The sequence below is a fragment of the Vipera ursinii genome (assembly GCF_947247035.1).
Source record: "Vipera ursinii genome assembly, chromosome: 3".
NCBI classification, from domain to species: Eukaryota; Metazoa; Chordata; class Lepidosauria; order Squamata; family Viperidae; genus Vipera; species Vipera ursinii.
Window position 1 is genome coordinate 183,485,361 of NC_139516.1, and position 71,519 is coordinate 183,556,879.

The following is a 71,519-nucleotide window of genomic DNA, read 5'->3' on the forward strand; positions in this document are numbered from 1 at the left end:
CTCGTTTGGACTACTGCAACGCTCTCTACATGGGGCTTCCCTTGAGGACCACTCAGAGGCTCCAACTGGTACAGAATGCAGCTGTGAGAGTTGTGTTGGGAGTCTCCCGATACTCCCATGTTACACCTCTGCTCTGCGAGCTGCATTGGCTGCCAGTTGTCTTCCAAGTGAGATTCAAGGTTTTGGTAATGGTTTTCAAGGCCCTACATGGCATGGGTCCGGAGTACCTTGGGGATCACCTGCTGCCGGCGTCAACTTCCCTCCGCCCTGTGCGTTCCCACAGAAAGGGCCTCCTCGGTGCCACCGGTCAGAGAATGTCATTTGGTGGCCCCCAGGGGGAGGGCCTTCTCTGTGGGTGCCCCGGACTTATGGAATCAGTTGCCGGTTGAGCTCCGGACGGCGCCTGGCCTTCGCTCCTTCTGACGCGATCTGAAGACCTATTTATTTGAACAAGCCGGCCTGGCCTGATGGGGGATGTGTTGGGTTTTTTTATTGTGGTTTTACATTATTATTTATTGTTTTAGCTCGGGCTCTGTATTTAATTCTCTTTTTAATTTTTGTACTTTGTATTTTATATGTGCCCTGTTCACCGCCCTGAGTCCTTCGGGAGAAGGGCGGTATACAAATATAATAAACTTAAACTTAAACTTAAATGAAGGCTATTGAAATCTCTGTTTGATTTAAATTTCAGCCTCTTAGGTGACTCAGATTAAGAGGCCAATTTGACCCTTAACAGATAAGAGACCAATGCAATGCAATATCCTGTTTATATTGAACTTACTTCCTGAGTCTACCAAAGTAATGGAAAGTCCTACTGTTAAAAATAGCCATTAGCCTGCTTTGTGCGTAATGTTAAGCCATTATAACTTTTTTCAACAAACTGGAATAAAACCAAACTGTGGTGTGTACTTCTATTTCTTTTGTCACCAAAGTTTTAACAGTACTTCTATAAGTACTATTTTCATTTCATTTCATTCTTTAAGGTTCCTTTCAGCCAAAGGTTTCCAAGGCAGTAATAAATAATAAAATATTTAAATGTGGATGAAAGCAGAACTATAAATATTTACAGCTATAAAATAAAACACCACAATGGCAGGGAAATATCTGAAGCCAGCATTAAAATAATCATCAGTATTGCCATGAAAGGTTTTGGGGGAAAATGACTGGAATCTAAACACGTTTGGGTTTGGTACAGCTCCCCAGCCATCCTGGATTACTGAGCAAACTAGAATGAAAAATGATATATTTGCACTCTGCTTATAGCCAGTATCTTCAGTACCAAAAAGTCCACATAGGTAGTCAGATTCTTTCAGGAAATACAGACCAATAGAGTGTAAAGGCTCATAGGCTCATTGGAATATATTGGAAAAGAAATGGAAATGGAATATATAGTTATTTGTCCATTAAGAATGGCTAACTGCAAATTAAGAAGTACTACACATCTTAGTAATGGAGTGAGTTTTTCTATCCTGTGTTGGCCTTAGTTCCTGACTGATTTCTCCCTGCTTCTAGTCCATTATAATACAAAGCTGGGAAGTTCCTTGGAGGAATTCAAATAACATAACTTCACATAAGTCCATGATACAGCTGGCCGAAAGAAATGAAGAACTAGCATTGTGAAAATCCATCCAAAGTGTTCCTTTTTTCTTGAACATTCTGTCATGTTTACTCCACAGATCTATTCACAGTTTTTTCTATAACATATTTAAACGATGGTGCAGCAATTCTTGGGAACATGGAAACTAATCTTGAGTGAAAACTTTGATGACTATAAGAAAGAACTGGGTAAGCAAACACACTGCAGGAAAAACCTAAATTTTCAGAGTCAGCCAGTTAGTTAGATTTATAGCCTCCTTTTTATCCAGGAGCAAAAAGTAGGATATATAATGCACTATAGTCCCATTTTTTCCATAAAAACATTTGAAGTATGTTGGATTGACAAAGAGTGAGAATGAGTAAGTAAGTAAGTAAGTAAGTAAGTCAGTAAACCTGTGATTTTGGATCTTGCCTATACAAAGGAATATCTGATATTTGTCTCTGTTACCGAACACTGGAACAAATGCTATGAGATACAGTAAAAGAATGAAGTGTATTTCACCTGCAAAAAATAGGACTAAGAAGAAACACGACATCAGCCTTTGGCCATTTAAAAAAAGAGTGGATTTGTTCTCTCTTGCTATACCAATACACAATGTGTAATTCCATTTTAATTTCAGTACGTTTTAATTCATCTGTTTTTATATTTTCTATTGTATTTACTTTTACTTTATCTGTTGTTTTTTCTATAAGGTAGGTTGCCATTTTCTAACCTGAGTTGTTTCTAGAAAGGCCTTTAAAATACTGGATGGTGTTTCATCTTTTGTATTCTGTAGGAATAAACTTTGCCCAGAGACAACTGGGTGCTCTAGCCAAACCCAAAATAATTATCACTATGGACAAAGATGTCATCACCATCAGAACAGAAACTATGTTTACAGTTAATGAGATCTCCTTCCAATTGGACCAAGAGTTTGAGGAAAGAACTATAGATAACAGGCTGGCCAAGGTAAATATTCCTAGATTTTTATTTCCATGTTTAAGAAGAAGAGATAGAATAACTTGCCATATAACTGGATAATTACTAGAATGTTAGTCTACTCTAGTGGCTAAGTGGACTAGAAAGGCTAGAAAGCAGGAGATGGTGAGTTCAAATTATGCCTTAGTCACGAGAGCCCGCTGGGTGACTTTGGACCAGTCATTCTCTCAGCCCAACTCACCTGAGGGGTTCTTGTTATAGGGAAAATATGAGGAGGAAGGTGTGTTGGGTATGTTCACAACCTTGATTTATTTGTGAAAATAAATAAATAAATGTCAGCTAGTGAAAAATAGGATGTATGGATGGAAAAGAAGGAATTCATTTAACAAGGAGGGAGAAAGAAAATATCTTTTCCATAAATTCCTGTGTATTTTTTAGAGCTTTGTAACAAAGGATAATGACACCCTCATTCACATACAGAAGCGGGATGGCAATCACACTACTATCAAAAGAAAAATAGTGGATGGAAATATGGTGTTGGTAGGTTTCTTTCAGTTTACTCTGCATTTTAATTTATTTCGTTCTATATGAAGCTCACAAAGGCCTGAATTTAGATGAAACATCAATGTTCCTATGGCATTCTCAAACTATTAACATTTCAATTGTTCTCATTTTCTATTATTAGTATTATTTTGTTAATTATTAAAGCCACAGTAGTATGTTGGGAATTGAGGGATGTTCAGAATACCATGGCTCGAAATTAACAACATGGAGGTTTAACAGATGAAAGTACTTTCTATTTAATCAGTCCAACGCTGCCTCTGACTGGCAGCCAATTCTCCAGTGTGCCATGGAGAGCTAGACCCTTCTTAATGGCTATTGACTGATAAATCCTTTTTTGGAAGAAAGAAAAAATGAATGGGAGTGGTAAACTTTTTCCAACCAGTCTTTGTCCTTTGAGTCACTATCAGCCATCTGAATACTGGGCCACATTTGGAAACTGATAGGACAAAGATGGTTTCAGCTAGCTGCTAAGCATTTTATTCCATTTAGCAAAAAAATCTAAAAATAAATTCAGTGAATAACATTGCTGAGCTTAAAAATTAAGCAAAATGAATGAGATTTTGAATTTGGAGAAAATGGCCATTGCAAGCTGTACTTGCAAAGTAGGTCCATAATTCAGCAATATTTACTCTACAGCAGCGTTTCTCAGCCAGTTTGGTGCAATGGTTAAAGTATCAGGCTAGAAAGTGGGACACCATGAGCTCTAGCCCCATCTCAGAGCCCTGGAAAGGAGGCAAGGGCAAACTACCTATAAAAAACCTTGCCAAGAAAATTGCAGAAACCTGTGCAGCCAGTCCCCAAGAATCAAGCAGAATTGAACCAAAGGAAAACTAAATTCTGGGAGTTGAAGGCTATGCATCTTAAAGTTGCTGAGGTTGAGAGAAACCTCAGAGAGCAAGAAAGCAAGCCAAGATAGGCTCTAGGAGGAGGTCAAGATGTCTTTCTTGTCATGCAGTCTCAGGGAATTCCAACGTCACCCTCACTGACATCCTTGGCTGTATCTCTAGCACCTGCCAATCTGATGAAAGTGAAACTGAGTAGTTGATGTTAGGTGCCTTATTTTAATCCAGTTCCAAAGGCTTAGCATCTGTTTTGGCTACCAGGGAGATTTGAGGTTTCATAGGCTACACTTGCAGAAGTTGTTCAGTGCTGAACTCGGGCACCGCGAGCTGTAAATCATGGCTTGTGTGAACTCAATCCTTTAATGCTTTTTGCTTCTTTTTCATTTTATGAACTAGACTCAACTATTTTTAGAATTGAAAAAATGACAAGTCTGGGAAAGAGGGATAAGGAGCATTTTCTTCAAACTGTAACCTCAAAGTCACTCTTATATTTGAAGTCATCTATTCTACCTAAAAGTTCTCAAGAATAACTTGCTAGTTTAGAGGAGGAGAAATACAGGTAGTCCTGGACTTATGATCACAACTAGGATCAGAATTTACTCTGTTAAGCCAGGCTTTGTTAAGTGAGTTGCACCCGATTGTACAACTTTTTTTTGCTAAGGTTGTTAAGCAAATCACTGTAATTGTTGAATGAATCATGTAGTTATTAAATGAATTTGGCTTCCCTCTTTGATTTCACTTTTCGGAAACTGACTGGGCAAGTCACAAATGGCAATCAGGTGACCCTGGGATGCTGCAATCATTGTAAATACATGCTGGTTGCCAAGCAACTGAATTCTGATCATGAGGCCATGGGGAGACTGCCCTGGTTGTGAGGACTGGTCATGAGTCATTTTTCTCAGTGCCATTGTAACTTTGAACAGTTGCTAAACGAATGGTTGAAAGTCATGGACTACCCATATACCTTTTTGTATAAGCAGACAGCCACTAAAGCACATATAAATCAGCAGGCTATGCAACCATATATAATGCAATGTGGAAAAAAGCTTGTCCCCAACATTACATACAGCTCCAAACTCCTTTTGGAAGACCCTAGAGTTTTTCTGATCATTATTACTGATAATCAACACCTTGGTTTTCTGTTATTTCAAGATAGAAGCCCTTGAAAGCTATAGTGTAAACTGTAAAATAGGATTTGCAAAGTTTAAAAGAAAAAAGCTTTGTCCTTCCAAAAGTGCAGAGTCTTTTTGGATTACTGCAATGTGCTTTGCATGGGCCTGCCCTTGAAGACCATCCAGAAGCTGCAGCTTGTCCAGAATATAGCAACATGTGCAGTGATGGGCGTCCCTAAGTTTATCTATGAAACACCTCTATTGTGCAAGCTGCACTGGCTCCCAGTTTCATTCTAGGTGCAATTCAGGGTGCTGGTTATTACTTTTAAAGCCCTACCTGACACAGGGCCAGGTTATCTGCTGGACTGCCTTTTCTTAAGGACATCTACCTCTCCTACCAGATCAGATAGATTGGGCATGCTCCTACTCCCTTACCTTAAACATTGTCATTTTATGGGATCTAGTAAGTTTGACTTTTCCGTAGTAATCCACAGCCTATGGAATGCCTTTTCCCTTGAAATTCAACAGGCCTCTAACCTCCAAGCCTTACAAAAAGCTGGCTTTCCCCCAAATGCTTGAGTAGAGTAAGGTGCAAGAGAGGATTTAGCAAGGGACTATATGTGAAAGCTTAACTTTGGTGCCAGGTTTTTGATGTTGATGGTTTTAATTGATATGCATACTCTATTGTTTCCATCAATGTTGTTTTAATTGGTGATTGGGAGCCACCCAGAGTTTGATATAAGATGTAAAAGGTAAAGGTTCTCCCACACATGCGTGCTAGTTGTTTCCGACTCTAGGGGCCGGTGCTCATCTCCGTTTCAAAGCCGAAGAGCCAGCGAGCAGCTGTATAAACATTTTAAATAAATAACTAATTCCCAATTTCGTAGTTTTGTCCTCTTAGTATTATTTCTCCCAACGTGGTGTCCTGCAATGGAGACCTGGCTTAGTATATGCTTCTTATTTTGTAGTATCATCACAATCCCTGCCAATATGATACAGTTTTAGTTCCAGTTTTTTTTTATTTTTTTTGGTTTATCATTTTGCTTTATTGTAGTCTACTCTGGGATTACTTGTGATGGGAAGCAGATGAAAGATTGATCTAAATGGATGTTAATCATACTCCAAGTACATGAAATTCCTACTAGCATCTTCTTCTCTTCCAGGAATACATCTTGAATGATGTCATTTGTACCAGGGTTTACAAAAGAGTATAAGACATTTCATTCCCAGGTTACATTTTCTTGCTTCTTATTCTTCAAGTGATGTAAGTTTTAACTATGTTGCTTGTGTGCAGAAATAAATAAAGAATTCCATACTGAAATACATTTGAAGAGAAATAAGTCCAACATCTTAATCACAGTGTTACTTATCATAGGTTACTATTTTCTCAATGATCATAGTTGCTGAACTGATTCTGATATTCTTCTGAAATCAAACCAATACAGAATAAAGTAAAACTTGTGTTTTTGAGCTGAAAATTAAGGCACTGTTACCATAACTTAGAATCACGTTAGTCTTTGAAGTTTCATTGCACTGCTGATTCAGGTATGATACTAAAGTAGAAATAGAATGGAAAAATCAGCATGAGAAACCATGCTTCAGTGATTTTTTTAAAAAAATCCCATTTATATCCCGCCCTTCTCCGAAGACTCAGGGCGGCTTACAATCTAAAGCACAAATCAATGTGCTTAGCAATAGCCTTCATTCTATGTATATACCTGCTTATTAGGGCTCCCCCCCCAAGCGGCATTATTACAAAGTCAGCTTATTGCCCCCAACAATCTGGGTCCTCATTTTACCTACCTCGGAAGGATGGAAGGCTGAGTCAACCTTGAGCCTGGTGGGACTCAAACCTGCACTAATTGCAGGCAGCTGGTGTTCCTTAAGGAGGCATTAGCCCACTGTTCCACCAAGGCTCTTGCACAAAAACTTTACTCAATAGATCAGTGACACACACAATTTTTAGGTTTTTTTAATTCAAACTTGACAGTAAGTTCTCCATTTTGAAATTCAGGTAAGCAGTCTGATAAAACTACAGAACATGGTGTGTTGGATATGAGAATCTATATGGGGTTTAGGAAACTTTTGGGACCAAATCACTATTGTTTATACTACAAAGGCAGAAACCTTTTTGTGACCCCCAGAATCCTCTTCCAATTGCTTCATAATTGGTTGCATGATTTCCCATAATTTTGTGCCATAAAAAATATAGAGATTGTTGTGTAAATCCCCAAAGTGTGGGAAAAGTTTAGATCTCAGAAAACTAGGAAAGATGATCTTGCTCTATCTACTTAATAATTGTTCTATTATCGGTAGTTACAGCCCCCTCACATCCAGTCACAGCCTACCAAAAGTGGCAGATATTTCAGTTTAGTTTATCAGAAATCATAAAATATCAACTTTGTAGGCAAGACAGAAGAATAGCAAACTGTAAAACAGAAGACATACTTCAATGTATTATAAATAGGACAACTGTATTAGTTCATCAGGAAAGGAAAGACAAGTATTTGAACTGAGTGAAATGGGTCCCTCTATTGGCTGACCTAAGTAGGAGTAACTGGTCCAGTCTCATGCATTTTAGGGAACCAATTTAATAAATTAAAGAAAACATTTTTAAAATGAAAATAAGGAGGGCTATCCATCTCTTCCTTTTTTCTTCCTCATTCTTGTCTTGCCATTTTGTAAAAAAAAAAATGGTGTGTAAACTAATACTTGACTTTTTTTAAAAAAAAAAAAGGCAATGGTGTATATTGTATAATGGTAGTACTGTTTCCAGCAATTATATTTAGAAGATGGGACAGTTTCAGGAACAGTTGAAGAAAACTATTGTAATGAACTTTTAAAAAAATATTGATGGATTGCTAGAAAGAAGCTGGGGCTTGTAGATTTCTGAAAAGAATAGGAAGGAGAAAAAACATTCAAAGAGACAATTTATAATTGATAAAACTGATCTTTATTTTAAGCAAATCATGACCTCACATTTTAAAACATTTTACATTTAACAATATAAATAGAAATCCAGGGATTCCTATTTGGCTTGTTCCTTGCCAAACCTTGTTTCCACACAATTCACAAAAGTGGATTTATAAGATACCCAGAGTTAAGTCAGTTCCAGATATTGATACGCAAGTAAAATCAACAGGAAATGAGGATTAGGCAAAGAACAGTTTATTTCTACAATAAGGCTAAATGCAAACAATTAGAAAGGAAATGAGCTGGGAAAACAAAACTTATCAGTGAAAATTATTTGGATACTTATCACTGCTTTAGAACAAATAATTCTTCCAATATGCCAGAAGCTTGCATCGGTATAGCTAAACTGAGAGGACTAACATAAATAATTTTCTAACCTAAAACACAAGAAGATAAAAAATACGCATGGAAAAAGTCAGGAACATTTTCATGGTTAGATAACATTGTATGAACTTGTAAGAAAGGCACCCCCAACAATTCTAAACATGGGAGATTTGGGCCATTTGGAGTTTTAAAACATTTTCACTTAATTTTGGGGACATCAGGACATTCTGGATGGTTGTTCACATTCCATTGTTTGTTCACATTCCATTGCTAACTTCTGGCATAAAATAGGTTGAAATCTTACATTTATGATTTATCACCAGTTTGGAAATATGTCACCAGTATATCAGAATTCGTCTCTGTCACGTAAATTACCTATGTCAAAATTATGATTAGATTTGATAAGCACATGACAACTATCAATATATGATTCCAACCTTCTAGATGACATAAAGTTTTGTAAAGCTTCTTCACATCTTCAATTTTATTTTTTTCTCTACTAGTGGATATAGCACTTATAAGGTGATTTACAGTAAAACACTCAACTGTACTTCACTCTTACAGAGTAATCCCTGAATTAGCTATTAGCCTATTAGAAAATACAACAAATATCTTGTGGGACCTTAAAGATAAATAAATAGATCACAATTTTATGGGTCTATTTATTATGTGACTGATACTGTACATGGAGGGTTATACAATATATTGAATTATCCATTTTAAGTACATTGCAAGGCAATCTGCTGCACCTGATAGTTTATTTACCTAGTATTTCTAAGAATGAATCCAACACTGGATTAAATATCTACTTCAAATCATCCAGTTTATGAAAACTGGAAATTAAATTAAACCACACATATATTCACATATCCAAACAAAAAAAATGCCTAACTCAAAAAGAGTTCAATATTAAAAAAACACTTATTTGATTGTTGCCATTCTAAGAGACCAAAATATACTCACAGTAGCTTAATCTGATATAAGCTACCATTGTACTATTCTACTTAAATCTAAATAGGTTTTTTTAGTTTTAGTTCGGTCATACCTTCTGTTCTGGCATTGTGTTCAATATATACCACATTAATTACTCAATAATTAGTAATGCACAGTTTATGGAAACGATAAACTATGAATAAAATATGTAAAAGGAAAGTTAGCAGAAGGTATTCTTTCTCTTATAAATAGGAAACATCAGCAGGGAAGATTTTTTCAAGCAGTGAATTTTCCTAGCATGTTGTTCCACAGATATATAAAACAGTGCATCCATAACTAAGCAGGGAAATCAGGCTGTTTGGAGGGGGGGAAAAACAGCCTGATCAGGGCAATTGCAAGGGGAAAGAGGAAAGAGTATTGGCGCATCTTTCTACCTTTTGTCTGCCTTGCCATTAAAGGTCCCCAATCCTTGTATGACAGATGCAGATTATAAAACAAGTCCATGCTTCTACATTTTGTGGCAACAAATTCTTTTAAAAACTCATTTCTGTTTTAAATGAAATTATATCTCTTAAAACATTTGGCTAGAGATTTTATTCTTTTCCCTTATAAAGGTAAAGGTAAAGGTTCCCCCGCACATGTGTGCTAGTCGTTTCCGACTCTAGGGGCCGGTGCTCATCTCCGTTTCAAAGCCGAAGAGCCAGCGCTTGTCCAAGGACGTCTCCGTGGTCATGTGGCCAGCATGACTGGACGCCAAAGGCGCACGGAACGCTGTTACCTTCCCACCGGAGTGGTCCCTATTTTTCTACTTGCATTTTTACGTGCTTTCGAACTGCTAGGTTGGCAGAAGCTGGGACGAGTAACAGGCGCTCACTCTGCTACGCGGCACTCAGGATTCGACCCGCCAAACTGCCGACCTTCTGATCGACAAGCTCAGCGTCCTAACCCACTGAGCCACCGCGTCCCTTATAAGGAGAAAAAAAAATGTCACATGGAACTATACACACAGTCAAACTTGTTCTGAACTGTTAATTATATAGATGAATTACTTCATTCTTTTTTGCACTATATCCCATTTATTTTCTTGCCAGAGACTAGAAAGCATGACATTTAAATATGTGCCGCACACAAGATAAATAATAAAAGAAATGTTTAAAACATTGGAGAAGGGAAGGATTTCAGCAGCAGGTTTTGATATATCAAGATGGATAACTAAGCCTCTATTTACTGAAGTACAATGGATGAGCTTGAAAGAAAAGTTATTTTTAGAATACAAGCCATGTGATAGGATATTTAATTCACTGCATCATCCCTTTGCAGAGGAACGATCTGAATCTCTTTTGCTATCCGCTGTGCTATTGCTTGACAATTTGCAGCAATGATCCTTCTTGACATCAAATCAAATGGTCCTCCTAGAAAAACAAATACACACATGTATTGAACACACGTTTATATATCTGGCTTATTTCTACTAATTCACAGATACATCTATATCAGCAGAGATGCAAACTGAATATTATTTCAAGAATTAAATTTTACTATCCCAAACTATATTTGCCTGTGTTTTTTTTTGTTGTTGTTGCAATTCAAAGCAGCACTCATGTCTTTTTTCCCCCAACAAGTATCCTGGTCCAAAGTAACGCAGTGAACCTCCATGGCTGACAGTCAATTAATTTGGCTCTCCAAATGTTAAGTAGGGCTCCCTGATCCTTGTCCAGCACTTTCTACTATACCATAATAATTCTCTGGACTAGTCCAATTAATCAAGACAAGGAACAACTTCATGTACAAAATCCTGCAGTACAGAACAAATGATGATCAAATAAATTTTCAGTCTTGAATGAAATGTTAGCAACACCAAGCTTCTATGTAGACACTGAATCCTAGTGTGAGAACTAAGTTTACGAATTAAAAGCGGAAAAGTCAATCACACAGTATTCATGTGGCATAGCTTCCTTGCTGTGGAAGATGTATTACTATGCATACAATTTCTTAATTCCATTTTGTTTTGCCCCTTAGCAAAGCAGCGGTGGGTCATTTAGTATTTTGAACTCAGAGTTTCATGTTACAAAGGAAAAATATAAATCAGGATTGTTCTTATTTTATGAGTCCCAGCAGGGTACATATAACACAGTAGAAATTAGCAGCATTGCATCAAACCTTGGTGATGTCGTCATGCAAATGCTGTTCTTATGTACCTAGTTGCTGATATTTGACACAAATATGGAAGTTGCAACATTTGCATGATGATGTATATCCTGAATGTTTTGTTATTTCCACCCTTTCTATAAGGAAATTCTCAGGTTTGTATTCCTGAGTGAAAAATACTTAACTGCTCAAGTTTTTCAACAATTATGAACTGTTAATTGTACAAAACTGACTTTACTTTGTTTTCAACATATTTTACCTGAAATGTCGAGCAGCACTCCCCCTGCTTCAAGAATGATAATTCCAGCTCCTGCCATGTCCCAGCAGTGAATCCCCATCTCATAATAGGCATCCGCTCCTCCTGTGGCCACCAGGCACATATTAATAGCTGCTGTCCCTACTGCTCTAATCCTAAAACAGGTAACAGAATTACTGCAACCTATTATTTAGACATTTAAGTTAATGATTAATCATTTGGGATGCTGAAGCACAGAAGCAAACTCTGAATTGGGAAACTGAGTGAAACTCAGTAGAATAAAGTGCGTATGCCGAAATCTGGACATAGCCAATATCAGGATATTACTCTTCATAATAGCACACTACTACATCATCCTAAGGGATGCGGTGGCTCAGTGGGTTAGGACGCTGAGCTTGTCGATCGGATGGTCGGCAGTTTGGCGGGTCGAATCCCGAGTACCGCGTATAGTGAGTGCCTGTTACTTGTCCCAGCTTCTGCCAACCTAGCAGTTCGAAAGCACGTAAAAATGCAAGTAGAAAAATAGGGACCACTCCGGTGGGAAGGTAACAGTGTTCCGTGCGCCTTTGGCGTCTAGTCATGCCAGCCACGTGACCACAGAGATGTCCTCGGACAAACGCTGGCTCTTCGGCTTTGAAATGGAGATGAGCACCGGCCCCTAGAGTTGGAAACGACTAGCACGCATGTGGAACCTTTACCTTTACCTTACATTATCCTATCTTAATTATTCAATATTTGCCTTTTTCAATCAGCTAGAATTCTGACAATACATCATAGTGAGATAGGAAACAAACTCTTCTGGATGTTGAAAATTAAGTGCAAACATCCAAACATCTCTTTCCATTATTCAGTGGACTTGGGTCTTGTTTCTAGCTATTACCTCTGAACTGATGGCATTCAAAAATTTATTTATAAAATTTATAGGCCACCTATCTTACCTCAGGGTAACTATGGGCAGCTGGGGTTGAAAATTTAAACACACTACCAGGATAGATAGGTCAAGATTAAACTATTTTTAAACAGACTGCTCCTGTTGAATTGAAACTATCTTCCTTTCCAACACCTTAGCAATGTTAATATTAACATTTTCCTTTTCATACTATTTCCTTTGCCTTCAGCAATCACCTTCTGAGACTTTGCACATTATGTATTTTTATGACAGTGTACAGATTCTTTAATAAAGATAATGCATAAGCGATAATTTGTTAGTGCATTTGGAAATCAGTGACATTTGGCACACAAATCTCAAAACTGGCAAATAAACTCTTGCATTGCCACAAACAGGCACACCTCTACAAAAATGATTAACTTCCATTCTTCTTCACTCCTAGCCTAAATTCTTTTTTTTTCTTCCTCCAGCACTGACACTCATACTTAGTGTACAAAGTCACATGGTTCCTTGGTCATAAAGAGTAGGGTGAGGTTTTCAATCAACATTCTTTTTACTTTACTATACAGAGCCTGTTTTCTGCTTATACCATCTGGGACAATGTACTGAAACAGAGTTCTAATTTGAGTCCTTGCGTGGACTGAGAGAATAATGGGGACATTCTCATCTTCTTGGATATATCTGCATTGTACTGATATTTCAAATTGTATAAAAATGGAAATAAATTAAAATTAAGCAAGATACTGTACCCATGAATAGGAATGCTAAGAAGCCTTTGCATATTAGAAAGAACTGTTTTTATAACTTCTGGATCACGGTTGGACCCCAATTCTGATACTAAGAGTGCTTTTGTAATATCTGCAAAATAAAACAAAATTGCATCCGTTAATTTACATTTGATCAGTGCTGTTAAAAAAGGCAAAATCAACAACTTTAATATAAAGCATTGTTTGAAGTACATTGTTACTTATTTTGTATCTAATGCCTAGAAGGGTGAGGAAAAAGGCAGTGTCTGCCCCCAGGCTCACTTAATGCTTACTTAAGACATGTATGACCTGAATATGAAAAAGAAAACGAACTACAGACATACTGCATAAACCTTTGTTAAAGAATACAAGTAATTATGTCCCACAAAGTTCTGAGCAATCCTCTAGCCCTGACAATTGAGACTGGGTATTCTACAGATATTACATGAACAATAAAGGTTGCTTTTTATTCCAATATATGATACTCTCCAAGTCGATTCTCCTGTTGACTGCCAAAGTCAGATATGCTCTGTACTGTTTCCCATAAATCCACCTTTTTTTAAAATGAAAATTTCGTTTTTAAAAAAAATGGCAAACAATCACAGAACAACTCGCTCATGCATCAAAAAATTAAAAAAGCAGCCAAATTGTCTGAAATGGCATGGAGGTATCAAGCATATTGCTTGAACAGCACTCCTATTGCCAGTAAGTATATAGAAGCAATAGTAACAATGTGCTAAGTCTAAGACAACACATTCAGAGTAAGCTCCGTTCCCAAGGGCATTTGATTAACATTTTTGCACCAAGTGGAGCAGTTATAGAGCAAATAGAAACATTTCACTTTTCATATACTTTTCTGGCTGACTGCCATCAGATGAGCTCATCCCTGTTCTCAACTATTTGCAATGTAAATTATGGAAATACATTTAGGTATTTACATCCCTCAAGGCAATTTTGCAATGCAATATAAGAACAAAAAAAGCCTGTGTGATTTCTGGAAGACATCGTTCTATTTTTATCCTGACCTTTTGTAAACATATAACTAAAGGCAGTGAACATACCTAATTCTCCTTCCTCCTCCTATTCCCCCCCCCCCGCAAAAACCATCTTGTGAGGGCTGAGAGAGGGATTGACTAAAGTCATACAGCCAGCTTTTGCGCCTAGAGCTCAAGCCTTGCGGTTTCCACCTTTACGTTACACCAAACTAATTCTTGGAAGAAAAAGATTTAGGAAGAAAGCCAATAGCAGAAAGGGCTGTGGTGACCGTACAATTTTAGAATAAAAAGAAATTTGAAAAGTGAAAGGCAGTGGAAAAGGTCAAAGGTACAGCAAAGCCAGTTAAAAAAAGAAACCTCAAAGAACAGACCTTGTACTATAGAATGATGAGAAAAGGTGAAAGAACCTTTCTCAACTTCAGGCTGATATCAGCAACAAGGTGATGCAGAAGTGGAAACAAGCAAAGACTGTGTGTCTCATTTTATTATTTTATTCTATTTATTTATTTGTATCCCACCTTTATTACTTTACAAATAACTGAAGGCTGTGAAACATATCCAGCACACCTTTCCCCTATTTTCCTCACAACAATCGCCTTGTGAAGTGAGATGGGCTGAGAGAGACAATGCTTCCAAGGCTTAAATATGGGAAAAAAAAGTTCCTTGGTGCCAGAATCCATTTATATCATATTCATAAATGGAATGTTTCAAACATTATTCCATGGATTCTGCCATCTCCCGAAGAGAATAGATGTGTATTGAACCTGTATTAGGCATTTCAAAGGAAAGGAGAAGCCTTTTGAACTGGGGAAACAAAAGGGGGGGCTAGCATCTGGCTTTTGTCACGGAAGAGAGCAATAAACATGAAGGGTCCTAAGTTCCTTTTTCCCACGAGAGGGATGATACGAGATAAAGGATGGGGGACTGACCAAATGGGGTTAAGGGGGGGGGGGTTAAACCGGGAACTCTTTATAAGGGTTTACTTCGTGGAATAATATTAAGTCCTGTCTCGTTTCCTACAACCAAGCATGTCATAGTAAAGATTCTTTTTGGAATAGATTTGACTCCAAGAATTTGGTCTTCCTAAGATGTGGTTTGGGGTGGGTCCTGACACTTGGCAAAGGACACAAGGGAAAAAAAACCCTCAAAGAATAACAGGGCAAAGGAATTCCAAAGTATAAAGGTAGAGAGACCTGTTAAACAGGATATAGTAATCATTGCATAATTGGTGTGAAATAGGCTGATGCAGTCCTCTGCTTTCTCAAGCTTATGGAGCTCTGTGGAATGAATTCCCACTCTAATGCAAGGAAACCAGAGATGACAAAGCTTCACCTTGTTGTTTTGACACTTGGAGTTTTTGTCCATTGCAAAAGGCTCCTTTTCCTTTTCGGCCAGTATACATCTTGTCTTCTACACAGCTATACACAATTCCAAATTCCATCTGTAATAAGAGAAAGGTAACACCTATAAATCTTTAACGGTCCAACTTTACAATATAGGAAGAGGTTGCAATGAAAACATTTTTTCCTGCTAGAAGTTAAACTATAATGAGAAATTTGATTACCTGTTTCTTTACTACAAAGCCAATTGAAACGGCTACAAAGGGAAACCTTGAAGATCAAAAAGAGAAATATATTGCATTTGTAAGATGATGACAGAAGCAACAACTATAAATTACAAAAGTAAAATTTGGATAAAATTATTCTAGACACCCCTAAAGAAAATACTGAAAAAACATGTTCTAACATTTTCACATCACAATAGAACCAAAGATCGTCTTCTAATAGCCAAGAAACAAGGCGTTTAAATACTACTTATCCAGACCATGTAGTAATAGCTGGAAAAATTACCTATGCACAAAATTAGTTGTTCCATCTATGGGGTCAATAATCCATGTGGGATTATCAGTCAAAATACTTCCTGCACCAGCTGCAACGGATTCTTCTCCAATAAAGCTAGAATGATCAATAATATACAAAGACAGACAACAGATTACAAATTCATATTTAATATACATGTATAATAAAGTAACATTACATCTTCAAAGGCTGTAACTGCTCCAGTAAACTACTTTTAGATCATTTTAATTTTTTTAAAAAAAATCAGTTCATTTTTGAATCATTACAAAGTTATTTGCTGAACAACTGAGTAATTGGTCCATGTAGTTAAGACTTACAGTATGTACTTAGAAGTATATAGTCTGGCACAGCTTTTCTCAGTTTAATATCCTCCAGATGTGTTAAGATCACAATAGCCAATAATTCCTAGTCAATGTAATTTGAGAAACAATATAGGCAGTCCTTGAGTGATGATAGCAATTGGGACCAAACTTTCCATTGCTAAATCAATGAACATCCCTGAAGAGGATGCCATATTGGAGCAGTCACAACTCCTTGAGGCTGCTCAGAAAACGGCAGCCACTTCTGGCATGCAGTCGCATGAACCCAGGGATGCTGAGCCATGGAGTGACCTGCCCTCCTTCCCCAATGTGAGGTATGGAGTTCTGGAGATCTTCAAAAGGTAAGTTACTTGCTGGGTAATGTGGGGTGGGAAGCAGTCCAAGGCCCTATAGGAACTCACAGGGAGCAGAAGCAGTCCAAGGCCTATGGGGACTTGGTGGGATGGAAGATAGGTGGGGGCACTGCAGCATCCCTGAGATTGGTTATCATTACCATGGGGGCAGTGCAGTGGTCATGTCATGTTAAGTACCGGTAACTTTTTGGTAACTCTGCTAAGCATCTTGTTCTAAGCCAAAGACCACCTGATATTCAGTTTCCTTATTCTTCCCTTGTAACACTTGATTTATAGCCACTCAGTTATTATTACTGCCACGCTTTGCAAGATTTTCTCTGAATCTTTCTTAAATGGAATCTCCAGATTCAGCATGGACTCAGACCAATGCAGCACATAGTTGAATTATATCTTTCCCTGATTTGGAATCTATTTATTCAATTATTGCTTCTATTAACGTGGCCCAAATTGCATTTACCTTTTATGCAGCCATCTCACATTATTACCAAACTCAGTGAGTTAATTGATGGTAACTCCAAGATCCTACACATGGGTACCTTTGCTGAGATCAGACTTGTATTTTAGAGACATTCTCTTTTGCAATTAACATCATAAAACATGCTGTACCTGTGTGATGGATATTTTTCTTTTATAGAAGATATAATCATAGTTTCCACTTTTTGATCAGTGACTGTGACTAGATCTGCTGGAGAACTTTTAATCATGACAGTTATATCCTCTGTCAATGCCTCCCGGATTATCTGTACAGGAAATCTTTATATGATTATTTTGAAAACAGGACGATAAATAATATTCTTAATTATCAGTAAGACTTAAGTTAAAACTTGTCTGTTGGGGCAAGGCGTAGAAGCAGCAAGGAAAATTATACTGAAAGACTCAGATTCAATTCTTATTTTACAAGATACAAAATTTATAATGAATAAAAATGTAAAAATGAACCCTTTTCAGATTGTGTTCAAGTGCCATGCATAACTAACATATATGAGGGCACTATAGGAAGTACACAATTTTATAGATGAATTGGTTGTTTTCATAAATTGACCATGATTTAGGATTTCTAAATCTTATACTTATTTTTATATTTTAAAATATATGTGATTTCTTGTTTGCTCTGTAAAACCCTCATTTCTTTGTATAGCTTACTTAATAGACGGAAATTCAAGTCATGTTCTTGAGTACATACAACTTCTCAGAAAAGTTAATATTCTTAAGCAGAGATGGCAGCTTAGGGCCTAGCTGGCAGAAATGTCCCCATTTTTGTAGTTCTTACAGCAGTACTGAAATATGTTAGTACAATTATTGGTGACAAGCCACAATTTCCAATCTACAAAGACTAAATTTAAAATCAGTACTTGAACATTTAAACCATTTTTGAGGATGATATTTTAAAATGTTTCTCTGATCCCAATAGAAAGTAAATTATTCATACCTGTCCAGCTTTTCTTGCTAAAGCTATTGCATAGTTCATACATTCTTCCCAAGGATCAGCCATCTTTATCTACCTAGAATGTCATATTTCAGTTACTTTTAACTTGTAAAATACCATACAGTACTGATGCAGAGGAAAAAAATATTTCCAGAATCTTTGTCTGATTAACTTCATACTCTGGATTTCTCGTTCAGATTTTATACCCACATACTATACAAAAAAAGATTAACATTGGTTTCCTAGTATCTTCCTTAGAGTTTCTTTTATTGAAAAGCTTAGGGATTTTGTTTGCTTTTAAGCATTTTGTTCCAGAATTTTGGGATCAAACATATACATGTATTTGCTTGAAAGTAAATCCTACTGAATATGAAATGCTTTTCTATTTATGCTTAAAGATACAAGTCTGGAAGAATTACATAAATACTCTTTAACATATGCATAAAAATATCTTTGTCCAGTCTTCCATTTTTTTATTATGATCCAACACAGGATCATACTTACTCAGAACAGATAGTTTAGGGCAGTGATGGCGAACCTTTTAGAGACCGAGTACCCAAATTGCAACCCAAAACCCATTTATTTACCGCTGGGTGCCAGGTGGCCATGGCCCACTGGGTGGGCGTGGCTGTGGTGGTCATGGGAGATTGGTGGGTGTGGCCAAGGTGGGCGTGGTCACCTCAATGTTGCTCGTGGGGAGGGACGCCTGTGGGGAGTGGACAGGGTTGGGGGAGATCCAGGGGGTCTCTGGTAGGTGGGGCAGGAGGCTGATCCTGCAAGGTGAGGCAAGGCAGGGTGGGGGTGCCATTGCCATGGGGCAAGGCAAGGGGCGGGGCGGCTGCTGCCTGACACCATCCGCCCCTGCACACAGAGGCCAGCGAGCCCATGGGGGCCAACGGTGTCCATCTGCAGCCATAGTCTGCTGGCCCCTCAACTGGCACACTCTGGGGCTCCACAGCCCATCGCCAGAAGTTCAAAGAAGCCGCCTCTGATGGATGGCCGGCCGACAGCTGAGGAGGCGATGCAGTGGGTCGTGCCTGGGAAAAGGAGGGCATGCGAGGCTAGGAGGGATGTGATGGGGGGGAGGGAAACCAGCCATGCCAGGATGCATCCGGGCACGTGGGACCTTGGCAAGTTAGCAGGTGGCTGGTTGAAGAGAGACAGTTGCCATCTCCGGGGCATGGCACGTGTGCCCACAGAGAAGGCTCTGAGTGCCGCCTCTGGCATGCATGCCATAGCTTCACCACCATGGTTTAAGGAGATACAATTAATTGCATTTTTTACAAACAGGATTTGAATCTAATTTTGGGACAGAAATCTACCCAGAGCCGCTTGATAGTGAGATTGGCAGCATATAAATTTAATAAATAAATAATGGTGGATGATTTATGCCAAAAAGTGGGGGGAAAACCATCCTCAAATCTAGGGAGAACTCAATGACTAAAATCAGTAAGCAAATTAACAACAAAGAGAAAATGCAACTTATTGTATAGCTTAATTATTATAAAGCTATACAGAGCTATGCTTTTGACTGAAGAAAAGCAAATTTATCTATACACATGGAAGGCCAACTGGGAACATAGTGAAGGGATGAAGGAGTTGAGCCCATTGTTGAATTCTGTTACTTTCCAAAAATCAAACAAATCCCACTCAAATATTAGATTTTGATTGTGTTAGCTAATACAACTCAATTATATCCAGCTCTATTTTTTTCTGGCCAAGCTATGTGAATTCAGTATAGGATGGAAATAGCATGAACATTTTCTGAAATGGGGAATGTATAAATCATCTTTTCAGCATCCTTTGAGACAGCACCTACAGAGAACACAATTCTGCCTCTGTTAAATCCAGAACACAATTCTGCTGCTGTTAGATCCAATCTGCTTATCTGAAGGCACCTTATTACTTTATCTTTGCAGGTTCTTCCTTATCCTTTACCAGCAGGTGAACCTTGATAGCAGCCAAAGGGAAGCACTGGTCTAACCCTTTCCTAGCACTCAGTAGACTCCCTATGTGCATCAGAATATGTGAAGCAGAGTCTTTCTGCTTCAGGCTTCTATTGCGCTATGGATTACATACCTACATGTTCCTTAATTATAACTACAAAACACCAAATGGCAAAAGAGCATCTCTGAGAAAATGGAGCTTTTTCACCTTAGCTTCACGGGAGCACTCTTTTTCCTATCTTCAAGCAGAGATGGTTCCCACTATGTCAGGAGGCATATTCTTCCTCCAGCCATGTTCACAGAGAGATGTTTTCATGACCCCTTTCTGACTTTATCCTCCTTTTCTAACTTACCCACATCCTAGTGGCCCTGAGATATGCCATCCTGCTCTTCCATGCAGAGGAAAGTCACCAGGAAATGAGGGGATGGCATGGTGCGACAGGATGGGAGTGGCAAGGTGGTCAAGGGGCATAGGCAACAATATAAAACAGCTTGGCATTTCCTTTTTTCAGAATGACATTTTCTGCATTTCCCATTTTAGCATAAAGCCTTGGAATCTCCTGGTGGTCTCTCATCCAAATACTAACCATGTCTGACCATTTAGATCTTCCCCTTCCCCTGAGCTATCTTCCACATCTCACTGCCAACATTAAGGTCAGCAAGAGGGTGGAACTGATGTAATGGTTCTCTTCTTTCAATACTTCTTGATCTTCTCTTAAAGCAGAAGAAATGGTCTTGGAGAGATTATTCCTGGCTGAGGATAGTCGTTTGTGCCCTTGAATGTCATTTACTGTCTGACTGCCTGATCTAGCCTATCTGAACATTTTCTTCAAAGCAGAAGTGGCACATCAAACAGTCCTTTCGCAGTGCCTATTTCCAAATAAATGCAGCCAGGCCTTCAGGGGACATTTAGACAAGGAGTGGTGGGGCATCTATGCTAAATCGCAGTTTCCAGCATGTACAAGGACGTTTGTAGTTTTCGAGAATGAAAAAAGGGGGGTACGCAACCTGCATAGCATTGTCGCTTCCTGTTTTGTTTGGCTGCTGTTTAAACAAGAATACACAACAGCATACTGCTTCACAAAATAGGGCTGCAGTTATGCTTTTTTAAAAATTCTGGACTTGCTTATTTAATGGGTATGTCCGAAAAAACACGATGTTTTCCTGCTTCCATTAAATCCAGCGTCGGATTTTCTGTGATTCAAGGTTCGACCTTAACATACATGAAACCGTGACACGGGAGTTGTCAACGTGTTGGAATGCACTCGACTCTCGAACCCTACGAGCTGCTGTGTCAAAGCAATAGAAATGGTTGGGAGAAAGAACAAAGAAATCCTAGGATTAAATCAGATCACCGCTTAGAACAGGCAATCTCGCTAGCCCGGGACTTACCGTTAGGAGGCCAATTTTTTTGCAGCAGCTACCGGTACTGGCCAAGCCAGTTGACAAAGCACCGCCTCAGCAGAACCCACTACGCAAGCGCTGTAAAGACTTCACCCGTCTTCTCTGCTCCTGCGCTGCCATTGCAAATTGTCTGATCGTTCCGGGCGGTGCAAGTCTGAAAGAGCGAGGCCTGGCTCATGCGAAGAATCGTGCTTCTATTGGTTGCCGAGAGTTCGGCTGTTCGTGGGGGCGCGGCGAAATTCTACGGGGCATTTCCGGAAAAATGAACCTTTCTTCTTACGCGTGTTTGGCCGAGGGCTCAGCTGAACGCAATTCGGGCATGTTTACGTTTCGAATTCGCACGTGCATATCAGCCTGAATCGGGCAAACCAAATAGGCAAGTAGATAATTTGTGTTTTGCTTGCAAATACGAAGCGAAAACTAAAAGCAGTTTTGATACATAGGTCTTGTTTTCTTTTTATCAATTTGCGCCTTTAATTGCTTAATTCTGTTCCGAAATTGGAGTGGATCGCTGGGCGGTCAGAAGGAGAGGAACGCTATTCTTTGTAAAAAAATATTGCAATAGAATATTACGAAAAATAGTATTGGGCATTGTCTCGCCCTAAAAAAGGAGCCGCTAGACTTATTTGCCATGATTTCCTTCCCCAGTCTTATATTTAATAAATATATAACCCAAAGTAGTTAATCTTTCTTGTCACTGTATTTCACCACGGTGTCTTTTCAAACTGCCCACGAGCATTAGTATTTTAATGTTTAAAGATATTTTGAACATGCAAGTATGTGTCCAACGGTCAATACTGTGATTCACTTGTTTTCCCACTTTGAGAAACATTGAAATATTTATATTGTGTACTAGATTAGCCAAGATACGCAGATACCACTCTAATGGCAGAAAGTGAAGAGGAACTAAAGAGCCTCTTGTTGCGAGTGAAGAAGGAGAGTGCAAAAGTTGGGTTGAAACTAAACATTAAGAAAACCAAGATCATGGCATCCAGCCCTCTCAATTCCTGGCAAATAGATGGGGAAGAAATGGAGGTAGTGACAGATTTTATTTTCCTGGGCTCCAAGATCACTGCAGATGGGGACTGTAGCCAAGAAATTAAAAGACGCTTGCTCCTCTGGAGGAAAGCAATGGGAAATCTAGACAGCACACTAAAAAGCAGAGACATCACCCTGTCAACAAAAGTGCATATAGTCAAGGCTATGGTCTTCCCAGTTGCAATGTATGGCAGTGAAAGTTGGACCATAAGAAAGGCTGAGCGCCAAAGAATTGAAGCCTTTGAACTATGGTGCTGGAGAAGACTCCTGCAAGTCCCTTGGACTGCAAGGCGATCAAACCGGTCAGTCCCAGAGGAGATCAACCCTGACTGCTCTTTAGAAGGCCAGATCCTGAAGTTGAAACTCAAATAGTTTGGCCATCTAATGAGAAGGAAGGACTCACTGGAGAAGAGCCTAATGCTGGGAAAGATTGAGGGCAATAGAAGAAGGGGACGACAGAGAATGAGGTGGCTGGATGGAGTCACTGAAGCAGTAGGCATGAGCTTAAATGGACTCCAGAAGATGGTAGAGGACAGGAAGGCCTGGAGGAACATTGTCTATGGGGTCGCAATGGGTCGGACGCGACTTCACAACTAACAACAACAAACTGTATGGCTAATCTACAATATGACCTATCACCAAACTAAATTCCAAATCCATTTTTCATAAACAGAAATATTTTAACATGGTATATAAATTATAAGATATACATTATAATTTATAAGAAAAAATGGCTTGGTTATTCCAGGTTTTTGTATGGCCACACACCGCTTAAACAGAAATATTTCTGATTCCATTTTTTTGCTTGCAAATTGTAACAGTGTCACTTTCCTCCAGTAGTACACTTATCTAAAAATATTAATTACATTACTTTAAATATTTTTGACAAATAAAATTCAAATAGGTTAAATTGTTAATAGTTGATACAATTGAAAGATACAATCATAATGTTCTATTGACATTTGAACCGTTTAATTGATCCCAAATCCAGCTCAAATCAAAATGAATATGCAAGTCTATGGTAGAGTGGTTTTCAAAATAAATGTAAAAATTCCAAAAGAGCATCTATGACTGACTTTATGTAATGCATCGTCAGAATCTTCAGTAGATATATTTGAAGAATTTTTGCAAATAAAACTTTTTCTTTTGGCTGAAACAGTTACTGAAGAATGCGGTTTCTATAAATTGTTTTTGTAATAAAAGCACTACCACTATGGAAATTGTATATATGAGTCACTCTCCATTAACTGGATCACAGGACTAGGGTGAGCAATACTTATTGAAGTACTCTTTTTAATCAAAACTATCATGCATTTCCATTCTTGCTGGGAATTTTTTAGTCCATAATTATTGTTATTTGATAAAAAATATTGATTTAAAACATTTATATAGTAGCCCATCTATAACTTCGAACAGCTTCCCAAATCTCTTTTTCAGGACCATTTGTAGCAAGCAACAGCAAATAGGCAATTTTTTTTGTGACATAAAGTACCATGCTCTTCTACTCCATTTAATAAACCCCATCCTCTTTTGGGGTTTTATTTCAACTTCATTTATTTTAAGTGGTTCAGAAAACAGTAAGCAGATAATCACCTGCTTTATTTGGATACTAAGTTTATAATAATCTACATGTAGGTTATTATATGCAGCAGCACAGACGCACAGATTAAGCACCACAGGTAGTCTCTTCAGTTGAGTAACTTAATCTGAACTCAATTTTCAGTACATGGGACGACATGTATGACAAATGTATTTGCCCACTTAGGAAAATAACAGACTAAATACAGATTCCTTTTTAAACTGAATTCCTGTTTCTCAGGAAAAATCACTCTTGTACCACAGAGCTAACAAAACATACATTTTTCTCTTGTGTTCAATCTGATACAATAATTACAAAAGAAATATTTTCCATGATTACTATAGATAAGAATCTGCAGCTGCTAAAAATTCAACATCGTTATCAAGATATTCCAGGATTACATTTCCACCATTATATAGCGGCAATTCTTTAGAGTTTATCCACGATTCTACTATGTGATCCAAAGGCAGGGCTTTTCCAGATGCTGTATGGCAAAGTCTTAATTTCTGAAAATTGGGAGAGGAAGAAGTTAATCACTCTTAAATCCAAATATAAGGAATTCCTACAATATTGCTTCAATTGATTTACCTTGGCTGTGGTTTGGTTGTTCTCATTTTTAAGGCTTGCTAAGCAGGCTGCAGAATCTATCACTTTGCCAATGCTCCATTTGCTGCAAAAGTACATGGGTATACTTTTGTTTTTACTTCCTTTGGGTAAAAATACTTGGAAATAGATTCTGTCTGCCTATAAGAGAAAAAGCCAAGTTGCATGGTTAAAATAATACTTCCCAGTCACATTTTCCATTTACTTTATTGCTCTAAAACAGAGGTCCCCAACCTTTTGAGCACCAAGGACCGGTTCCGTGGAGAGAGGTTTTTCTGTGGACCAGAGGGTGTGGTTTCATGTACTGCCTGCATCCCGCAGGTGGGGCTTTGCTTGTTTGTGCGGACCGGTTTCTGGCATGCCGCGGCCCAGTGCTGGTCCACAGACCAGGGATTGGGGACCCCAGCTCTAAAAGAAACTTTTGCATTTCTCTACCAGTTCTTAAATTTCTCACCCCAGAACTACAGTTTTAAGACAAATTCCCCCTTCCCCTTCACTTCATTAAATCCACATCTTACATATAAACAACAATGTCCCCTACCATCCTTGAAACAAGTTTAATTGTAGGATTAGAAAAAAAGTGTTAGAGAAATAAAGACTGCAGTTTTTCAGAAATGTATTTGTCTATTCCATAAGCATGATTTACCTGTGGAACAGACTTCTCTCCACATGCGTGCATTTTCAGTTTCATCAGGGCCACTTTTGCAGCTGTTTCAGGATTCTTGGCTCCTCTGCATTTTTTAATCATAGTGGCTTCTTTTTTAGAATCTAAAAATATAATTCACTGGGTTGAATTTCCTGCCCCTCCTTTTTCTAAATGTTATTTAAGATGTAGTATCTTCCCTGATCATCAAATCCGGACAGCTGTTATTATTCAAAATGTGTGACTGAGAAGTGACAGCACTGAAATCTAAAAGAAGAGATTCTTAATAATTCCTTAGTATGAGAAAAGAAATTTCTATGGTCTCGTGTAATCATTTTAATATAAAATACTGTGGAACAGCACTATTGTTACTGAAAAAACTTATACTGAGATCTATTCTTGCAGATTTCAATACGTAGCAAAGACAAGGAGCATGATGTCTATGGACACCCAAATGCCGAGATTATCTGTCTTGCTGCATGCCAGGCTGAGCAACCCATGTGTTTCTTTTCATTTTTTAGTTTTTTATGTAAGTGGGAAATTGTCATGCTGCAAAACAAATTCCAGCCTCTAATGTCATCCTTGTTTATATTGTAAATACCATATGGGGATTATAATTCTAGGCATACTTGGGGAAAAAGTAAACACTGTAGCATGAATTGTGGAGTATTGTTTTGCTACACTATGCCATTCGGTTCAGAAGACTTCAAATTCCCATTATAATTAACTGAGGTTACAGAGTGCAGCTTAATCTCTGCAATTCTTTGAAGCAGGATTTATTCAGCTAAAGGGCATGGATCACTGGATATGTGTTCTATTTTAACATGGAGTTCTGAACACTATTATAGAGGAAACAATATTTTAAAAAATCCTTCTGCACTTACCTACAATATCTTTAATCAGTTGCTGAGTGACAGTCATACGAGCTTGAGGGATTTCCAGTTTCTCACACTCATGATCTGACTGATGACGGTGCCTGGAAATAATAGACTGCCAAATATTTAGTAGGTATTTTACAGATCAATAGGATGAGATTTGTTTAAATCTTTTGTCTTTGCTCACCTTAAGCAAAACTGTTTTTCACAGTAAGCACATAAGACGGGTACAAGTTCTCTTCCATCACAACCTTTATACGTGCATGAAAATGATTTGTGATAATCCAGTTTCATATTTTTGTTTTTTAGATTTGCCTAAGTGAATTTTAAAAAAATGTGGTGTAAATTCTTATTTATTTCAAAGATCAAATTACACATCGAGATGATTAAAGCTCATAGTTTAAACTAAATGTACACTATTTAAACTACTTTGTGGCAAAAAACTGAGAGGAAGTAGCTAGTTCAATGTAGATATAATGCCAAACTATAACAGTTAATCCTTTGCTTAAATGCTTCTTCTCTTCCTGTGAACTCCTGGATAAAAGAGGCAACAAAATACTTTGCATACTTGTCCTACAAACCTGGAATACAACTTGACTTAATAGCTCTTTGCAGGGTAGACACAAGCCATAAGAAGATTGCATAGCAAAAATAGAACTCTTGCAAACCATATTTTGCAAACCCTGGTGGCACAGTCATTTGAATGCAGTACTACAAATGCACTCTGCCATAGTCTGAAGTTCGATCCCATTGGGGTTCAAGATTAACTCAGCCTTCCATCCTTCCAAGGTCAGTAAAAGGAGGAACTAGATTATTGGGGGGCAATATGCTGACTATAAACTATTCAGAGAGTGCTGTAAAGCACTGGGTTGATATATAAGCCTGCTATTGCTATTTACTTGACGTCTTTGGTTTTACAGTCTTACTTTTTGGACCAGTTCCCTCAATCAGGCAATTGGTCTCCTTATGATGCTCTGTCTACCCAAATTGCTAGCCCGAACTCCCTCAATTGGTCAACAGGAAAGTATAATAAGAACAAAGGTAGCCAGCTAATAGTCTACCCCCAATCTATTCGTTCTTCCCCACAGATAGGATTAGCCATGGAGCAGCAGAAAAATATTTTGAGGCTTAGCTGAAAACTGTTTTCAATTGCTGCAATGAACAAAAAGATTTCAAGCTGTGTTCACAAACTCACAATAATGTTCTCACTTGGTCAGCCCTTCTAAACTATGTAACCTAAAAGAGCTTTTTTTGTAGGTATAATTTGGGAAGAGAACCTGGATAAGAAAGTTTTGCTTGTAAAAATATTCCAAACAAATGTAAAAAATATGAATTTCTCTTATTAGGTAAAATATTCATAAATGTAACTTGCAACAAATTATGACTTATTAGCTTACCTCAGAACAACCATGAGCAGATCGACTTCTGTGTTGAATACTTAAAAATAGTTTTACAGAAAGAAAAAAAATGCCATCAATATGTGTAATATAGGATTTTATGAGTTTCTTAATCTTTCTTAAAGTCAGCTTAAAATGAAAGAATTACCATGTAATATTTATTATTTCTTTCCTCATTTCCATATTATTTTCTCTAGCCTTCTTTACAACCCTGTCCCAAATCTCTAAATAGTTTATATTGCTAGACTATACCTTAATAATTAATATACTTACCAGAAAACTCCTGAGCAGCCATCACAAACAAAAGGGAGGAAATCTAATATAAAAGAAATATAATTATATTCATACTTTGATAGGTATAATTATTATACTGATAAAATGTAGGTTGGAAGCTCTACTCCGTTTGAACACATTACTGGCTAATTTATAAGCTAAACCTGCAGAATTAACTAAGTATGTTTTAATTTGTTGGATTTAAAGACGTTTCAGTCATAAATTCTGAGCAGTATACATATATTTGTAAATCAGGTTGAAAACATTCCAGTAATAGAACAAAGTCATAGAATACAGTGACATGTGCTATCCTTATTGAAATACAATTTACTAATTTAACTGCATTGGATTGTGCCTTTTTCTTTAGAGCTTTCAAATAAGAAAAAAGGTAATTAATGTTTCTGTCTTGAACTGTTTAATAAGAGTCATGGTAAAAAAATACGACTTTTCGTTTCATAATTTTATCTTTTTCAGTTACAGGAATAGTTCAGTAGCTGTATAGTCCCTGTGTTAAAATCTCACAGGGTTGTAGTTGTTGTGGGGAGTGCTGTATAGTTTTCTTGAAGGACGTGAGGGTTATGCATCTAATAAGACACCAAGAGAATTTTCAATAATATAAAAATGCATATTGAAACAAAATAACAGTTTAAAATAATACTAAAGAACAATATATTATGATAAATGTAAACTATGTGTGGAACATTTTGCAGAAAGGCAGGATTATAATGTCAAATATATAAGTGGGAATAAAACTTCTCTTTTTGTCCAATTTTCATAAAACCTCTGGCACACAAGTGCTTTGTTTTTGAATGACTTTAGGATGATTTTCAGTAGATCAGAGTAATAGCTAGCAATAGTTGGAAAACATGGATTTTTCGAATCGCTAATTAAGCTAAAGAGGGAAGCAAAGTGGGATTTTAATGGTAGACCTGTGAGTACATCTCTGATAGGCAGAGTTCACTTTCTTCCTTAATGCTACATTTTACCCACACGTCAATTCTTCCGTTCTTAAGAACTTTTTAAAACATTTAAGTATAAATGACATCAAGTCATACAACGTGTGGTCACACCTTTACGTTTTTTTATTAAAAAAAAAAGGAAATCTGCTTTTTACTACATTCATAACCACAAGCGCCCTTCAGCTGCATTTAACCGGCAGGCAGGCAGGCAGATCCATAGAGCCTCAGTATTTACCCTCGTCTTTTCGATCGTCCGCTCTTGCCTGCACCCTGGTTTGCGCTCGAATAGCGCTCGTGGGAAAGGTAGAAGCACCAAGCCAAGTGCGGGAATCGTTTGATGCTGAAATTCCCACGGTGACAGCCAGCCAACTCAAGAGGCACAAATGTTTCGCGGTAAAAGTTGCGAGCCCTTGAAATACTTATTTGGGTCAGACCCCGGCCGATCACTCTTTTCCTCAGGGGTCTTCAAACTTGGCCCTTTTATGACTTGTGGACTTCAACTCCCAGAATTCCTCAGCCAGCTTTGCTGGCTGAGGAATTCTGGGAGTTGAAGTCCACAAGTCATAAAAGGGCCAAGTTTGAAGACCCCTGCGTCTAGATCCTGAAGCTCCTAACAAAACGCTCTTACCGAGCTGTTTACACTCTTCAACCCAGCAATGCTGCCCGATTTCCAATTCCGCCATCTTTCGCAACAGCGCATGTGCAGGCCGCCACTTTCTTCCGGGAACACTGTGATCTTTATTCCCCCTCCTCCCCCTTCTCGCCTTTTCCCTTCCCTGTTGCTTGAATCCTAATAGGAGGCGGGCTCGTCTCTGACATCACAGAGGGGTGGAGCTTGTGACTCAGGAATAAGCTATGTCGTTATCCCAGCAACAACTGCGAACTAATTTTACGTTTCCTTCTGGAGATTTTTCGGTTTCTCCATTCTAGACTTCAGTTTAGGATTTCGTAGAAGTCTTTCATTCACTTCTGACACAACTATGAAATGAATTTGTGATTCAACAAGAATCCATTGACCTACGCAGGGGTAGGCAACCTCGGCTCTTTTATGACTCGTGGACTTCAACTCCCAGAATTCCTGAGCCAGCTTGGCTGGCTCAGGAATTCTGGGAGTTGAAGTCCACGAGTCATAAAAGAGCCGAGATTGCCTACCCCTGGCCCTACGGATTGCTTCTATTATATGAGCTAAAAAAATAAAATTTAACGGACATTTAGAATCATTTAGGAAAAGTGCATGGTTTTTTTTTGTTTTTTCCGTTAATAAGCAGATAACTGGTTTGTTAATAGCAAATGCTAGGGAGAATCTGGGATTGAGGTTGATCACAATTTAATATGAGCCAGCAACCAAGCCTTGACAAAATATAGTTTGTAAAAAGTGGTAAGAGTTCCACTATATTATGTACTCGTCAACTTTCGGCTGAACACAACACTGCATCGAGTGAAGAAAGTTACGTCCATCGTAAATCTTTCCTTTTCAGTTAGTATTTCACTGAAGCCTGACGCCGAACGCTTTAGCCTCTTTTATCCCAATGGCAATCAAGTTTCATTTTTTAGTTCTAACGTGCGTTCGACTTTTACCCCACGTTCAATGTTTCGACGTAAAAACGCAACAACACTAAATGGAGTTTGAAACAGGAATGCAATTTCTGTGACTTAACGGCAAAACTCTCTATAAATAGTGCTTAGCTCTGGAATAACTTGCTTTGCACCTACGCCGGAAATACCTGACTTATTTATCCAAACTTCAGGAACGGGAGTTTTGTTACAGCTCGGGACGGCATGTTCCGGCGGTGGGGGAAGGGGAGGGGGACGGGGAGCAAGTCCAAGATTTTCCACGTTACCAATCCACCATTTCTCCTTTTTATTGGGCGCGCGGCTTCCTCCCCAAGCGAGCCCTTGAGGGTTTCCGCGGATGCCATTCGAGACGCGTTCCCCGCTCGCAGCACCTGTCGCAGGTGCGCGCGGGTCACGTGACTCGGCCGTCGGTCTCCAGAGCCGCGCCAGCTTCCTTCCTTTGAGGCGTTTCTCCGCTTGCGCGACCGGACCGGATTAGGGAATGCGGATAGAGTTGGCCGTCGCTCGTTAGTTCTCGGGGAAAACAAAACAAAACAAAACAAAACAGAAAACCCCGAAGGAGTTGGCGGGTGTTCGGGCCGACTTCCCTTCAGAGGCGGACCGATACGACGGAGCGAACATGAGCAAGATCCAGAAGTTTTTCAAGGGCGGCGGGGGCTCTGGCTACTCCAAGGGGAAAGGGAAAGGCGGGCCCTCGCCGCAGGAGGCTCTGGCGCGGCTGCGGGAGACGGAAGAAATGCTGACCAAGAAGCAGGAATACCTGGAAGCCAGGGTCGCCAAGGAACTGGCCCTGGCTAAGAAACACGGCACCCGAGACAAGCGAGGTGGGTTTTCTCCATTAGCAGGCCTGAATCTGAAGTCGAGGTGATAAAAAGAGTAGTACATCGCTGAGACGTTGGGACTTTCGGAATCGACACCCCCTCCCCCGTCCCCCCTCCCCAAGCGTGAGCCGAGTACAAAGCCTTGTCACACGGTTAAACTCCTGGTTTTAGGCAGTTGTCCACGACTTTAAAAAAAAAGTATCGTTATTGGGTTGGTTATGGGGAAGGGCAGAAAGCGACTTTGTATTGCAAAATCTGACCTCGGGCACTGTTTCCTTAAGTACGTGAGAGACTTTTTCTATTCGGTATAAGTGCAGGGGTAGGCAACCTCGGCTCTTTTATGACTCATGGACTTCAACTCCCAGAATTCCTGAGTCAGCTACGCTGACTCAGGAATTCTGGGAGTTGAAGTCCATGAGTCATAAAAGAGCCGAGGTTGCCTACCCCTGGTATAGTGGTTTCTTTTTATACACGGAGGTTGGTCGCTGTCTTTTTTTAAATTCTGGCACTTGCGTTGCATTGCTTCTGCTTAATTTTAAATGTTTGGCTGAACAGAGTTATAATTTGAGCGCTGGAGATTGTCGTTTGTGGGTCGGTGAGTTCGGATTTGGCCCTTGCTATATTTGAAGCTCAGCACTCCCTTTGACAATCATAATGTGTGGGTCTACCCAGGATGAAAATGCTTTCTTTCCTATGTAAGATGTTTCCTTTCTTGTTTTCACATCCTATAGGACAGTGGTGGCGAACCTTTTAGAGACCGAGTGCCCAAACTGCAACCCCAAACCCACTTATGTATCGTCGGAGGCCGGGTGGATGTGGCCCATTGGGGGTGTGTGGCCAATTGGGTAGGCGTGGCCCATTGGGTGGGCATGGCTGCTGTGGTAACAGCAGACTGGGTGGGACTAAAAAGTTCAATCTATCAATTCCAACTTTGCGAGATCTTTTTTTTTCCTGGACAAATTGAAATTGAATGTTTTTTTTTGGCATATTTGCGGCGGAGGCGTAAAGCGAAAAGGTTTTATAAAACCCAGCTGATGGCCTAGGACTGGGGCAATGGCGTGTGTGGCCACAGAGAGGGCTCACGCATGCCATAGATTCACCACCACAGCTATAGGAGAAATAAGCCTCAGTGAAATAAATTTAAACACTGAGCTTAATGATCTTGTGTGCCCCCTTCCTACATTTAAAATATTCCATTGTGCTTAATTTTTAAGGTAATCATCAGCCCTACATTTAAAGATTTTAGCCTTCAGATCGGTTCCTGCTTTTAAATGCTACCCTGAGGACTTTATTGCCAGAAATCTTGTACTCTTCCATCATAAATTTATTTTCCAGGAATAGAAACTTCCACAAGACTTCACCAGCTTTGCCCTGAACTATTTTGAATGCTTCTGCTGGTATTTCTTTCCAGATTGCTTTGTATGTGAACTTAATACCTGCTAGGAAGTTTTGATTGTGGATGGTTCAATAAATAAGTAGACTTAAGCAATTACAGTAATAGAAATTTTCTCTCTGTGTAATGGTATTCAGAATAATGCCTTGCTTTTTGAATAAAACTTTTAAGGTTATCTACTAATCTACTGTTTTGATCTTTTTTAGGGCATTGCTAATATTGTCTTTGTTAAGAATCCTTATGTAAGGATAGTTGTGCCTTAAGAAATCCAACTTACTGAGTAGGACTTATTTTTGAATTGAGTATATGTCATTGAGTTGTTTTTGACTCCTAGTGTCCACATAGATAAATTTCCAACTGACAAGCTGTCCCTAGCCTGGCCTTTCAGGTATTCCAATGTTCTTTCTAAATAACATTTATTCACGGTATAAACAAAGTGTTTTTTAGGATTCAGGTGTGAAATTTTACATGCATGCTTAAAATGTCACTTGTGTGAGAAGTAAATATATATATTTAGTTATATAATTTTAATAAGCAAATTTATATAAATATATATAAGTAAATACATCATGACACTTCCCTTTTCTGTTTCAAATCACTGGAGTTAAATAACTCCAAGACAAGGCATATGTGGGAGTGAGATATATCAAAAAAATCAAGATGGCAACTGCCACCACAAGATTGAATACCTGTGATGTACATGGATGAATATAAAAAAGTGCATGTGTAACATTTACATACTGTACCTGCCATACTGAATCAAATTTTTGACCCCTGCCCCTTTTATCAATCTTTCAATCAGAATAGAGCTGGAAGGGACCTTGGAGGTCTTCTAGTCCAGCCCTCTGCTCACACCAGAGATCTTATACCATTTCAGACAAGTGGCTGTCTAATCTCTTTTTAAAAACCTCTAGTGATGAAGCACCCACAACTTCTGACAGCAAGCTGTTCCACTGGTTAATTGTTCTCACTGTTAGGAAGTTTCTCCTTAATTCCAGGTTGCTTTTCTCCTTGATTAGTTTCTATCCATTGTTTCTTGTTCTGCCTTCTGGTGCTTTGAAAAATAAATTGACCCCCTCCTCCTTGTGGCAGCCTCTGAAGTACTGGAATACTGCTATCATGTCCCTACTAGTCTTTCCTTTCTCTAGACTGGCATACCCAATTCCTGCAACCGTTCTTCATATGTTTTAATCTCCAGGCCTTTAATCATCTTAGTTGCTCTTCTTTGCACTTTTTCCAAAGTTTCAATCTCTTTTTTTGTAATGTGATGTGATGTGGTATTCTTTTAAAGTAAAGAGTTGCAAAACCTAACATTTTAAAAAGCTTGAAGACAATGTCTTTTAAATACCCTGTAAACCGCCCTGAGTCCTTCGGGAAAAGGCGGTATAAAAATCTAAATAAATAAATAAAATAAATAAATGTTGAAATTGGGAGAAAAGCACTGATTTAACACTAGTATGAATAAGGATGATGTTGGGCCATCTCACTTGGGAGCTGACAGCAGAGTCATTGGGGCAGGAAATAAAAAAAACATCAGGGTATATTTGTATTGTGGTTAGGTGTAATCAGGGAAAAAAACGTGAAATAGATATGTTTTGAAATCAAGTCATTGTGTTTTACATCGTGCTACTAAAGTCTAAAGGTGTAATATTATGGTCCCCAGGGCAGTATAGGGATGCTGCAGCAGTTGTAAGTGTGAAAAATGGTCATAAGTCATCACTTTTTTTCAGTGATGTTGTGACTTCAAAACAGTCATTAAACAAATGGTTGTAAGTGTACAGTTTTTAATAAAAAATGATTTGTTCAGCTTCTCATTAAAGTGGAATCAATGTTTTTGTTATACTGAAGGTAGCTAATATGCAATTATATAAATTTAGAACACACTTCCTGAAACTATTTTTTTGGCTAGCTAGAATGGATTTGCAAGCACAGAAAAAGCAGCTGCAGAGTCAGTGGCGGGATTCAAATGTGTGAACAACTGGTTCTCTGTGTGGATGCCGCTTCCGGAAGTCCATTCTGGGCCTGGGCAACAAAAAATTAGCTACCAGTTCTGCCGAAGTGGTGCGAACTGGCTGAATCCCACCACTGTGTAGAGTTCTGATTTTAGATTACATTTTATCCCAACTGAAATCACAAACTGTGTGACACTGTATGTTACAAAATGGTAGTCAATTTAGTTTTAACATAGAGGTTGGGTTGGTTTTTAACTATACACTGCCCAGAGTCGCTTTGACAGTGAGATAGATGGTATCTTCATTGACAAAATAAATTATTTGCCCTCCAAGGATGGAGGGCAAATTCTTATTGTGTAGTAGGAAATCTAAGATATTCCTTGCACATCTCGTGGTGGTTTGTGTCCTAGATCAGAAAAGCATGACTTTAAAAACTCTTTAAGAGAATCTTCTGGGATTGGGCAGGGCAAGAGAGCAAAGTCTTGGATTCAAGACTTCCCAGTTTCCTCCATTCCTTTTGAATCCCTTTTTTTGAGCTCTAAAACCTGCTTCAACCATTATCACCAAAATCTAAAGGTTTCCTGCCATAAAAGATAAGAAATACATGATAAGGCTATAGCAGTGTTTTTTTTAAAAGAAAGGTGGGAAAAGTGTGCAGAGCATTGTTTCTTTCAGGCACCTTTACCAGCATTGGCTTGTCAGCTGTCTGTGTAACAAAATAATGTATCTGTATATGTGTTTTTCAGTTATCACCTTGTGTTATATCTGTATACATTTCTGTGTATATACTGGAAAGCACTGGGTGCAATACTGTATATATAAACTTCACTGAGTCACATGACCTGGAGGGAAGAATGGGGAGGGCTTAGAATGATGCAGTGACCATCTTTCTCAGTCACAGCCCACTTGTGTCTCCCATAGGAATTTATGGGGGGGGGGAATTTTTCAGGATTATTTTATCTTTTTCCAAAGTCCTAGACCAGAGGTCAGCAACCTGAAACAGTGAAAGAGCCACTCGGAACCGGTTCCTTCACAAAAGGAAAAACTGGGAGCCGCAAAAAATGCGTATACATGTGCGCATGCACAGAACAGGGTTTGACTGAAGAGTGGAACCAAGGCGAGATATGCACTTACCCTGCATATTTGAATTGATTGGTTGAACTTTTTTAGTCCCACTTTTCTTTTTTTGAACTGCACATGGCAGAGGACTGGAGCCGCAGGAGACGGCTGAAAGAGCCGCATGCGGCTCTGGAGCCGCGGGTTGCAGACATGTGTCCTAGACCTAGAGCTGTGTTTTGCTGATTTTTTCTCCACACCAAATTTGGTTCCATTCTGTTCAGTTCTAAATATATGGTGCAGACAAAGTGCCAACCCCCTTTACATAACTTATTTCCAATATCTCACAGAGATGGGGGGGAGGGCTAAACCATTTTTAAAATGTGTTGACTCTTTTTAAAAAAATAAATACTACTTTACTAATAGTGTGAACAACAACAACAAAACATCAGTCAATTGCAAAAGGCAGCTTTACTTAGAACAGCTTGCATGTTCGACAATACTTTTTACAACATCAAACATCCACATCTCCTATTCCAGGTCTTTGCGAAGGACTCAGTAGGTGGACAAAAATACCAAAACCAGTTTGAACATCTGGTTGACCGTGCAACTAACCATAATAACAATAATGGGTAATCCCATCAACCTTTGTGGATTGATATTGGCCACTTTGGAAAATCCTGTCCTAAATAATGGATAATATAACATCAGAGCACCTGAATGCAGGAAAAGAAGCAATGGATGTAACTAATCAAGGAGAGAACCAACCCTGAACTAAGGAGGAATTTCCTGACAGTGAGAACAACCAGTGGAATGGCTTGTCTCCAGAGATTTTGGGTGCTTTATTACTGGAGGTTTTTAAGAAGAGATTGGATAGTCATTTGAAATGGTAGGGTCTCCTGCTTGAGCAGGGGGTTTAACTGGTTGACCTCCAAGTTTCCTTCCAACTCTGTTATATATACAGCTATACTTCTGATATAGCAGATTCTTGTAGTTTTGATAAGAATCCTAATGGAAGCTTGAGAATTATTAGTTGAAAGAATTGGTTGTATAAGTTGGTTAAGAAGATGATAAATGATTCTGCTTATATTTGCTCTTCACTGGATGTGTCCTGCTTGACCATTATATGCATAGTCCTCAAAATGAACAAGTTATTTATAATGCTTTTCACCAGATCTTGAAAGTATTGGTAAACAATCTGGCAGATGACATGTCTGGAACGATATTGCTCAGCATGGATGTATAAGTGCATATGACATACCAGCTGGCAAAGGCAAATATATAAATTGGGGCTTTGGAGTGACTAAAAATGCACAAAAAAGTCTAGATTTCCTAGCCATAAGCTAATAATAATAATAATAATAATAATAATAATAATAATAATAATAATAATAATAATAATAATAATAATAATAATATCATCATCTATCCATCCGGTAGGAGATATAGGAATATAGCTAGCCGTACCAGCAGGCTGAAAAATAGCTTTTATCCATGGGCTGTTAGGCTTTTAAATGGGACATAATCTCTGTGAATTTATGAAGAATTGACTTGGGAGGCCGGTGTGTGGTGTAGTTGGTTCACATGGTGTGGTAGGATGGAGGGTTTGTTGTCTCTGTGTGTTGGGGGGAGAGAGCACGGGGGGGGGGAGGCTCAGCTAATCTCAATGTACACATGTTGTAAAGGTTTATTATTAAGTGTGGTTCATTAGTTGAATTCATATAGATTGCATTTAACCATCATTTGTTTCATTATTTTATTGAATAAGCTACAGTAGCAATAGCTATAGCACTGAACCTATATGTTGCCTCATGGTGCTTTATAGTAGCTAAGTTACACTTTGTATTAATTCATGAACCATAGTTTTAAAACCACAGTATCTGAGTTAAACAGGTCCCAGATTTATTACATATTTAATGTAATGTTGAACCCAGACATTGATTACAGGCCCATGAAAATGTTAAGTGTTTGAGAGAGTGCTGCAATTTGAAGACAAGATTGTTATTATTACTCGTAGATTATGTTATAATTATAAAGGAAAGACTGAGTGGGCAAATGTACGCTCAAGAAAAGCAATGTTTACTTGTGTTAGTCTATTTATGTGTACAATTATATTAAAAAGTACTGTATTGCTACAGTACTTGGGTTTTGCTTCAACCATAAATCAAGAAAAGAATCTACTTTGTGGTTCAAGTAAAGGATACTAAATCTCCCAGGTTTTTGTTCAGTTTTTATGTTTTTCTTTTTGGGAAGTAGATAAAGGAAATCTAGCATTGTATGCAAGTTGTAGATAGGGAAGTTACTGGTATATGATGAAAAGGGGCCAGAAAGAGCACACAATGTGACATTATTCTGGGAGGCATAAAAACTAACCACCTATAATTCCATTTCATAGTTGCCACACAAATAACAAGGTATTTTGGGTTCTGTAAATTTTGTCCCATAGCATTTGTATAATACTCCCCCAGTTACTATTTCAGAGATTATTGAATATGTTACTACAAATACGTAACCACAGAAATGCAGGGGGTAACTTTGTTAACAGCATTTGGTGAATGTGATTGTAATGCTTATTCAATTATTTGGAATTGCCTAGATGTATCTCTGTGTTATGTGACCATTCTTAAACTTAAGTTGTATAGCATGAGATAAACATGTGGAAAATGAAATATAGCGTCTTAAGCAGTGGTGGGATTCATATATGTGAACAACCACTTCCAGAAGTCCATTCTGGGCCTGGGCAACAAAAAATTAGCTACCGGTTCTGCTGAAGTGGTGCAAACTGGCTGAATCCCACCACAGATCTTAAGTCTCAGACAAATCCAGGGCAAAAACTTCATGTTCTCCCCAACATTTCATTTCATTCTATGTATTTTTCTTCTTTTTTCTCTACTGAAACTAATGCATCAGTAAATAGAAGAACGTGGGAAAACCCAAAATGCAAGTAATCCTTGAATTACAACCACAGTTGGGATCAGAATTTCCATCACTAAGCCGTGTGATGATAAAGTGAGATATTACACGGCTGCATCATTTAACAACTGCAATTTCAGCAGCCTTTATTGCCATTTTAAGTTAGATTTGTGGATTGTTAAGTAAATACCCACCTCAATCAAGCCATTCCAGGCCTGGTCCCTTCCGGCCCTAAGCCACAGTAAAGGACTGCTTCCAAATCCCCCACCACCACACCTATCTCTCTCCATTTCTGCCCTTTGGCTAGGCTACAACTATGCCCGAGGATGCCGCAGCCATTCCACCTCAGGCCCAGCCACAGTTGCCATTGCCAACCTGCAGTCTGAGAATCCTGCCGCCACATTCAGTTAAATTTCCATTTGTATCAAACAGGCAGAAGTTGTGGACGAAATGGACAAAGCCTTAATATATTCTGATAACTGTTCATACTTTCAAAGATTTGAATATCTGTAGAATTTAGATGCTTTTGAAATCCAGTAAAATGTGCTCTAATAGGATAACTATCGTGTTTCTCATGAATATTATCAACAATTTTGTTCCAAAGAGGGATAGAAATTTTTTTTTGGTAAAACTTCAGGAAAATACTCCAGTGGTAATAGCAAGATAGCAGTGAGTGAATGTGTTGCAAACCTCTTGATGATGATTAGCATCCAAGTGTATGATGACATTGCCATGACTTGTTACTGAAGTTGAATAACAGCAGAGGAGTTTCAAGTTACCACAGAATAAGCCTGGCTGCATGTTCACAAACAGAGATTGCTAAGTAGACCAGAAAGCTATGTAGCAAAATATGTTACTTTTCTCCTAGTCTTGAGAGAAAGCCATTTTTTTCAGTCAATCTGCAGACTTTAAACATGTGAACAGAGAAAATACTTTACTGAATTCTTATTATAAAGGAATAACTTCCCTCCTCATTTATATCTTTGATGTATAAAGTCTAATTGCAATCTAAGATGAAGATGCCTAAATAGGATTTTTGGTGCTACATAGAAGTCTTATTAAATGCTGATTCTTGTTTGCTTATGATATGGGAGATTCAGTTTTGGATCATAATAATAGTGGTACAAGATTTAGCTTTGATAAACTCCCCCATCCTTTTTATCATTTGTCACTCAGGGCAAAAATGGTAAATATTAACAGGAATCTTTTGTTTTCTGCTTTTTGAGAAAGGACAACTTTAGTTAGCAACACAGAATCTGAATTGTGATCATGTGACTACAGAGATGGTGCGACAGTTGTATGTGCAAAGACCAATAATATGTCACTTTATTTGGTGGCGTCATAACTTTGAATGGTCACTGAATGGTTGTAATTGGGAATAAGTATTTTCATAGATGTGGACTATAGCCCATCTACCACTTTTCAAATTCTATTAGATATTTAGTGTTTAAATGATTAAAGAAGTTCTGTGTGTACTTGCTTATGGAAACATTGATTGGCAGGAACAGGACACAAGGCCTTTTTATTTTATAAACTACAAAATTCCAGAATCTCCTTTCAAGATATAGTTTAATTTTCACTTGATTCTATTTTCACAAGTAGAATTAAAAACTGTTCATCAATTGTTGTTCAATATTCTATCTAGTTAAGTTTTAAGAAAGCACAAAATAAATGCAATTCAAACTTGCAAATGTTAGTGGAAACTAGAGAACCCCAGGTCTGTTTATGTAAAGGAACTTTTTGTTCTTTCTCTCTGGAAAACCAGTTGTTTCTTGGCAGCCCTCCCAGAATGGCTGATTAGTGGGCTATTTCCTAGAGATTTGACATAGGGTAGGTTCTCAGTCTGCACTATGGATTTTATTGTGGAAAATAATATTTTCACTGTGATCTGGGTGAAGGCTATTATGATTATTAGCTTTTCTTTTATTATATTTGTTTTTTTTTAAAAAAATCCCATAAATTCAGAATGTTCATTATTTAGAGTATTTGCAGTTAAAGCAGCCTATAATCCTTCACAAATAACAGTAAATAAATATTATGGGGATTTAGGAGGTTTTGTGATGTTTGCAGAAATTAATGAAATTCTGAATTTTTTTCTAAATTTTTATGTATCTTTCCAGACTGTCTGCCTTCTATTATGTCATGATCAAAGCATTGATTATGGTTATAATGGTAGCTTTAATGTATGCAATTATTTGTGAGAAAAAACTATTGATCTCATTTTCTTTAGCTCCTAACTGGACAAGAATCCCAAAATGTCTATAATTATATCTCTATAATAAATCCTGTGCTTGCTTGAAACTCATTTTTAAGGAAAAAAATGCATGTCAGAAAGTATGTATGTATGTACACACACACACACACACACACACACACACACACACACACACGAGAGAGAGAGAGAGAGAGAGAGAGAGAGAATCTTAAAATTTTATAATGTAAATCATAATCTTATACATTTTATAATCTTTATATAAATTAAAGATTATCTGATTTCCACAAATCATGGCATGGTTTTAAAACAAAATTATGTAGAATTATGACCTGTGGCATTATGTCTATTTCAGATTAGTCTCTGATTCTCCTTATCTGGCTTTCTACTTTTTCTGACTGTTTGGAGTGGGGATCTTCTTTTACCAGTCTCAGAGTTTCTCTGATGTAAGTTTATTTCCAGTACTGTCAAATCTAGGGGTTAGAACTTGGTTTATTTGCCAGTCCAATAAACAAGACATGCACATTTACAGTATAAAGAAAGTAGTGTTATTATCAAAATCATTAACTAGTGATTCAATATCAGCAACTATCAGATGGGAGTTGAAGTCCACACGTTCGAAAGTTGTTGAAGTTGAGAATCATTGCCTTAAAGTCTGTCTCCACTGCTGTCAGATCATACTTGTGGTGACTCTGAATTAAATAGTTCAGTTTTTGACTTTACAGTGCTAATTTGTTCATTGACTGGTATTAAACTTTGGAAACCTTGGGGACAGTATTGCATAAAAGCAATATATCCATATTGGATATAGTGGCAGTATTTCTCACAAGATGATACTTGTGTCCAATTACAATTTCTAACCAAATTATGGTTAATAATTTATTTCCAGTTTTGTGACAAAATTACAAAAATCTCATGCGGTTTGATGATTAGGAATTTGTTTCATATTTATTTATACAGATATTTGCCGCTATTGCAGATAAGTTATTTATTTATTAAATTTATAGGTTCCCCATCTTACTGTCACATAACTTTGACTATTCAGTTTTGATTGGATAGCTGGGAGTTCATATGTGAGATCAGGAAATGTCTATCCTAAGAACTACGGATGTGTTCAAGTTAAAGTAGTCTACTAAAACTTTTATTTTTAAATATTTTGAGGTCAAAAGTTAAGTACTGTAATTCTTTTGAAAAATGTGACATGACCTTAGGATATGTGGTAGTTGTCTACCTGGTCTAATAGGAGTAAAAAAATGCTTGAAGCTTCAAATTCTCATACTTTGGGTCCTATAAACTTGAGAGTTCCCTTGATTCTTCTTCTCTTTTTTTTGAGTGATGGCTATAGTCACATCTGACTCATCTTTCCAGTTTTTAAATGTGAATGGAAGCAATATTTCTGCACACCAGTTTTGTCATAAGTTGTTGTACTTTTCCAACTAGTATATTCCAAGCATTCCCCTCAAAATGAGATGTTCAAGGATGCAAGAGTTTGGCTTCTTTTGGAGGAAGAGTTCAGTGATGACTTTTATAGGATGGAGAAAAAAAAATCAAAATCACCTTGTAGCAAAGAGAAGATGTTCCATAGAGAAATTGTGCTTCTAATACACATCCAAGATATTTTCAGCCTTTAGCTAGCTGCTTCTCTATATCTCAGTCTTTGTTACAAACTGCTTCTATGTTGTTTCTTCTTCCTGTCTCTATATGCCTCAGTATCGATAAATGGCCATTATCACAGAACAACCCTTTTCTTTTAATTTGGGCCCCCCCCCCGCGGCCTGTCACTAAATTTGCTATGTTGATTAAGAACATTGCATTCAGCTCCAATAAGGAAATTTATTTATTTATTAAATTTATGTTTATAAAATTATATTTATATTTAGCGATAAATTTATGGCTATCCAAAGTGATCTTGGATTCTTCCTACCCTCTATTTGTTTTAAAAGTAACCTGATACCTTGTGCCACTATAGCCAATGGCAAGAGATTGTTGGATCTCTATTCTAAAATATGTGGTGGAGACCACATCTCTTAACCTTTATCATGTACAGCCAAAGACATTGCTGATTTATAGAAGTAATTTTATTGTTAAATGGAAAAAAAGTGAATATACGGTACCTTTCAGAAGGAAGAACAATTAAGCTGCTTTAAATCATCAAATTATTTTCCTATGGTATAAACTGGGAAGATGGTTTGGAATTTAGTATAGTTTTCCTTAACCTAGGTGTCCTCCAGTTGGGTATCCTGATAGATGTCCCACCTCTCTGTTTATTTAGCTTCACTGAATTTGCTTGCTCAGTAAATGTGGCAATCTGTCTCAGATTTGATGTTAAGATCTCAAGCAGCCATATAGGTATTTTTTGCTTTGACTTATCAGATATTTTCCCTGTTCTTACTTCACCAGCTGCACTGCAGGCACTGAAAAGAAAAAAGAGGTATGAAAAACAGTTGAGCCAAATTGATGGGACTCTTTCCACTATTGAATTCCAGCGTGAGGCTCTTGAAAATTCCCACACAAATACAGAAGTGTTCAAGAATATGGGCTATGCTGCTCAGGCCATGAAAAAAGTACATGAAAACATGTAAGTCAAAAATATTGTCAAACCCCACAGAAAATAACCTTAACTCTTACATTTACACCTATTTGGTGGGTTTCTTTTTTGCATAAAAATCATGATGTTCCATTCTTGTATATGATGCTAAGGTTTGTCTTCAGATATAGATAAAGTTGCTAGGATTTTACTGTTACACATTAATCTAAAATTGAATTCTTTTCTGGGATTTCCTACCCAGCAGCAGGTAAGTTTAATGTGGCCTGGTCACAACAAGTTGTACATATTTCTGCAACTGAAATTTCTGCATGTTATATTGCCCTTCTCTAAACTGAATACCTGAAGTTGAATGGAATTCAAATTCCAGAATTCTTCTGCTACAATGGTAATTCCTTAGAATTGTGGGCATTGAAGTTTGTACATCTGGAAGGTACACACTCTGGAAAAATAGAATCTTTCAGAAATCTTCTGAATGTTTGGTCCTTCTATGAACCTTACCAGTTCAGCCATGCCAAAAATAGTACAGTGACTTTCCATACGTTAATCCACAAAGCCAGAAATGATTCATGATGTTCTGGCTTATCCATCTCTAGGACACACATGTTTAAGTTCCCAATTAGAGTTTTCCAAATCTCCAAAATGCAAACTGCTTGAAAACTCACTGGGACTGCTCCTTATGTACATATCTGTTTTGCTTAATTAATAATTCTATTCACTACTTTTTGTAAGCAGTTCAAAGGCTCTTATAGGGTTTAAAGCCATTATGGAATTTGGAAGTTGAATACCTGAAGGCATTTTCCTGCAACTTTCACCTTATCACAGGCTAAATTTGTCTTTGATGGTCCTTTAAACACACTATTAAGCCAAGATAATGGTTTATAAAGAGTGTGAGTTTATTAATTATACTTTGTTTTATTGAAGTGCTTCATTAAAGTAGATAATATTATATCTTTGCTATTTCCCCAGACCTTCAATACCACCCCCAAAATTTAAATTTCTATTTTGCTGTTGCTTTTTTGATGATTATTGATTTTTATGAAACCCTCATAATTTTACTGGAATCCGCTCTGCCATCCTGTCTTGAAGCATGATATACAAATTACTAAAGAATTCCTTCTTTCCTTCTATCCTTAGGGATTTGGACAAAATTGATGAAATGATGCAAGATATCACTGAGCAGCAAGATATTGCCCAAGAAATCACAGAGGCTCTCACAAGAAGAGTTGGTGATGACTTTGATGAGGTATGTTTTGACATCTAAGAACAAAAATGGCCCTGGCATTAATATTACTGCTAATTTTACATTTGCTATAATTGTTGTCTAGCTCTTTTCCAAGTGCTTTAACATTTTTCCTGAAATGCACTTGAATTCTCAAATGATTGAAGAAATATTTGTTGAAAAATAGACTGGACTGTCCTGAATAAAGTATTCATAAGAGAATGCAAATTGCTATGTCAAAACAATGCAAATATACATTCCAATTTCTGACAAAATAATTGAATTTCTGACATATCAGATGGAATCTACATAGATAGTAGCAATGTGTGGTACATTCCTAATTTTATTCTAGCTTGTCAATCATGCCTTCTTTTAGTAACACTCCATTGTCATATGGCATTCAGGGAAGCTGTGTCACATGCAAGGAGGGAAGATTACAGTCAAGCTACTGTATTTTTCTCTATTCCCATTTTCACCATACTTGCAAACCAGCTCTTCTGTTTTGAGGACCTCATCTGTAGGTTGTGATTCAAGACAGAAAATAGAAAAAGCTCCTTATTTTAGCCCATGAAGAAGATAATGAAAGGTGGAATAACAAGATGGACTCCTTTTCTTTGTGTCTTGTGATGAATAACAGTTGGCAGACTTCAAGAGGTCTTGTTCTATCCCTCTTTCCCCACTTTTCTGTTTTTGCCCTCATTATGAACACATTTAGTAAGCACGCTCAGTACGCATTGAGTTATTTGGAGTGGAATTCATTAATATCATTTAAATTGAGTCATTTTCTACCGCTAAACTGAAGCAACTGTGAGTATGTATCAATAGCTTCTCTATACAAAACCAGAAAGACTGAAGCCATCGAGTCATTTTTGGGTAATAGAATGACCACAAAGTAGAGCAACTCTTTTTTAAAAAAATACTTGTAGACTTTTTTTGTATTCAACTATATATACTGCTCAAAAAAATAAAGGGAACACTTAAACAACACAATGTACTGTATTTAATAGTAGGATGTCTTGTGTTCCCTTTATTTTTTTGAGCAGTATATTTTTAGTCAAGTACCATAATATAATTTTAATATTTTTATGTTATTTTATTTTATTCTTATCAATCAGTAGCTACTTAAAATATTTGTTTGATCTCTTGTCAGGTGCAAAAAATCAGGTACATTCGTAAAATTGCATCGTAGAAGATTTATTCGTACAAGAATCTGGTCAATTAATGGTCATTACTAAACTGGTGCTAGATAAGGGTCAATGGAATTCAAGGTGGGCTGGACTTGAATATCTTGTGGCAATGCAAGGATTCTAAACTGATGACACATTTAACTCTGCCCACCAGCTCTGCCTGTTGTTCTATAGATCACCAGTAAAATTTGTTTGTCCTAAAAGTATCCATTTGTATAGGTTCCTGGCATGCTGGAAATCTAAAATAAACTTATAATGTTTCTTTTATAAAGTTTATAAAGGCAATTATACTTGGTTGGCTACAATTGTGAGACTGTTGTAATTAGAGATTCTGTTGACTTTAGGCATTGTTTATTGAAATATAACCTGCCAAATTTTAAAATTTCAGGATGAACTTTTGGCAGAATTAGAAGAACTGGAGGAAGAGGAACTCAATAATAAGATGAAAAATGTTCATTTACCAAGTGTCCCAGCTACCCCATTGCCTTCTCATCCTGGTAAATTGGTTTCTTATATTAATTAGTCTGTTATGAAAGTAGGATATGAGAATATTAAGTATAAAAGGAAAAATCACAGAAATTTAACATATCTGAATATAATAGTAGCTGTCTTAACATCTAAGAGTGATATAAGTTCTTGATGTGAATGAGGAGTACTTATGACTGGTCTTCATAGTTTTGGTTGTTGCAGTGTCCCCATGGTGAAGTGGTGCCAATTTGGATACTTGACAACCAGCTCACAATTATGACATCACAGCATCCTGTGTCATGTAATAATCATTTGCAAACTTCATTCACAGCTTTCAGCAAGCAAAGTCAGTGAGGAAGCTGGCAGAAAGTTTGGTGATCACTTGACTACAGAATGCTGCTACTGCATGGGATTTGCCTAAAAATGGCAACCAGAATTGCTATCATAAGTCGGTGCAATCACATGATGTTCCTTCCTTGCTTAGTGATGGCCTTCTCAGTTCCAATTACTGGAAGTGAGAACCACTAATAGTAATTGGAATAATTTTGAAAAATACATTGTACACAGAGTAATAATTTGGCAGTAGCCAAAGCTGAACTTGGATTTGGTCATCTGGATTCAAGTCTTCTGATGTGATGTAAAGCTATGCAAGAATTCTTATTGAATAGGTTTACTGAAGTCATCCTTTTACAAGATGTGTCTTGTAAAATATGTCTTAATTTTTAGCCACAATGCCTCTAATCCAAATATTCTTTCCAGAGACCACAAAACTATATCTTTGTTGTTCTAGTATGCTGAAAAATTATTATCTTTTGTTATAGCATCTTCAAAGAAGAGGGTGGAAGATGATGAAGATATGCAGCAACTGGCAGCATGGGCATCTTAACAGCAATTTCTCACTGGGTTCAAGGGAATACTACGGGAATATCATGGAAGGACTTGATGGAATAGTGCTTATATTTTATACAGAGTGTAGCTGTATGGAATTTTGACCCAAATTGGTCACTGGTAGAATATGTGTATATATTTTATATAGTCTTGTATATATTCTTTTGGTTTTTTAAAAAAGCCAGCATTCTCAAGTATAGTCTTTCTCCTTCAGTTGTATCTCCAGACATACCATTTTTATGCTAAAGAAACCAGATAACAAGCAACACTGAATTTTAATTAATGTTATTCTTCTTAGCTGATACTTTTTTAATGCCCAGAACATGTATAAGTTGCAAAACCTATTGCTGCAATAGTGAATGTTGCAATGGTTTGAAAGAGAATTAAAATTGGCTTGGTTTTGGAATCTCTTTTACAAATATTTTTCCAAATGAAATTATTAAAACCCATGGTATGTAGGTTGACTAGAGAAATCTTGTAGCAATTTTGCACTGAGTTCTTTGTTTTCTGTGGTTCTTTTACAATGCCAATGGCTTGTTCAGAGTAGAAAGCAGAAATGATGATTTTGTACCTTAAAAACTGAGATAATGATGAAAGTGGAGCTCTGTTGAAAGAGAGAGAGGATGCATTCTCTATGCAGAAGACAGGACCAAAATAAGTGGATTAAAAGTAGAAGAATGGGTTCAAGGTAGATGACAGGAGGACCATTCTAACTATATGAGCTGTCATGTACAGTCACAGAGACTGTAGAACAAGCTGTCATATGAAGTGATTTCTTTTTCCAGAGAAGTTCTTCAGCAGAGGTGGGTGAAGATGTAGCAGATCTTGTAGTGAATAGATAACCTTTTAAGATCCTTCCAGTTTTGTTGTTCTGGGAGAGATCATCAGAAAAGGAAGGGTGTCATAGATCCATTACCACCTGTGTTTAGATGATTGGTATGCCCTGAAATTGGTTGGTCCTGGGGCAGTTCAGAAAAAAAGTTTTGGATTGTTTTGCTTTCAGGTTGTTTATAATCCTGATAAGTCTCAGGGATGAGAGTCCACTGCTCATCTAAGAGCTGGAGTAATTGATTCTCCTATTCCACATTTAATGGACTGGGAATTAGCGATTCTGAACAATGTTATACCATGGTTGGTTTTATAAAAAAATGTTTTCCCTGCCTGCATAAGTCATTAAAACACTTAGAGTCCACCACTTCTGTCTTATCCTACATGCACTTAAAACAAATCTAGAATATTCATATTATATCAAGACCCTCTTAATCACTGAGTATAAAAGGTGATAATGGCATGCGATCTAGTGCATCCAGGGAAACTATGATACATTGTGCAGTCTAAAATATTGAGCATGATTTAGTTTACTCAAACTTGGTAGCACCAAACTTTTACTGATTTTTATGTAAGTTAGATTAATTTGATTTTATAAAAGGGGAAAAAATAGAATGAATTTTTTAGCTGAGTTACCAGCAAGTGATAATTGAGTTTATCAGCCTCTTTAAAAATAGGAGGTCATAATTTAGTAAATCAAATGAATTAAATTCAAGTAATTGTGTGCTGGATTCATGTATATTTTCTTGATGGCAGACAAGATATTGCAGTATCTTATCAAGCAGAAAAAAATTAATATGTTATGATTGTGGTTTTTAAATGAACCTTAGTCGCTCTATTTCTTCATTTTTTTGATTTGGATAGTACTGTTCTCTTTAAATATTTAAATAAATACAATAATTTATATGATGCTTATGTATCTTCTTTCAACTATCTTTTTTAATCTGGGAAACAAATCATATGAAGAATTTTTTTAAAATTTCTTAAAATAGTAGTAGACAAGTTCCAAAATTATTATGTACCTCAGCCATTTTTTTATCCCTGAAATTAGACTCTTCATATGCAGGTTTTTTTCCTAACCCCTCTCCCTTTTGAATTTTAATTTAAGATGACATTACTATTACTTTCCTGGAATATAAAAGATTTAAATATTTTAATAAGTATTAAATTGTGCAATTTAAAATCTGACATTGCTTTTTTACAAGAAACATATTCCACAAAGGAAATATATATGCAGGACCTGTATTATTGTGTATCTTTGTGAAAATTCAACATCTGCTAGGTGTATAGGGTCTCTGATTTACTGTCTAATCATAAAACAAGAAATAACATTGGTCATTAAATAATTTGGTAGATGTACTGTACTTAAGGTCTAAGGATTATCCAGATATATCACACAGGAGTTCTAACATCTTTTTACTTTAGTAGAGGAGATCCTATGGTTCTTTTATTAGATCACGATATTATCCCACCTAAATTTAATTCTTGAAATGGAAAATTTTGCAAGTTTTTAGATTAGAATTCAAAAAATATTTTTTTAGAGAAAGAATATTTTTTTCTGTATGCAAAGGTGATAATATACACATATTACATAAAGGTTTTTGGAGTGTAGGGCAAAAATTTAATTCCTTCTGTGCATTTAATACATATACTGGTAGTGAGGGGAAAGACTATAAACTACTGGTCCCTTGATAAATGCAGTTAAACCAATATTTCTATTAGCAAAGATGATGGGATAAAATATTTAATTTCAATTTAACCAATAATTAGTGATAACATCAAATCTATAAAAGCAGGAAAAATTCTAAGCCTGATGACTTAGCATATTGACTATCACATACATACATGACATTGAAATTTCCAGTACAACTGGAGTTTTATAATACTTTTCTTAAAAAACGTTTTTCCTAGCCTCAGTTAGTGAGCCTTAAATAGCCGTGATTTTGATAGCTTCTAAAGAATCTGCTGACTATACAGCTTTCTTAATACTGATGCCAAAATACTGACTGTGACTCCGGCATGCAGTTTTCAGATAATATGATTCTTGATTATCCATCTGGCACAATCTGGTTTTATAAAAAGAGAAGTGTCTTATAAATACTGTTACTAATATAATGGATATATACATAAAAATTGAAATCAATAGTGATTTCATAATTGTAAGAGAAAAAGCCTTTGTTGTTTATGTAAGTTGTTCATTTAAACATTTTAAATCAACCTACTTTAGATGGCTTGTAGTTATAATTATAACCAATACACCAACTAAATCAACACAAAAACAAAATCAGCAACACTGATATCAATCAATCCCTGCTGTCGATTTTATGTTGGACTTTCCCCTCTAAAGATCCTGTAGAAAATAATGTTTAAATAATATTTTGAATGATAAGAAGGTCCTACTCTGACTTCATAAGGCAAGCTGTCCCCATTTAAGGTTCTGTGATTGAGAAGGTCATCTACTCGACTTCTCCATCCTTAACTATCCAGAGTGTGGAAATTACAGCATGCTTCATAGGCTTCAAGTGTTAGGGAAACAGAATCTACCTAAGATGGATGATCCTGAAGATAATGAGAACAATCATACAGGGCTTTTTGCAATATAACAGCACCTTGAATTTTTCCCAGAAGCCAACAGGTAACCAGTGCAGCTCCCACAGCATAAGGGTGTCTCTGCTATATTACCTACCATTCAGCAGATAGGAAATGTCATTCTGTTTTAGCTGTGGTTTGTTCTCCAAGCTTATTTCAATTTATTTTCTGAATGTTTCATTACCAGACTAGATAACATCATCAGCAGGATTTTCTTGTCCTATTTTCCTTAGCTTTTTGTTTCATCCGATGCCAACTGTAGTTTACAAGTGATCTTCAAGAATAATTCCATGTAGATTGAATTATAGGTATTTTAACTACCGTAGGAGCTGATGACGGCATGAGTCATTATTGCTATGACTCATAGTCCAAGAAAATTCACTACTAATGAACCAGTTGGACTTAGCCAAACATTCATCTTACCACAAAACACATTCTGTTTTCATAGGAGGTTTTGAAACTAGGAGAATCCCCAGTTTGTGGACCAAAATGTTCAGGATTATCTCAGCCAAAGCTATCTGAACTACATTGGTACAAGACGGCCTCTTTTTGAAACAGTAGCTCCTCCTTGCTGAGGTCCTCCCTGAATCTGTTCCTTCACGTGGATTCAGATAAAACTTTTGAAACAAGCCTTTGTCAAATACAGATTCTGTATTTTAAAAAATTAATTGGATTAATACATAGTTCTCAAATCTGCTAGTATTATGACAATGGAAATATTTTCATCAATATGTGTTGTGAAACATATTATCTTAAACTGGCTACTGGATATTTTTCTCTCCTTTTAAATAAATACAATAAAAAGGTTCACAAAGAGCAGAGATGTGTGTGAAAATTCTTCCCTTTTCTAGAGGATGTGATTGCACTTCTGCTGAGAAATAATGGTAGTAATTGTCAATTACAATCTTTCTCAATATGTTGCTCTTCAAATGACCCAGACTACAAATGTCATCACCCCAAGCCAGCAGTCATTAGAACCAGAAACTGGTCTAGTGGTTAATGCTAGAAACTTGAGAGACTGCAAATTCTAAACCCACTTTAGGCATGAAAGCCGCTTTCTCAGCCCAACCCCATTTTACAAAATATATAAACATTCATACCCATCCTTTAAGAAGTAGCAGCAGCAATCCTAAACTTACTCTTCTCTTGCTTTTGGAAATTATTTTTTGTATGCAGTTTATGGACAGTTTATGTATACAATTTGTCCATTATACCCAAAATATGCTAAATTGCTCTGTTAAACTGAGAATTTGCTTATGCCACTGTAATCAATGGGCCTGCTTTAAGTATGAATAAACTTGAATCTAATTTTAGACCTTATTGTATAATGGAATCATAGAACTGGAAGGGATCTTGGAGGTGACTTAATCCAACCCCTTGTCCAAGGGAGTCCTTATAATAGAAAAACAGAGTTGGAAGGGACCTTGGACGATTTCTAGTCCATCCCCCAACTCAGGCAAGAAACCCTATACCATTTGGACAACCAAGTGATTGATTGTCCAATCTCTTAAAAACCTCCAGTGTTGGGAGTAGCCACAACTCCAGGAGACAAGTTGTTCTACTGATTAATCATTCTGTTAGGAAATTCCTCCTTAGTCTCCAGACCCCTTATCATCTTTGTTGTTTTTTTCTGCAATCTTTCCAGGGTCTCGGGTTCTTTTTTATATCATGATCAGAACTGGACACAATATTCCTATTGTGGCCTCACTAGTGCAGTATAGAGTGGTACTATCACTTTTTTGTAATCTTGATACTCTCTTTCTCTTGATGCAGCCTAGGATTACGTTGGTTTTTTTGACAGCTGCAGAACACTGCTGACTCATACTTAAGTGGTGGTCCACCCGGCCACCTAAAGCCCTCTCACAGACATTACTGTTGAGCCAAGTACTGCCTATCCTGTGCTTGTGCATCTGGTTTTTCTTGCCTATGTGAAGGATCTTCACACTACTGAACTGCATCTTGTTGGATAGGGCCCAATGCTCAGGTCTGTCAATATTTTTCTGAATTTTGAAAGTATCTTCCAAAGCGTTAGCTATTCCTCCCAGCTTTGTGTCATCTGCAAATTTGATGAGTGCTCTTCAATCCTCTCATCTAGGTCATTTATGTAGATGTTGAAGAATCAATCCCCCATTAAAATTTACTTTACAAATCAAATGAAGTCATCTGTCAGAAGTGGAAACTTGTTTATTCTTACATAAATAATCAAATAGTATCACTGTGAGCTGTTTTTAATATAATCATCACTTGGCTTACTTATATTTTCAAAGTATTATTTTCTGCTAATCATTTTTAGATGTTTACTTAGCATTTCGTAATGGGATGTTTTATCTTGCTTTGAGTAAAGGAAGAAGCCCTTGGTAGCATTCCTAGAATTCCAATGAAACTGAATCAGCTATTCTCTGTTATTTATTATTTATTCAAACAATCTTTTAAAATACAGGCCAGAACCCATTTTGCAGTCTCTAGATGGAGCTGTGGATTCAATAATATCCTGAAACTTGTTTGACAAAATCTACTAAAATACCTGCTATTACATGCTATGCTTCTCCTATGAGGAAATCCATAGCCCTGGAAATCTTTGAGGATATGTAAATAGTATTTACTGTTTCGGTAGGGTCATTGCTTTGTGAAATCTATTTGGATCGGCTGTATAAAAACTGCTGTAGCGATAAATCTCCACTCCACCTACCTTGTGGCCTTTAATGCAGCTGTTCAATTTCAGAAGCACAAAAAAAGAAGTAAAAATAAAAACTTGTTTTCAGTTCATAGAACCTGTTCAGATGAATAAAAGGGACCATTTTCTGAACTTCTCTGTATTCTTTGTTAAAATACATAAGCACATAAAAGCACAAGCAATTTGCCAAGCGGGTGACATTACTTTGGAAACTACACACAGAGAAAAGGTTGGACTTTTAAAAATGACATCCATCCTCTCCTCCAAGGAGATCAGAAGTGCACGCAAACCATTCTTCTTACTTCAGGCCTATTTATCTCAGAAGCTTTTTTCTGAGCTAGTTTAGAATTACTGGCTCAAAGTCACAGAGAGTTTCATGGCTGAGATTTTAACCCCCATTTCCCCAATTCTTTTTATAAGCTAGTCTCTCTGTGCTGGGAATGATGCAAATTGTGGTATAGAAGATGTAGTATGAAGATGTATTGGTATTGTCATCAACACATCGGGAAGGTCTCAGAATAAGGATGTCTGCTTTAACCCCTGACCATACCTTTCAGCTTACATTCAAAGATAATAAAAATTACTATTACTATTATGAAAAATCCTTAATCCATCTACTGCATCATCTTTGGTTTGCCAATTATGTCACAGAATAGTAGCTCACTAAAAGCACACAAACAAGACTTGGCACAGGTAGCACTGAATTCTGTGCTTGCAAAGGAAACATCTTTGGAGGCATGGAAGAACAATTGTACCAATTACTCTACTTATATATTGGACATTTCACAATGGCCTGAAGTGCCTGAACAGACAAAGCACTTTGCATTCTTTCTGTAAGGACATCCCTATTGTACTCATTGGACAAAATGATTCGGGCTGGTCTGGACTCTGACTGGGCAGTATCTGATGGGGAAGCTATGGGTTTGGCCGATAATATTTGGGAGGAGCTTGATCCTGTGACTCTGGATGAAGTGGACAGGATCATGGGGAGATTAAGTGCCGCCACATGTTTGTTGGACCCGTGCCCCTGCTGGCTGGTTTATGCAGCTTGGGAGGTGACACGAGGCTGGCTCCTGGCAGTTAATAATGCTTCCTTGAGTGAGGGGTGCTTCCCTGCCACCTTGAAGGAGGCGGTGGTGAGGCCCCTCCTCAAGAAACCTGCCTTGGATCCAGCTATTTTAAATAACTTTCATCCTGTCTCCAACCTTCGCTTTCTTGCGAAGGTTGTTGAGAGCATGGTGGCACGGCAGCTCCCTTTGGTCCTGGAGGAAACTGAGTATCTGGATCCCTACCAATCGGGTTTCAGGCCCGGGTACAGCACGGAGACGGCATTGGTCGCGCTGGTGGATGATCTCTGGCGGGCCTGGGATAGGGGTTATTCCTCTGTCCTGGTCCTATTAGATCTCTCAGCGGCTTTTGATACCATCGACCATGGTATCTTGCTGCGATGTCTTGGGGGGTTGGGAGTGGGAGGCACCGTTTTATGGTGGTTCTCCTCCTACCTCTCGGGCCGTTTGCAGACGGTGTTGGCAGGAGGGCAGAGGTCAACCCCGAGGCCCCTTAATTGTGGGGTGCCCCAGGGGTCGGTCCTCTCTCCCCTCCTGTTCAACATCTATATGAAGCCACTGGGTGAGATCATCCGTGGTTTCGGGGTGAGGTATCATCAATATGCTGATGATACCCAGCTTTTTATCTCCACCCTGAACCGACCCAGTGATGCTCTCGACGTGATGTCCCACTGCCAGAAAGGGGTACGAATCTGGATGGGGAAGAACAGGCTCCAGCTCAACCCAGCCAAGACTGAGTGGCTCTACGTACCAGCATCTCGTTTAATCCAAGAGGTTCCGTCTTTGATTATGGGAGGAGAGGTGTTGCCTCCTGTTGATAGGGCGCGCAACTTAGGCATCCTCCTGGATACATGACTCAGTTTTGAAGATCATATAGGAGTTGTGGCCAGGGGGGCATTTGCCCAGGTTCGCCTGGTGCACCAGTTGCACCCCTATCTGGACCAAGATGCTCTACGTACGGTCACTCATGCACTCGTTACCTCCCGTATAGATTACTGCAATGCTCTCTACATGGGGCTGCCCTTGAAGACCACCCGGAGGCTCCAGCTGGTGCAGAATGCGGCCGCGCGGGTTGTGATGGGAGCATCCCAATACTCCCATATTACACTTCTCCTGCATGAGCTACATTGGTTACCGGTTGTCCTCCGGGTGAGATTTAACATGCTGGTTCTTACCTATAAAGCCCTACATGGCTTAGGCCCGGGATATTTGCAGGACCGTCTGCTGCCAGGAACGACCTCCCATCGCCCGGTGCGCTCACACAGGGAGGGCCTCCTCAGGGTGCTGTCGGCTAGACAATGTCAGCTGGCGACCCCCAGGGGGAGGGCCTTCTCTGTGGGAGTGCCGGCCCTGTGGAATCAACTTCCCCTTCAGCTCCGGATGGCCCCGGATCTGTGGTCCTTTCGTCGTGGCCTTAAAACATTTCTCTTCTATCAGGCTGACCTGGACTGACGATAGGGATTTTTAAGTAGAATATTTTTAATATTTTATCATTTTATCATTGGGGCTTGTTAGTTTAATCTTTTTTAACATTTGTATTATTGTGTTTTATTGTTGTTAGCCGCCCTGAGTCCTTCGGGAGATAGGGCGGCATATAAGTCCCAAAAACAAACAAACAAACAAACAAACAAACATAATGGTTTTGACTTATTAAAGGGGATACTGTATTATTAATTAGATGGTTTAATATGGTGGAAAATAGATAACTTTTAGAAAACAGAACAAGACTATACTCAAATAGATAAGATGTGTATTTAGAATATTAGATTTTTTTATGAAAATGGAAAAAGGAAGAAGTCGAGATAAGGGAAACTTTGGTTACCTGAAGCTTGGAAATTATACATATCAAATGTTAATTTGAATATTGATGGGAAATTAAAGCTTGGGAAAAAAGCAAAAACAGGACATTGATTGTATATAAGGATTGAATGTAAACAATTAAGATATGTATAAGCTAAAAATTATTGATACATGTAATAATGATATTTTTACTTAGTTGATAATAATAAGAACTATATTAGCCTCATATGAGATAGTAGATATTAAGGGAAAAAGAGAGGAAATATCTGATGTTGTAACTTGAGATTTGTACTAAAGATTTATGTATGTTATTGAACTATTAATTAACCCAGCCACCATGTTGCTTTTTAAATACTTAACTGTAAAATTTGAAAACTAATAAAATATTATAAAAAAGAAAAAAGAAATATAAACAAGAAATATGTGTTTCATTGTTAAAAAGCTAGCTGTTAATGAATTCGGGGATTTATGAAAAAGATCAGTGCAGAACTGTGAAAGGGAACACAAAAGTGTTAATAGTTTGGTATTTTTACTAATGCTTCAAATAACTGATAGATCTAAGTTAAAAAGAATTCCTGATTATACTTGAGCAACTCAAATAGTGATTGATTATATTAAACTCAGCAAAATGTCAATTAGAGAGAGGGCCTTGCTGCAACACGAGTATTTGATCACCTCTCTGCCAATATTATATAGATTTATTCTAGCAGCTACAATAGCTGCTGGATTATAAACATATTCTGCCATGCATAGAAACATAGCATTAATTTTAATATTAAACTCCTGGGGATTTACTTAGGTATTTTTTATCACATTTGTCTATAGTTTATAAACAGCCAGAAGTACTATATTACTACAGACAAGTTTTTTTAAGCTCCATTCTGTTTAAGTACCTATTTAACTCTCCCTCAAGTCAATGGGACTTCAAGTATTTTTCAGACTAATTTTATCTCAGAGTTAATTGCATTTTCTGAATCCACACTGTAACCACAATGAGTTTTAACAATACACACATGACAAAGCCACTATTAAACACTGAAAGGACCAAAGCAATTTGCCTGTGTAGAAATTTGCACTTGCTAATTCATGGGCAAGGATGCCAGTATACTAAATTTAAGCAATAAACAAACATCCAAATCTTGTTGTGTAAGGATTGAAAAAAATTGTCATATCCACTACTTACCTCCCTCACATCAGTAGATTTCGAGATCTCTTTTGTTCCTTTGTGAAATGGCCATTGTGTTCAAACACACTCTTTTGAACTTGTGTACTGAAATTTTTCTGCCTCTCTGATCAAGAGACTTGAGCTTTCTCTCAGAGATTTATTCTCACTTCCACATCTAACACTGCACTGTTTAAGTTAACCAGATGTCTTCTTCAGAGCCACTGAAGGACTCTTTTCTGAAAGAAATCTATTTTTTGAGTATGAAAAATAGTATTTAATAATAAGATGTCCCTTGTTAAAAAATACTTCCTATTTGTGAATTACCTCAATGATTACACGTTTTGCACCTCAGAAGGACAGTTTTTGGCAAGAGTTAAGGTCAAGGGAGTCTCTGAAGACTGGAAAAATGAACATTTCCTCTAATTAATCACCTCTCCAACTTGATTGCCGTTCATATTTAGCAGCCTCCCGGCAACCTCTCCTTCTCTGATATTGTATCAAAATATGTCAGAACAATCTCATTCTCTTTCAAATCCAATTTTTTTGATTTCTGAAATTCTTTGATGGTCATTTGCAATTCCCCGGCATTCCTTGGAGTGCTTGCCACATTCTAACATGGACAAAGCTCTCACTTTTGTCTCCTTCACTTTCCTCCTTAAGTCATACATTACAAATACCGTATTTTCTGGTGTATAAGACAACTTTTTAACCCATGAAAATCTTCTCAAAAGTCAGGGGTCCTCTTATATGCCGGGTGCTTAAACTTTAGGGACAGAGCTGGCTGGAAAACCTGGATCGGATCTCCCATTTGGTCTGCGCAGGGAAAGCTTTAGAGTGAATTAGGAAAAGTTTAATCCACTTGCACTATTTTATGTTTACATGTTTGATGACAAACAGCCTTATGTTTATAAGTGACAGTTTTCCTACTAAGCATGTCATAAGCATTTGATTTAAAATTACCATATTAAAATCAAATCTGATGTTTTTTAATTTTTATTTGGTGTGCGTTGGAAGAGGGGTAGTCTTATACGGCGAGTATAGCCCAAACCCCATAATTTAACAGGAAATGTAGGGGGTCGTCTTATACACCCAGTCGTCTTATACGCCGGAAAATACAGTACTTCAGTAAACAATTTACATAAGAATGGCAAAATGTACAATTCCAATGGGATTCTCAGATCTCAGTAGGTGGACTGGGCACGCTCTCATAGCTTCATATGAAAGAATGATACCAATTTTTGAAGATCTGTTGGAAAGATTTTTGACAAACCATACATAATGTGTTTTAAAACCTAGTAATGTGCTAAAGAAGTGCTTTCTGCTGGGTGTGCAGTATTTTGTACAGCTATGAAAATACTATTTGCACAAAATATGCATCCCAAACAAGAGCAGATTTACAAAACATAGAATTTAAAATCATACTGCTGGAAGGAACCTCAAAGTCCTTCTAGTCCAATCCCCTACTTATACCACCCCAGTCAAATGGTTGTCCAGTCTATTTTTGAAAACCTCAAGTGATGGAGCACCTAGAACTTAGGGCAGCAAGCTTTTTCATTGTTTTCACTGTCAGAAAATTTCCCCTTACTTCTACGCTGGATCAGTCTTTAACAAGTTCCACCCATTAATTCTTGTCCTGCCCTCTGGTGCTTTGAAGAATAAGTCAATCCACTCTTCTTTGTGACTGTACTGGAAGTACTGGAAGACAGTTATCATGTCTTCTCTGATCCTTCTCTTTGATAGATTTACTTGGGTTCCTCAATCATTTGTTAGACAATTTACCTTCTGGACCCTTTATCATCTTTGTTGATCATCTTTGCATACTTTCTAAGCTCAGCATAATTTTGTATCATGATAGCAATGTATCTTAGAAAGGCAAATTTGCAAAGAGAATAATCCTTAAGGAATCAAGCCTAGTTACTAACTTGAATAGTGTTTCCAGTTTGGTAGTGGACTATGTTTGATTTTAAATCTTGCCCATTGAAGCTTTTCATATTGCAAACTGTTGGGAGATCAAGTCTATCACACAGAACAAACCCATTTTGCTGATCCTCCAAGTTGCTGTCAATGCAATAATTTACAATTCACTGGGTAGATGGCGGCAAGTGAGGCAGGGTGCCAGGTCTTCAATGAGAAAACAAAGCAGAGGAAAGAATGTGCACAAATGATCATTTCCAGAAGAGACAAGGGGGAATAGAATTTTATTTGGGAAAAGAAACTACACACTTAAGAAACTGACATGCCTGTGTGATATTTTGTTGTCCCAATGTAAAATCCCTTTTTGTCTGAACAGATCAGAGCTCACAAATGCACACACTGCTAGTGACATTTAATATTAGTTTGTTAATGCTCTGGCCAATGGCACTGATTTAAAAAAAGAGGGTAAAAAAGGCATACAGCACAGGGGAAAAATGGAATTCTGTGGAATTTGGAGTGTTAAAGCACATAGGAAGTGGAGCGTTGAAATGCTGCAAATCCTTTTTCTTGCTGGGCAGTCAAGCTGAAAAAAATAATTGGTGGCAGTGAAAACATTTTTTCTAAACTTAATTGTTTTGTAGGGGTCACAGGATAAAGAGGAAGATTACCCTTCCTTTTCATTTGTACACCTATGCTTTGAAATTCCTCCATTACTCCCCATTGCAAATAAAGCTTAAACAAATATTTTCTGTTGGCACATTGGCGTTCTTACCTCCCCTAGTTTAAACACCATATAAAAGGAATATTTAGAAATTACAGCCCTAGGCTATTGCTTCTTATTTCAACTGTAATCTTCCCAAGTTATTGACACCCAGGGATCTCTAGGAAACAGACTTGGGTCATAGTGAAATAGATTTCAGACTGAATGCCTGTAGGGTCAAGCTTAGTAATATTGATTTGTGAAGAGAAGCACCCAGAATTAAATGTATGGGGAAAGGTCCACACCCAATTTTGCAGCTCCCTTTTATTAGCTTGATTACCTTTCTATCTTTTAATTCCTCAAGGAGCAGAACAATTTTATTCTTGCTCTAAATGATTAGCATGGTGTTTCCAAAGAAGTGAGATGATTTGAAGAGTCAGCAAGGCTAAAAAAGAAGAACATATATATTTACTTATTATTAAAAGTGAAATTTGGGGCTTATGCTAATTATTATGTGACCTAAACAACCAACCAAACCACACTTGGGAAGATACTAAGATTTCTATCAAGCATAAAGCAACTGGAAAAACAAATCAGATTGAGATAAAGATGAAAAAACTAGAAACTACACAAACATGCTTTTGTGAAGAGGGAAAAGTCAAACAAATGAATGCCAGGACTACTCAGCTAATTTGCTTTGGCAAATAGGGTAAGATGTAGGAAGGAAAGCAAGTGAGAATATAGAAGGCATGGGGTTTTAAAGAGGAACACCTCAAGAAACTCAGTGCAATATGAAATGATCACATTCAGTTACAAAATGACTATCGGTTAGCAAAGAGATTTGAGGAAGCAGGGTGGGTATACGGTAGAAATTATTTCCTGCAGGAAGGCATTGTTGCCTTGTAACTCAAATAAGAACATTCCACTCTGCAATATTTTGGTGCAGATTCTACTTACAGTTCCTAGTACTTACTATGTATTACCATGCTTCCAAAGCTTTCTTAAATCTTTTCTTGACTGATCGAATAGGTGCTGTCAAGTCAGTGTTGATTCTTCATGACTACATTGCCTTTTTCTATTATGATTTGTTCTCCACCTGGTTGTTTTGCTATTTTGCTCTCTGTACATGTTCCTTGCTACTGCAATCAAATCCATCCACCTTGCTACTAATCATTCTCTTCATCTCATTCATTTCAGTTTCTCACATTAGAAACTGTTCAAGGGAGCTGATCTTCTCATGATTTCTCCAAAATATGAGAGTTGGGACATTTGTGCCTCAAGCAATAATGCTGAGTTGATTTGTTTTCTGAGTTGTGCAGGTTATTTCCGAGAGTCTTCTCAAACAGCAAAGTTCAAAAATCTCAAAACTCTTTCCACATTCTCATCTTTACCATCTTTTCATTAGACTATCTTAATTATTATTTTAATCTACAAAGATCTTTCCTCCATACTGACACCTCAGCACCCCTTTTTTCCAGCCACCATGTCTTGTCTTTTTTCATACAAATAGAACTTTCTGGTAACTAATAATGTCATTAAACAAGATTTGCCAGCAAACAAAGATTAGCTTTTCAAAATAATCACAAAACATAAAAAAAAACCATTGGCAATCTGGGAAACATGGATCCTGGATAACATGAGAACATTTTGTAAAAATGATTGATGGTGGCTTGGGCAGGGGTCCTCAACCCTCAGTCCATGGACCAGCACTTGTGCGCGGCATGCAAGAAACCGGGCTGAGCAAACAAGCAAAGCCCCATCCACGGGATGCATGTGTTGATTTTAAGAATTTTGGGACATTAAAGTTCTAAAACATTTAAATGACTATAGACTTGGGCCGTCTTTTTTCTAAATGAATAATAATTAATATGAATTAGAATCTCATGTAACCCTATCTTTAGTCTTCTAGGAATATTAAAAGCATGTTAACAAAGCTGGCCCATAAAAAGTATAACCTATATGGACAATATGTCTCTAAAACTTAATAAAGTATGTTTAAAGTACTGTAGCTTTATGTTGCAAATTACACAAGTTACACTGCTAAAGTTTTTGATGCAGTTCAGAATGTGGAAAAAGATGGCCTATTTTCTGTCCACATTGTAGAAACAAACGGGCTTATACAGAACAAAGTAGAAAAGATCTATGCATACAGCAGGGGTCTTCAAACTTGGCCCTTTTATGACTTGTGGACTTCAACTCCCAGAATTCCTCAGCCAGGCATGCTGGCTGAGGAATTCTGGGAGTTGAAGTCCACAAGTCATAAAAGGGCCAAGTTTGATGACCTCTGGCATACAGTATGTTTCTAGAATTAAACTCATAGGGCAATTACTGTGAAGTGCAATCTATATAAAAAGCTCTGTGTTTTTTAAATATTTACAGCAGCAAAAATCAGAACATAAAATTGATCTCTCCAGTATGATGTTATTCTGATCCTAAACATCTACTGTCTTTGGATAATTATTTGGAAGATCAAATAAAGGACATTTTTAATGTACGGCTACTAAGATAAAGCATACCTGATTTTGTCATTTTAATTGTGGTCGTAAGTTGAGGACTACCTGTAGTACCAAGAAGTGGTGGAAGTGGGTGGTTTGAAGGAGAAATGAGAAAAGGAAAAAGTAAGATTAAGAGAAGGAGAGTACCGCATATGCTGTTAATTTCACCAATGGTCTGTTTACCTTAAGTGATAATATAGGAGTAGAGATTCATGTAAGATCTGAGATTTACTCTGTTCTTCAAATGGTCAACAATATTCACTATGCAACAATACTGCATAGTGAAGGTTATAACTCTGTTTCCTATTTATCATGTTTTGAATCTTTCCTGTATGAAGATGCCTGAAATAAACTTTTCAATAATTAGTTTGTTGACCCAAACAACCAGCACTATAAAATTCTCATATAAACTTTTATACAAAATATACCTGTTTTTTTAAAAAAAAACTTTAAATCTGGTAATTATATTTTAAAACTACTGGATAATACTTAATAGTAGGATTTCAGAATTTAGACACTGTCTATATGCCTTTGTATGTGTAGGGAAACTTGAATAAATATCAATTAAAGTTTTCATACCTAGTATATGGAAATACCACACCCATATGCTTATCTGCATATGAATAAAATATCTGGTGCATCAGAAGTTTTGCGGTTAGGCCTGTTTTAGGATTTTGGTGGGACTTTGCTAAGAAAAACTCACAGGAATTATTTAAAAATATATCAACATGCCAAGTAATAATACAATACAGGACTAGATCCAGCCATGCCCTTCTGTATTCATGGAAGAACTGTATCCAGTGGAAGTTCATAAATGAGGGGAAAATAACTATTAGTTATATTTTGTCAATTCCTGAAGGATGACTTGAATATTGAGAGACCTTAAGGATAAATTTAGAGATGGTAGTAGGAGCTGTAGGAATAAGCAGTAATTGAGAAATATGTATGATACTCAAAATGTATCATACTTTTATACAATGAATATATTTAATAATATAAGTAATACAGATAAAACTTTGATGGGCAAGTATGCAAGTGTGACATGTGTGCATGTGTCACTGAAGCCAACTTTAATATGAGGAAACCTTTACCTTTACTTTGAATTTTTTTCCACAAAACACGGCAAAAATGTCATGTCCAAATCTTTATTTTCCTCAGACAGCTTTATACAGTTCTACAGAGTGTTTTTCCTCATATCCCAAAATTACAAAGTGAACATTGAAAAGTCCAAGCACATGGAGACTTGTGTGCTAACAACATTAAGACAAACAAAGAGTAAATGACATAAAGAAGAACAAAGCTTGCTTTCTTTTCACTGGAAGAAGAGACAAAAGGCACTTTGCGCAAACAGCCGCTCAGTAAAAGTTTTTGGAGATTCCATAAAGCTGACCCACACTACAGTAAACATGTGTAACAAGCATAATAGAAAGAGACATGATTGTGCAAATCACTTCACCTTTCCTCGATCAAAAGGTATGCATGGGTGTGTGTCTCTGCGTATGCATATGCCAATGATCTTGACACAAGTTGTCTGTTTACAATAAAGTGCATTGTTGGGCATAACACAATTTGTAAGTAAGCTACAGAATCCCTGGTATCTTCATACAAACTGCAACTAGATTTCATTAACGGCGCAGAAGTATGGCTTTAACAAATGGCCATTATCATTCATATACATATTGAATAGGCATTAAACAGCACACTTATGCATAAGTAACAAAGTAGGAGGTAGTGTTTATATATATATATATATCTAAGGCAGTCATTATATAGCAAAATTATGATAAGATTTAAAGAAAAAACAGGTACAATATTAAATCAGTTTTTACATTATTTTCAAGTGTATATGACCATCTAAAGTATACCTAGGCTATACAGTTAGTTGCCTATGATTCTTCCTCTCCCATTATAAAAACCTCCCAATCTTATTCCTATTTTTGAAATATTATTTTGGTATTGTAAGCTTTTCTAGTTTATTGCATTAAAACATACTTATAAGTTATTTAAATTTATTGTTTTAAAAACATGAGAGATCATATACTGTTTCTGAGGCCTGATGGCAGAATTTTATTTCCAGAGCATAAAACTATATCCTATATAAAGAATCTGCAAAATCAGATACCAAAAGCTGCTCATACAAAATAGGTCACATGTTAGTAGCAAACAGGTGTGACAAGCCAAATGATAATTGATATTTAATTTTTATCTACTGTTAAATTATACACACTACTTAGGATTCTAGGCATAACATAAACTTAACCATTTTTATATATTAATATAGTTCTCCACATATCTATATATCTTAGATAACAAATGAATTAAAGCAGCAGCACTGATTATTCTTCTTGTGTCAAAAATGTATTCCGAATGATTTATGTAAACATTCCTATGATCTTCAGTTCTACTGCTTTTGTTCAACAACTTCCAGATATATCTTTTTTTAAAAAACAAAATAAAGCAAAACAAGTCATGCTTACATCTCTATATCAGCAGTATATGCCACTTCGGCTACTTCAATTTCTGGCACAAAGTTTTCTACCAGTGACCCACTCCAAGAGGTTTTCCAATCCTCTTTTTCAGACCTGCAGATTCAGATCAATATATTTATCATAAAGATGTGAGCCAACGAGCTCTATCACTCAGTCCTAATATGTGCTATGTTTTAAAACTACAAGTTTGGGAACACTGTCTATCTGCAAATTGCTGGGCTCATGTTTTACATAATATCCATATGCTACAAATTATAATAGCATGCAATTTCTTCAGCAGAAGAGCTATCAGCATCAATTAATTGATTTTCAGTTTCAATTTCATCCAATGACTTTCTGAATGGTAGAAAAGCATTGGAAAACCCAAGTACATGCAGGTATTATATAGAAACATGAAGACAGTAATATAAAATTTACTATGTTGGATTATATAAAGGCACAATCCCATGGAAAATATCTCCAGCAAAATGCCTGAAATGTCTGCAGGACTGTTCTAAGCTTGCAGATGATTTGCATTTCAGAGATTAACTTTAAATAAAATTATTGAATGATAATTTACCGGCTGTCTTCTTCCAAGGTTCTTTGATCTGCCTCTGTTGCGGATGACTCCACTTCTCCACTGCATTCACTTCCCTCTCCTGACAATTTACAAGACTTTGTTTCCACTAAATTTAAGTCCCTGTAACAAAATCAAGGCAGGTCTTTTATTTTAGCTGGAAATTATTATAAAAAATGTCTCTGGGGAAAAGCTTTCTTCGTTGGGGAAAACTATGCGCATGTATTTAAAAGAATCACTGCATTCAGTGGAGTTTGCCCCTAGAAACCGGGGATAAAACTGCAGCCTTAGAAGAATTTTCTAGGAATAATTACATTTCGCTAATTCTTTTAAAATGCAGCTTTCTATTGATAGAACAAAGCAGTAATTTTCCTTATTATTACAACCATTAACATTACATACTGAATATATGCTGAATAATGTTCACTGAAGATAAAATCATCTCTGATACCATTTATCTTGTGTCTGGGATTATCAAATTGAATATTTCTGAAATTATTTAATATAAGCAGAATATTTAATCCTGAAAATGACCTTTGCCAGAAAAGCATTCCACCTCTGAATACTTAATTCCCCGCCCCCCCCAAAGAGACTGCAAGCTCTGTTGCAATTTTCCCATTCTCTTTTTCAAAAAGAAGTTGAGACATGATACAGGTTGTATCATAAAGTCTTATACATGTTCTTGGTGCATAGAGAGAAAACTTAAAATTTCATTTTTTATTACAATCTCTTCAAGTATTTCCTGTCTTTTGGGGGCCCCTGGGGAACTGACCATAGTAAGATGTCTCTGTTATTATTAATATCCCTTTGTTGATTTTTGTTTAGCTGTGTTTTATAGTTTTTAATCCTTTTAATATTTATATAATGGCAGAAAGTGAAGAGGAACTGAAGAGTCTCTTGTTGCGAGTGAAGAAGGAGAGTGCAAAAGTTGGGTTGAAACTAAACATTAAGAAAACCAAGATCATGGCATCCGGCCCTCTCAATTCCTGGCAAATAGATGGGGAAGAAATGGAGGTAGTGACAGATTTTATTTTCCTGGGCTCCAAGATCACTGCAGATGGGGACTGCAGCCAAGAAATTAAAAGACGCTTGCTCCTGGGGAGGAAAGCCATGGCAAATCTAGACAGCACACTAAAAAGCAGAGACATCACCCTGTCAACAAAAGTGCGTATAGTCAAGGCTATGGTCTTCCCAGTTGCAATGTATGGCAGTGAAAGTTGGACCATAAGAAAGGCTGAGCGCAAAAGAATTGAGGCCTTTGAACTCTGGTGCTGGAGAAGACTCCTGCGAGTCCCTTGGACTGCAAGGCGATCAAACCGGTCAGTCCTAGAGGAGATCAACCCTGACTGCTCTTTAGAAGGCCAGATCCTGAAGCTAAAACTCAAATACTTTGGCCACCTAATGAGGAGGAAGGACTCACTGGAGAAGAGCCTAATGCTGGGAAAGATTGAGGGCAATAGAAGAAGGGGACGACAGAGAATGAGGTGGCTGGATGGAGTCACTGAAGCAGTAGGCGTGAGCTTAAATGGAGCCCAGAAGATGGCAGAGGACAGGAAAGCCTGGAGGAACATTGTCCATAGGGTCGCGATGGGTCGGACACGACTTCGCAACTAACAACAACAATATTTATAACTGTTATTTGTGAACTATTGTTTTTTAACTTTATTGTAGGCCACCAAGAGTCATTTGTTTGTGAGTTGGGCAGTTATAGAATTTTGAAAAATAAATAAATACAAGGAAGTATTCAGAAATCCTAAAGCATTAGATTCATATCACTAGCTATGATAATGATATTTGTGGTGAGTAGCTTTATTTCAGTCTTACCCAAGTCTTTTTTCCATTTCATTTATGTACAATTCTTTTTCATTTAACAACTTTTTCAGAGTATCCACCTCTTTTTGTTTTTCATTAAGTTCCTTTTGAAGCCGGTAGTTTGTTTCTTCCAAAGTTTCACAAAAAGCCTGGAAGAAAATTTAAAAATTTGAAATTAAGGGGTTTTTTTTGTAAAAAACAACACACAGACATTGGCTTACTCTTCTATGAACAGTTATGTATTATTTTTACATGTACACAATTAATATCACTTGGATTTGATTTCCCTTTATTGAACATAAATACTCTGAGATAGTAATAATGTAATTAAGCTATCATTCCCTAATTATTGGGCAAATCTATAATGGAAAACCTTCCAGGTTTTCTGCTCACATATTGCAGAATTATGAATCTTCCATTACAGCAATAGGATATAAATTTGTAGCACTGACTACCAAGACTTATTCTTGGTAGTAATTTTAATGGAATATAAGTTAAATCTGATGATTTAACTAAACTAAATTCTTTATACTGTACAAGGCACACTAAATGCTACAACATGCTATATCTAGAATGTTATACTGATATTCCTGTACATTTAGTTAGAAAACTAATAACCTGCAAAATTATTATATTTTATATTTTTATTTATATTTTAATTCCATTTATATCCCGCCCTTCTCCGAAGACTCAGGGCGGCTTACAAGCTTAGCAGTAGCCTTTTGGACAAACCTTTGATTTGATCAGTTAATTTCATCAAAAAGGATAACAAGATTGTGTAACTGCCTCAAACATCTCTATTTAAGGATAAAAATCAAAACTGAGATGGGCTATACCTTATTAAAGTAAATAAACCTAGAGGGTATGTATGTGTACACACACTATTCAGATTTTGAAAGAGTAATTATGGAAACCTGTTTTATTTGTATATCTTAACCACAATAAAAAAACAAGAAACTCAAGAGGATGCTCAAATGTCTCTGACATGAATGTTAAGCCCACTGGTAGCCTCACCAGGTTATACCACCTAACTGATCTTGTCTATACTCAGCTGCTAATTAGGGCTGGTCTGATTAATCCTTGGATAAAAAATCATCAGTGTATGAATCAGGAAGTTAGAGCTGGAAATTAAAGATGCAGAAGATGCAAGATGACAAAGGCAAACAATGTTTTTGAGAACTGTATAGATATGTCTTTATGAAGTTAGACTTGAGAATGCCTTTTCCTTTCTTTTATACCCGCCATTCTGTGAAGTAAATTATATACTTAAATGATATACTTTGGTTTAGATAACCAAATAATTTTTGTTGGACTCCCATTTATCATCCATATGTGACAAATATAGTATGGGGGTTCTGCATTTTCAGTGTATATAAATACAGCTCTGAAGTGCAGCATTCTTCCCTTAGAGCAAAACGTTATGTGTATAGAAAGAACTGTTTAGTGTAGTGAATAACGAAGCACTGACCAATGAACAATTGTTCTCTTAAAAGCAAACCTATAGTTAACAGTGAGAAGTTTACAGTTCATAATTTATCATCTATATGGCGCCAGAAAATATTAATTTGGTAGGATATCTCATTTGGCATTTTAGCCTTTTTGGTTAACTACTGAAGTTGTTAGATATATGCTCCCAGTTCTTCAATTGCAAAACACTTCTGACAAAACTATTTATACGCTACAGTTAAAAATATTTGGAAGTTGGTATTGGATATAATTAGGTTCAATCTTTTTTTTAAAAAAGTCCAAATGAGCATCAATAGCCCTATGCAAAGTTATTATTTTTTAAGATTGTCATTAAATCCATATTAAATAAAGATTTAAAAATGAAATCCATAGTGATAGTTATAAATACAAAATACAGTATAGAGTTCAAAAGAACAGAGAAAATTTCTGTAATGTGTCAATGTCAAGCACTAAGCTGCTTCAATTATATTTGCTGGAAATGGTCCCAAGCTATAAATTATTCTATATCCCTTTTGCTTAATGGTAGCAATTTTATGAATTCTCAAAATACTATTCGTACCATGTCAAAAAATTAGTGACAATAATACATTCACAAAAATATGAACATATACTTTTATCTCTTATTACAATAACAAGTAAAATAATTTAAATAAGGAAATTGTTGATAAGGCAAATATATCAACTACCTGAAATAGATTTTTATAATATTTCATATTTGGCTCAGTATTCTAGAATTATATTCTAGAATTATATACAGGGTGGGAAACAGGATATGTAACATTAAACCCCATTCAATTGCACATCATGACTGAAATAATTTTAAAAGCCTATAAACAAACAAATAAATCACATCTAAATATAAATACAATAAAAGAGAACATACACATGGCATGAACAAAGCTGAGGAATCTCTGTGTAGTAATTTTTATGTTTCCCAAATTCTTTTTCCCCTCTCCTGTTTTTTTTGCTACATTCATCTCCTTGCATTTTGGTTACCAGCTCTGTTCGCATACAGTCCATAGATTATTCATTTGAACTATTTTGCTACACGATGACCATGTTTAATTTATAGTTAGAAAAAGAACAAAAAGTTGCTGCTATTCACAATAAAGGCACTAAGTGATAAAACTTAGGTCACTGTGCAATTAATATCTTCTCTTCTAAAAACAAATTCTTCCATTGCACTTACCCTGCTCTCCTCAAGGCTATCAAAGGGTCCTGGTGGGTCATCCAAACAAAGAAACTCCCTTACTGCAAGGCTTTGAAAACAATGGAAAATAAGAGCAACTGATAACAAAAATACAGGACAATATGGAGTGTCTACTGGGAATATGCCAATGTTGTACAGTAATGCTTCCCCAAATAGGAATTAGCTGCATTATTAAAATTTATAAAGACAGATGCAAACATAATTAGAGGCAAAGGTTTGAATATAATTTTCCCTCTAGTTAGTAAGAATACTGTTATTAAAAAGAGTGACATGTTTTGAAAAGGTGGTTCAAGATAAAAGTAAAATTAATAGTTCAGTTACACTCATTTTCCTTGAGCACAAACCATGTGTAATTTGAATTTAAGATAATCAACACCATTTAAGGAACTGGTATGCTATAAATGGCTTACTTGATACACCCAACTTTTTCTTCCTGCCTTTTTGTTCAATTTATGGACTACATTATCTTGTAAATTATCAGCAGTTATAGATAAGTATGAGTCCACATTTTTTCCAACAGATTGCTACATAACCCAATTTGTAGAATTATTTCTTTTAAGAAGTCTATCCTTAGATTTCAATCAAATCTGTAAATAGCTGTGTCTACAGCATGAAATACTATCAAAATGGAAAAAAACCTCCCATTGTAAGAAATGCGAGTGAAGACATTCATTTCAGTATATCTATTCTATATCTTAGCTAATATATTTTTAGAAATAAATTGTTGTTTAGGTTTTCTTAAAAATGAAATTGCTTTAAAAAAAACCCCCAAAACCCCATTACAGGTAATAGTTCTAACACTGCAAAGTAAAACCCAGAATACTGACTGTTGTCATCACAAAATTCCTATCAAGAAGTTACAAAAGTCCTTTATTTTATTTTATCATTCATTCATTCATTCATTCATTCATTCATTCATTCATTCATTCATTCATTCATTCGATTTAGTCATCTTAGAGGCAACTTTATATTACCACACCAAAAGAAAATAAAAAAAAATCAACTTGTAGGATCCTATTGTAGATTGTCAGTTTACACTTTGGTAAGGCAGAGAAAAGGAGAAATAATATGGTACTAAAATCTACCTAGAAAAATGGAAACAACACTCTTTTTCTTCATCTGATACTTTTAGAAAAGGTCACCTTTTCTAAACATAATTATGTTGCAGTGAGTATTTTATGTTTATTTTATGAAGTACTGCTGCTTGCTATTGTCCAACTTGTCCCGGACTTTACTTGTTTTGTAACACATTCAGAATGAATTGTCAAGTTAAAAGAACTGTTCCAAAAATACAGAGCTATCAAACTAAATATTAACTAGCCAATATCAAAGTATGATAACAAAGTGTAGACTTTTTATAGCCTGTATAATAGTAGTCATCCTATGTATATAAGCAAAGCTTTCATTAAGAAAAAATGCGACTTAAATATGCAATTTTGTAACTTCTCACAACCTCATTTGAAAATAGACCTCAGATGACAGTATCCTTCTAGGTGCAAGATAAATAGGAAAAAAACGCACAGAGAACTTTTGCTTTCAAGCCTTAGTA

General features: G+C 37.0%; 5 protein-coding genes across 8 annotated transcripts in view; 2 read left to right on the forward strand and 3 right to left on the reverse strand.

The window, feature by feature from the left end:
* Window positions 1-1,712: 1,712 nt before the first annotated feature.
* LOC310638965 (myelin P2 protein-like) lies at window positions 1,713-3,377 on the forward strand (the record flags this gene model as incomplete). The annotated part of the gene is made up of 4 exons (XM_083360326.1): window positions 1,713-1,785; window positions 2,373-2,545; window positions 2,954-3,055; window positions 3,324-3,377. The coding sequence occupies 4 exons, from the start codon at window positions 1,713-1,715 to the stop codon at window positions 3,375-3,377; spliced, it is 402 nt and encodes a 133-aa protein (XP_083216452.1).
* A 6,848-nt stretch (window positions 3,378-10,225) lies between these two features.
* IMPA1 (inositol monophosphatase 1) lies at window positions 10,226-22,330 on the reverse strand. Of its 2 annotated transcripts, XM_083358555.1 has the most exons (9): window positions 21,594-22,330; window positions 18,259-18,331; window positions 17,436-17,569; window positions 16,148-16,252; window positions 15,862-15,907; window positions 15,630-15,738; window positions 13,306-13,414; window positions 11,671-11,822; window positions 10,226-10,675 (listed from the first exon to the last, which is right to left on the reverse strand). In XM_083358555.1, exons 2-9 carry the CDS (start codon window positions 18,319-18,321, stop codon window positions 10,557-10,559), a joined length of 837 nt encoding a protein of 278 aa, XP_083214681.1. In that variant the 5' UTR covers window positions 18,322-18,331; window positions 21,594-22,330; the 3' UTR covers window positions 10,226-10,556. The 2 variants fall into 2 exon arrangements, with proteins under 2 accessions (XP_083214681.1, XP_083214682.1); XM_083358556.1 differs by lacking the exon at window positions 18,259-18,331 and having other exon boundaries at window positions 21,594-21,690.
* Window positions 22,331-24,227: 1,897 nt separating this feature from the next.
* On the reverse strand, window positions 24,228-29,738 carry ZFAND1 (zinc finger AN1-type containing 1). 3 transcript variants are annotated; one of them, XM_083359539.1, is made up of 8 exons: window positions 29,601-29,738; window positions 28,014-28,056; window positions 27,741-27,780; window positions 26,531-26,658; window positions 26,353-26,444; window positions 25,472-25,593; window positions 24,811-24,966; window positions 24,228-24,728 (listed from the first exon to the last, which is right to left on the reverse strand). In XM_083359539.1, the coding sequence occupies exons 1-8, from the start codon at window positions 29,653-29,655 to the stop codon at window positions 24,561-24,563; spliced, it is 804 nt and encodes a 267-aa protein (XP_083215665.1). In that variant the 5' UTR covers window positions 29,656-29,738; the 3' UTR covers window positions 24,228-24,560. The 3 variants fall into 3 exon arrangements, with proteins under 3 accessions (XP_083215665.1, XP_083215666.1, XP_083215667.1); XM_083359540.1 differs by lacking the exon at window positions 29,601-29,738 and adding an exon at window positions 29,208-29,428; XM_083359541.1 differs by lacking the exon at window positions 28,014-28,056 and having other exon boundaries at window positions 29,601-29,675.
* A 523-nt stretch (window positions 29,739-30,261) lies between these two features.
* CHMP4C (charged multivesicular body protein 4C) lies at window positions 30,262-51,150 on the forward strand. Its single transcript, XM_083359543.1, has 5 exons — window positions 30,262-31,371; window positions 43,295-43,472; window positions 44,577-44,685; window positions 46,237-46,345; window positions 47,138-51,150. Exons 1-5 carry the CDS (start codon window positions 31,167-31,169, stop codon window positions 47,200-47,202), a joined length of 666 nt encoding a protein of 221 aa, XP_083215669.1. The 5' UTR covers window positions 30,262-31,166; the 3' UTR covers window positions 47,203-51,150.
* An 8,397-nt stretch (window positions 51,151-59,547) lies between these two features.
* SNX16 (sorting nexin 16) overlaps window positions 59,548-71,519 on the reverse strand; it is a 22,621-nt gene continuing 10,649 nt past the window's right edge. Inside the window, exons 4-10 of the mRNA XM_083357959.1 lie at window positions 69,950-70,019; window positions 67,306-67,442; window positions 65,485-65,604; window positions 64,914-65,018; window positions 62,458-62,499; window positions 60,282-60,386; window positions 59,548-59,824 (exon numbers count right to left, since the gene is read on the reverse strand). Coding sequence (XP_083214085.1) covers window positions 62,496-62,499; window positions 64,914-65,018; window positions 65,485-65,604; window positions 67,306-67,442; window positions 69,950-70,019 — 436 coding nt within the window. The 3' untranslated portion in view covers window positions 59,548-59,824; window positions 60,282-60,386; window positions 62,458-62,495. The remainder of the gene's footprint in view (window positions 59,825-60,281; window positions 60,387-62,457; window positions 62,500-64,913; window positions 65,019-65,484; window positions 65,605-67,305; window positions 67,443-69,949; window positions 70,020-71,519) is intronic.

Bases quoted from the DNA above. Each gene is read 5' to 3' on its own strand.
- ZFAND1 (XM_083359539.1), bottom strand. From the start codon at position 29,655: ATGGCGGAATTGGAAATCGGGCAGCATTGCTGGGTTGAAGAGTGTAAA. The intron at 28,057-29,600 runs GTAAGAGCGTTT...CTTTTATATTAG, and splicing joins TGAAGAGTGTAAACAGCTCG to ATTTCCTCCCTTTTGTTTGT. The intron at 24,729-24,810 runs GTAAATCAATTG...CCCAATTTTCAG, and splicing joins ACAACCAAACCACAGCCAAG to AAATTAAGACTTTGCCATAC.
- CHMP4C (XM_083359543.1), top strand. From the start codon at position 31,167: ATGAGCAAGATCCAGAAGTTTTTCAAGGGCGGCGGGGGCTCTGGCTAC. The intron at 31,372-43,294 runs GTGGGTTTTCTC...TTACTTCACCAG, and splicing joins CGGCACCCGAGACAAGCGAG to CTGCACTGCAGGCACTGAAA. The intron at 46,346-47,137 runs GTAAATTGGTTT...CTTTTGTTATAG, and splicing joins CCCATTGCCTTCTCATCCTG to CATCTTCAAAGAAGAGGGTG.
- IMPA1 (XM_083358555.1), bottom strand. From the start codon at position 18,321: ATGGCTGATCCTTGGGAAGAATGTATGAACTATGCAATAGCTTTAGCA. The intron at 16,253-17,435 runs GTACAGCATGTT...TGATCATTCTAG, and splicing joins GAAAAATATCCATCACACAG to CTTTATTGGAGAAGAATCCG. The intron at 15,908-16,147 runs GTAATTTTTCCA...TTGATCTTCAAG, and splicing joins ACAACTAATTTTGTGCATAG to GTTTCCCTTTGTAGCCGTTT.